This window comes from Schistocerca americana, chromosome 4, assembly GCF_021461395.2.
Source record: "Schistocerca americana isolate TAMUIC-IGC-003095 chromosome 4, iqSchAmer2.1, whole genome shotgun sequence".
Taxonomy (NCBI): domain Eukaryota; kingdom Metazoa; phylum Arthropoda; class Insecta; order Orthoptera; family Acrididae; genus Schistocerca; species Schistocerca americana.
Genome location: NC_060122.1, coordinates 431,435,254 through 431,507,342, shown reverse-complemented (window position 1 = coordinate 431,507,342; position 72,089 = coordinate 431,435,254). Strand labels below are relative to the sequence as shown.

General features: G+C 39.2%; 1 protein-coding gene across 1 annotated transcript; it reads right to left on the bottom strand.

Moving 5' to 3' along the window:
• Window positions 1–25,153: 25,153 nt before the first annotated feature.
• Window positions 25,154–58,975, bottom strand: LOC124613955 (ATP-dependent RNA helicase WM6). The gene is made up of 11 exons (XM_047142733.1): window positions 58,821–58,975; window positions 48,839–49,055; window positions 48,456–48,676; window positions 38,257–38,440; window positions 38,049–38,167; window positions 31,667–31,798; window positions 31,414–31,560; window positions 30,885–31,022; window positions 30,685–30,802; window positions 30,426–30,473; window positions 25,154–25,418 (listed from the first exon to the last, which is right to left on the bottom strand). Exons 2-10 carry the CDS (start codon window positions 49,044–49,046, stop codon window positions 30,460–30,462), a joined length of 1,281 nt encoding a protein of 426 aa, XP_046998689.1. The 5' UTR covers window positions 49,047–49,055; window positions 58,821–58,975; the 3' UTR covers window positions 25,154–25,418; window positions 30,426–30,459.
• Between the last annotated feature and the right edge of the window lie 13,114 nt (window positions 58,976–72,089).

The window sequence follows — 72,089 nt, the reverse complement described above, 5'->3', positions numbered from 1 at the left end:
GGCAGTCTTAAGGCCATCTACCAACGAGACAGGATCAAATATCATTTTGACTCCTATGAAGATCAACGGCGGGCCATAAATTTCTTTGTGTCGAATGACATCCACTTTTTTACACATCAGGCCGCAGAGGACAAGGACCTCAAAGTGGTTGTTAAACGTCTACCTGCCGAAGTTACGGAGGAAGAACTGAAAGACGCACTGATAGAGAAGGGTTTTCCTGTCATCAACGTCCACCAGTTTAAAAATCGAGACGACAACACGAAGGAATTACGACCTCAAGATGCTTACTGTGTCACGTTGCCAGCCCAAAAGGAAAACTACAAGATTTACAACATCAAATACCTTCTGTATACTAAAGTCGTTATTGAAACCTACAACAGACAGGAAGGACCTGTTCAATGTCGCCACTGCCAGCGATTCGAACATACGGCTAATTATTGCAGCCTGCCTGCTCGCTGCGTTCGCTGTGGAGGGCAACACCGATCTTCAGCCTGTACTCATCCCCGAGGGGCTCCGCCGAAATGTGCTAACTGTGAAAAGGACCATCCTGCCACATGGCGTGGCTGCCAGAAGTACCAGGAACTTCTCAGGAAATACAGACAACGGTCTTCCCTGCAGCCCTCTCAACGGAGGACTCGTGTAATACGGAACTCCAACCTGACGCCACACCCTCCGCCCCATCGTCAGCAACCGCCACAAGAACAGCCGGAAGCGACACGGCAGCCAGTAACACAGCCTCCTCCTGACGCACTTCCACCTCGACAGCACCGCCAGCATTACTCATACGCCCACGCAGCATCACCACGCCGACCGGAACCGGAAACCTACGTCTCACCAGCTCATTTGATGGAATCTATAGCTCCAGCGCTCTCTGATGTCGCGAAACTTCTCACCGCCGTGCAGCAACAACTAGTGGGGATACTTTCTTTAATCGAAAGTGTATTGACGGCCTTTGGAACACCTTAAGATGGATCGCCCTGGGACCACGAGAAACCTGAAAATCTGTAAATGGAACGCCAACGGAATGAAACACAAGAAAACAGAATTCACTGAATTTTCACAACGTCACAAAATCGACATCGCACTTGTATCGGAGGCGCACCTTCGTCCAACAACTGAGCTCAGATTTCGTAACATGTACGTCTATAGAACGGACAGACAAGGCCAACGAGGTGGAGGGACCGCAGTCCTGCTTAAAAGGGAACTGCGGCACCATCATGAAACACTACCACACCTCCAACATCTGGAGGCAACAGCAGTAACGGTTCGATCGGCGACAGGCAACATCACTTTCCTTGCGGCGTACAACAGCCCCGGTAAAAACCTGGTGCCAGACGACCTAAGGAGTATCTTCACCAATTTTGACAAAATATTCCTCGGAGGTGACCTCAACAGCAAGCACGTCGCGTGGAATTACCGGCGTACGAACCCTCGTGGACGAACTTTGATTGCCATGGAAGAAGAACTGGGCATCACAGTCCATGGCCCACGAGAGCCGACACGAATTCCTTATGTCGATCGGCAAGAAGCAGACGTCCTAGATATTGCTATCATCAAAAATATTGAGACGAACCTCCAGCTCCGCACCGTCGACGATCTTTCGTCTGACCACCGACCTGTTATCAGCATAGTGGAACACGCAACGGCCACCCTTCCGCCCCCAACCTCACAAACTCTGTACTGGGGTCAATTTCGGACATATCTTGACAACAATATCTGCCCGACGCAGGACGTTTCAACACCGGAAGCCATCGACATCGCGGTACAAACTTTGACGCAGAAGATAAAGGCAGCCAAACAGAGGGCAACTACTCACACGGTCTACCCTGTAGTAGCTTTCGATGAGTTCCCGCCTCTACTCCAAGAACTGAAGACACAGAGAAACAGGAGTAGGCGACGTTGGCTCCGCTATAGAAACCCGATCGACCGACGAGAAACACACGTCTTAACACGAGAACTGCACAGGAGAGTGGCTGAGTGGCGACAGCAGGTCTGGGAAGATAAGATGGATGAGTTCTTACTTCGAACCAAGAACGAATGGCAGGTAGTCAAGAACATACGACACCAGCGGCCACCTAAACGAGCCATCTGAGGACCAGATGGCCTCCTCTATGACGAACTCGCCCAGGCGGAGCTGTATGCTACGACTTACCAAGAACAGATGTCTACACCAGCGACCCCCGTGAACGACGTCCGCCTGCAAGAACAGGAAGCCTTCGTTACAGCAGAATGGACTGCTTTTCGTCCTGCGCCTGTGCAGAGCCGCCCACGACTCACCACACCAGCAGAGATCCGTAAAATTATCCGGAAGACTCGGAATAATGCGCCGGGCAACGACTCCATAAGCAACACCGATTTGAAACAGTTGCCCAGGAAGCCAACTGTGCTCCTTACCCGAATTCTCAACAGCTGTCTTCTGCAGGGATATTTTCCTACAGCATGGAAGATGGCTCGAGTAGTACCAGTACCCAAGCCAGGTAAAGACCAAGCAAAACCCAACAGTTACCGGCCAATTAGCCTCTTGCCGACCCTTGGCAAGGTGCTCGAGAGAGTGCTGTTGAAGAGGCTCCATGACACGCTTACAGCGCATGATGTTATATGAGCCGAACAATTCGGTTTCAAGAACAAGTTATCTGCCGAACTTCAACTTTTACGGATCACCGAACGGATACAAGAAGGATACAACAAGCAGCACTTCACGATTGGTGTCTTCCTTGACATCGAAAAAGCTTACGATAAGGTGTGGCGGCCCAACCTTATCGTCAAACTGCATCGAACTACCCCTATTGCGGATTGCTACATTAGACTCATAGACAGCTTTCTGCAGGACAGGAAACTGTATGCCCGAGTCGACGACAAAAACTCCGAAATGAAACTGATCTCCGCAGGAATTCCGCAGGGCTCTGTCATTTCGCCTCTGCTTTTCAACTTATATATAAATGACATCCCAACAGTCCCCCTTGTTACGGCGAGTTTTTATGCAGACGATATAGCTTTTCTGACAACTGGACGACACTTAGACCAGCTAATCGCTAGGATGCAACGGCAACTTGCTGTAATGGAACGCTGGGCGCTGCAAAATAAGATAACGATCAACCCGACGAAGACGGCAGCTGTTCTGTTCACACGGAGGAAACCAGTTCTGAACGCCAGACTCCAAATAGCTGACCAATTTATACCATGGTCGCCGGGAGTGAAGTATCTCGGTGTCTACCTTGACAAAAAATTACTCTTTACGCAGCATATTGACGACAAGAAGACGGCAGCCCAGAAGATGGCCCGGTCATTGATTCCGTTCCTGAAGAGTAAGGATCTCAACCCTAAGACTAAACTCCAATTGTATAAGGCAACAGTGGAATCCACAATGTTGTATGGCTCCACCTCGTGGGGAACTACGTGCGTCTCCAACTGCAACAAACTCCAAGTGCTGCAAAACATTTGCTATCGATGGATCACAGGAGCTCCATGGTGGACAAGAAACGTCGACATCCGCACCGCACTCCACGAGACCACTATACAAGAGAAGGTCCATGACAAGGCTCTACGAGTTTTTGACAAGATCGATGCCCTTAGGGATGAAGTTCGACAATTAGAATCGGTAGGAATGGTAAACCCTGCAAGATGGCACAAGTATCGAGTACCAAAGTCAATAACGTTTCACCCCCCATAGGCAATCTGTCATAACACGAGGAAGCAGTCACACATAACAGCCTTGACACATTTCACCCTCCACAGGAGATAGACATCACCAAAGACAGCAGGCTAAAGGACCCATTGTGTGGCCAAGCCTAACTGAATGTGTAATAAATAAAGTGTTTTCCTTTTATCCTTACATCCCATCCTAGAAGAATAAGTCATCAAGGATGATCTCTTCAGTCCACACCACACACTATTAAAAAAAAAAAAAAATAGCTTTAGACGCCTGTCACAGAATGTGGCACTCCATGGATTCATGGAACTCACGGACTTTGAACGTGGTCAGGTGATTGAGTGCACTTGCGTCAAACACGACATTTCCACACTCCTAAACATCCCTAGGTCCACTGTTTCTGATGTTATACTGAAGTGGAAACGTGAAGGGACACTTACAGCACAAAGGCATACAGGCCGACCTCGTCTGTTGTCTAACAGAAACCGCCAACAGTTGAAGATGGTCATAATGTGTAATAGGCAGACAACTATCCAGACCATCACATAGGAATTCCAAACTGCATCAGGATCCACTGCAAGCACTATGACCGTTAGGTGGGAGGTGAGAAAACTTGGATTTCATGGTCGAGCAGCTGCTCATAAGCCACACATCATGCCAGTAAATTCAAAACGACGCCTCGCTTGGTTAAGGAGCACAAACATTGGACGATTGAACAGTGGAAAAAAGTTCTGTGAAGTGACGAATCACGGTACACAATGTGGCGATCAGATGGCAGGGTGTGGGTATAGCGAATGCCTGGTGCACGACGTCTACCAGCGTGTGTAGTGCCAACAGTTAAATTCGGAGGCAGTGATGTTATGGTGTGGTCGTGTTTTTCATGGAGGGGGCTTGCAATCCTAGTCGTTTTGCATGGTACTATCACAGTACAGGCCTACATTCATGCTTTAAGCTTGCTTCCCACTGTTGAAGAGCAATCTGGGGATGGCGATTGCATCTTTCAACACAATCGAGCACCTGTTCATAATGCACGGTCTGTGGCGGAGTGGGTACACGACAATAACATCCCATTAATGGACTGGCCTGCACAGAGTCCTGACCTGAATCCTATAGAATACCTGTGGGACGTTTTGGAACGCCAACTTCGGCCAGGCCTCACCGACCTACATCGATACCTCTCCTCAGCGCAACACTGTGAAGAATGGGCTGCCATTACCCAAGAAACCTACCAGCACCTGACTGAACATATGCCTGCGACAGGGGAAGCTGTCATCAAGGCTAAGGGTGGGGCAACACCATATTGGATTCTAGCATTACCGATGGAGGGCGCCACAAACTTGTAAGTATTTTCAGCCAGGTGTCAGGATACTTTTGATCACATAGTGTGTTTTCGCTGATGGCCCAGTGGACTGATGAAAGAAATCGACTGCTGCCAGGAACAGTGCAATCCATCTTACAGTGCCAGTTTAACTGCAAACTGACTTGCATGGAGTTTTATTAATGCATAAATGGGAAAAAAGACGTGCTGAAAAAGGTGAAGTCTACCAATAAGTATTGTGTATGAAGTAATTCTGCTGCAACAAATTCAGTGTCATTGTGTTCTAAATAAAAAGTAATTACATTAAATAAATTTTTACTTCATTTCTAAAACCCCAGCTCAGAGTGTCCTGATGACTTCCCTGGTAGGTATATCAACCCTACCATTATGCAGCGTATGTGATCAACGTTAATTGTTACTTTGCTTTAATTTTCATTTTATTTAAATTATGGTGACAAAATAGTGCCAGGATGGAAGTCAAAAAATAAAAACTTCCGTCTGTTTGGTTGTATGGTGAATTCCGATATTTCTTTGGTGTGGTGGTGGTCTCGGCACTGTTTTTCAAATGGCTCTGAGCACTATGGGACTTAACTTCTGAGATCATCAGTCACCTAGGACTTAGAAGTACTTAAACCTAACTAACCTAAGGACATCACACACATCCATGCCCGAGGCAAGATTCAAACCTGCGACTGTAGTGGTTGCGCGGTTCAAAACTGTAGCGCCTAGAACTGCTCGGCCACTCCGGCCGGCACTGTTTTTCAATCGTGGCAAATATAGATGTTTGCAGGGCATTGCAGATATATAAGCCCCCAATTTTTAACTTAATGCAACAAGCAGGCATTGTGTTAACAACTGTGAATTCTTTACAACCACCTGTCAAACTGGAGATGATAATTGTATTGGTTCAGTCTTAGATTTGTAACTCTGTTCTGACAGTCAATATGAGGGTTGTTTTAGAAGATTTCTCACATGCACCTCATCAAATGCTGATCCTGTGTTACATTTTACCCAATCACCTCAAAACATGTAGCTTTTGACGCAGTTTGTTGGCCACTTATTATGACAAACAATATATATTCTTGATGACATCCAGTAGTGCAATCAAGTGTGAAGTTTTTTTAACCAAAAATGATAGTATCAAAACTGGGTAAATAATGTTTCTTTCTTGTTTCTCCTGGAGTATCAAAAGAATTTTTTTTCTGGTATCCAATAGGATTTTTTCAATGGATACTTTTTTTTCTATTTCAAATTTTTGATTTTCACTGTCAGTTTAACATTACTGACATACAAATAAAAATACATTTAGCAAATATTTTAAAGCTTTATTCCATAATTCATTGGATTTAATACCATAAAAACTATGCTACATAGATATTAATGGAAATATGCTTGCCTTTTAGATATCTAAATATTTTTATCTTCAAACAGCTTTAAATGTATAATAGTCAAACATTTGTGATACAATACGTTTTGTGTACTTCTCTCGATGTTCTTAAGCACAAAACTTTCTAAAACTTCCCAAATCAGATATTAAAAAAAATGTCAGAATTAGGATATTACCACCTATCTGATGAATTTCTGTAGCTGTCCAGGCCTCTTGCACTCCCAGTAACTAGTATATACTAGTTATGGATGAGTTAGAGCACACATGTTCAATAGTAGATGAAGCTAATAGGTACAACAAATAGAGTTATAATATTAGCAAGAAAGGAAGCTGATAAAAATGAGTCATATAAAGTGAAAGGCCCACTACGGGATAATATAAAGACATTAAAGGAACTTCAGAATTGAAATTATAGCCTCCCTACTTTCAATAGGTGACAACATATACGCAAAACTTTAAAACCTAGTCCGTACATATATCTTCACTGCCTAATATAAGATGCAAATCTTTCATTATGACAAAGACTATTCCACCTCATCGAAATGCATAGTGCAATAACTTGCTAAAATGAGTATAGTACAACTGGTGTTCTGCTGAAATTGATCTATCTTGTTGTGATGACAAACTGATCTGTAGCATTGCCAAAAGTCTAGGTAAGGTGGAAAGAAGTGTTGTGAGAGGCACAGCCAATGAATGTAAATGCCGAAGTAAGGTTGTAGTAGCGGATCGACCTGTAGCGCAGACTAATGTTTACGTTCATGCTATATTTAATATGGTGACTACCACAAATCCATCACTGACTCTAATGGAGCCCTACCCCTGACACCATAAGTACTTCAGACAATGTATTGTTTCTCTATGGCAAACAAGATGCCAGTTGCCATTCTCCACACAAAACTTCTCAAAGAATGGCATTTACTCCCCAGAAATGAGCTGTTGAAGAAATGACAATACATTGAAATCATTAGCCCCCAAATTCTCTTCAATGTGGCTGCTAACACTGCACTTTCTAATGACAAACAAAATACAAATGTGTTAGATTTACTGCAGCAAGCAGTGTATGTAACACCAACAGATATTTGTTCAAGAAATGCAACCCCTAAGGTGATTACAAAATTTGTCATATCACTAAAGAGTAGTACATTTACTGACTATGGTGATGTTTGGGCATTAAAATCTTGGGCCGACTTGATACAAAATCAATGATTTGTGAAATATCCTATCATAGACCTAAATATGTTGTAGTAAAACCCATATATGAAATTAGATAAACAGATCATATCCAATCACAGACTCGTTTCGCTCCTTCCTGTCTTTTCAGAAGTTTTTAAGAAAGCTTTTGTCGTTTTTCCCCCCTCAGTACAACTTGTCTTTTTCGCGAAGAATTCTTGACAGAGAAATACATGCAATACCCAATAATTGAAGTCCTGGCACAAGAGAATGGGAAATGTTATCTTGTTGGTACAAGCACATTCTGTGACCTCACTATGGCCTTTGTTGAGAGGACCAAAACTGATACTTGGCAAACTACAGTACTATTGCAGTAGTAGCATCCCTGTCCATGGATGCATTATCTCCATGACAGAAAGCAGAAGGTCTCATTAACGTCAATGTCACATCCATGCAACTAACTTCAGAATAGGGAACACAATACCTGGAATCACACAAGGATCAATACTTAGTATTTGCTGTGACAAACATACTAACCAGAGGCCATAACTCAGCTTCAGTAGACAGCTCAAATAATAGCTTCACAAGCCTACATGTGGATCAATGCCAAGTCTAACCAGTTTTGCACAAGTGACTTTTTGGTTAAAACTGACTACTTTTAAGTGCATGTGATTTTTGCATCTGCATGTAAATCAGCAACCAACAATGTCTCATGTGTGTCTATAATGTCAATGATCTATAGATCAAGTCAGATGTGGTGCTCATTCAGTATGCTAATGGATACACACAAAGTGGAATATACACTGTAATATTCCATGGAGTCCAGTTGGATAACAAGTTAAAATAGAGTTGTTACACTCAGTTCACAATGTTTTCTCCTTAGATGTCCTCTCTCATTGTACTGAAGTAAACACAAAGTATGGAAGTTTATTTTTACTGTCCATCATCTAATAGAACAATCTTGTGGGGCAGTGCATCTACAGTGTATATTTAGCAGAAGCAATCAGTAAGAATTTTGTATAAAGTAGATAACTTTAGTATCTAAGAAAAGCCTTTGTAAGGATCTTTTGAGTTCTTACATAAACTTCTCAATGCACTTACTAATTAATGGCTTTTGTTCCTAACAAAAATTGGTTTAAATTGAGCCATTGCTCACACAATCCTAGTACAAGACACAAAAATGTCTGCTTGTGTCTGTATATGTGTGGATGGATATGTGCGTGTGTATACCCGTCCTTTTTTCCCCCTAAGGTAAGTCTTTCCGCTCCCGGGATTGGAATGACTCCTTACCCTCTCCCTTAAAACCCACATCCTGTCGTCTTTCCCTCTCCTTCCCTCTTTCCTGATGAGGCAACAGTTTGTTGCGAAAGCTTGAATTTTGTGTGTATGTTTGTGTTTCTATCGACCTGCCAGCACTTTCGTTTGGTAAGTCACATCATCTTTGTTTTTAGATATATTTTTCCCACGTGGAATGTTTCCCTCTATTATAAAAATAATTTTCATGTAGATTATCTCCTTGTCTGGCATTCATAATGGAGTTACGTACTACAGAGATATTCAGTGTACTTCTGTGTAACAAGGTAAGAAGCTTTACAAATTAAAGATAATTAAAGACATGCCTCATTACAAATTATCTGATTATAAGGATTGAAATGGTCTGTTAGTTACTTTGCAAGTACGTAGTAACATGTTGCAAAAAGGGGTCTGTACACCGAGGTGACAAAAGTCATGAGACAGAGATAAGCACATTTACAGATGGTGCTAGTATCACATTCATAAGGTATAAAGTGGTAGTGCATTGGCGGAGCTGTCATTTGTGGTCAGGTAATTCATGCGAAAAGGTTTCTGACCTGATTAAGACTGCACAGCTGGAATTCACGGATTTTGAACACGAAATGGTGGTTGGAGATAGACGCATGGGACATCCTATTTCAGGAATCATTAGAGACATCAATATTCCAAAACCACAGTGTCAAGAGTATGCCAAGAATACCAAATTTCAGGCATTACTCTCACCATGGACAATGCAGCAGTCGACGGCCTTCACTTAATGACCGAGAGCAGCTGGGTTAGCATTGAGTTGTTAGTGCTAGTAGAAAAGCAACACTGAGTGAAATAAATACAGAAATTAATGTGGGACATACAACAAATGTTTTTGTTAGGTTAGTGTGATGAAATCTGGCATTAATAGGCTATGGCAGCAGATGACAGACACATGTGCCTTTGCTAACAGCACATCGTCTGCAGCGCCTCTCCTGGTTGTACCCTAGAAGATTGGAAAACCATGGCCTGGTCAGATGGATCCTGTCTTCAGTTGGTAAGAGCTACTGGTATGGTTGGAGTGTGGTGCAGACCCACAAAGTTGTGTACCCAAGTTGTCAATGAGGCACTATCCAAGCTGGTGGCAGCAACACAATGAAAAAATACCTACACAATAAAGTAAACATTAAGCTACCAATAGAAGATAAACAGCATCCATTTAATATTACTAGCAATGTCTACTACAGTGGTTACATGGCCAAGTACCAGACTAAAGATCTCTGATTAGATTCACAGTCAGTACTAGGAAGTTTATGTTGTTTCTTTCATCCCTGGAAATGTTGGTTATGACAAAAATGCAGAGTTGCACCATGGTTCGGAGTCCATGTTAAACTGTAGGTCTCCTGCATCTGGCTGGGCAAGTTACTTCACATAGCGGAGGAGTGCAGTGGCACACCACATCTATAATAATAAAATGACTGTAGTCCGATTAAAATTACTTGATAGTTGACATCTATCACTTGCAACTACAGTGTTGCCATATCCATTGCTGACTAGCACGCAAATATGGCTGACTTACAAACGTGGTGGGTCACTTCACAAATGCTGCTAATGTGTAATGCTGAGCAATTTTGGAAGAAGCCGCCGCAAGGTATGTCGGACAGCTGATTTTAGTGACCAATGACTGAACTGCAGCAGACACTGGTATTTGCAGCCCTGAATGTAACTTTGTGTCCTAACGCAACCAAAACCTTGTGATGTGCATTGTATCAGAGAAAACGGAGATCAGTAATCTGCAGCAGAATTAAAATCACCATCATTTTGTTCACAGCATTTAAGGCTAACCTCTATGAGGTAACTTGACACAGAAAAATTATATAATATATTTGTTTACGTAGGTATTTTCCACTGCAATATTTCAGTTTTAGGGGAGAAAGCAAACTGTAATTTCTGGCTTTTATTGGTTACTGTCCTTACCCTGGCAACACAGGGTGCTGCGTTGCCAACCAATGACTAGTACTAGATGCTACTTGTTTTTTTTTTTAATTCATCCATCCGTAGGCAATAAATACTGTAAGGATGTTATCCAAATGAACATGTAAATTTATGGGAAACCATTTGAGGGAAATGAAACCTGCAAATATCTAAATAAAAAATACCGGCAAAAATAAACGCTTATACAATACATAGTAACACAGAATAATACAAGATTGTACAATACAAAGTAACACAGAATAATACAAAACCATAGAATATATAGTAGAACAAGTTTATATACGTGTATGTTTCAAGTATTAATAACTGTGTAGTCTGTTTTTTTCGTAGGGCTTTACTTTTCTCATCCCTACATTTAAGAAGTAGAAACATCGTTCAAGAAGAAATATTTTTAAATTCTGCTTTAAATTTGTTTTCATCTCCTAACTTTCTGAAGTTTTGAATCAATGTTGCTCACATACATTTGAATGTTTGTCATTTTTGTTCATTTTAGTATAGAGTGCTGTGCTATTTCAGGTATTATACTTATGGAAGTCGACATTAGTTTGAAAATCTGCAAGATGCCCTGACATATAAAATGCATTTGTATACACAGGGTAATATTAATATGACCAACAAACTGCAGGGACTTATTCTTGTCTGGAAATGGAGGAAAAAAATGTCCTATGAAGATTTGTCTGTAAATGTATCATTGCAACAGTAGATGGCACTGAACAATGAACGTTCCACTGACCACATGCTGTGTGCTGCAGTCTGTGACTGATACAGTGTACCGTAAGCAGCAGAATGGTCTGGTATTTATGTCGGAAACAAACATGGATATTGTTTGTGTACGGCCAAGCAGATGCAAATGGCGAGTGTTCATCAGATACAAGGGTATTGTCAGGAGTGTACAAGGAAGACGTGATGGGACTGCTATCTATTTGGTATGATGAATCGCAGGCTAGATCTAAATGCAGAAAAATGTAAGTTTATACACATGAGTAGGAAGAACAAACCTGAAATGTACAGATACAGTATTACTAGCACCCTGCTTAACACAGTCAAGTCATTTATATATTTGGACTTAATGTTGCAAAGCAATATGAAATGGATTGGCCATGTGAGAACTGTGTCAACTTTGGTTTATTGGGAGAATTTTTTTGGGAAAGAGTGGTTCACCTTTGAAGAGGACCACATATAGGACACTGGTGCAACCTATTCTTGAGTATTGCTTGAGTGTTTGGGATCTGTACCAGGTCGGACTGAAGGAAGACACTGAAGCAATTCAGAGACAGGTTGCTAGATTTGTTACCAGCAGGATCGAGCAACACAGTGTTATGGAAATGCTTTGGAAACTCAAATGGGAATCACTGGACGGAGGGTGACATTCTTTTCAAGAAACACTATTGAGAAAATTTAGAGAACTCGCATGATTGCCACACGATTCTATTACTTATGCTAACATACATTGCACTTAAGGAAAGCTATACCAAAATGAGTACCCTCACAGACACCAACAACATCACACAACATTTGAAGCCCCTTTTGGGCATCTGTGTGATCATGGATCCTTTCAGACAGACGAACATGCAGGGACCTGGCAGACTGTGCACGCACAAGATTTGGAGGACCAGGTTCAACAGAATATTGAGACGAACCCTGCACAAACTCCGGGCAAGATGGCCCACCAACTTGCTGTAAGCCAAAGTATGATAATTTGTATCCTGCAGGACAATCGCTAATACCGAGACCACTTTCCTCATTTGTTGCAACATGGATGTGATGCAGCTCCGAACTGTGTTCCAGGATGATTTGTTATCATTGCATGCACACCGTCTATTTCTGGACATATGTTTGAATGTTAAGATACATACATCTCCATTTTTGGCATTTTTTCCCTACAATAATGACTTGTCAACTTATATGAATTAATGTTAATGCTACTCAGTTCAAAACTTCTGCACCAATACTCCACAATGCACATGCAATCATTGTTTGCATCCTTCACTGCTACCTCAAGTTATGATTTATTTTGAATGCACTGAATGTTTAGGCTTAAAATCTGCAAGTGACTAGAATGACAAATTAATTATATTTATGCTTTGTGATGTCATATGCCTTCCTGTGGCCTGGTAACATACCAGAAATCCTCAAGGACAGGTGAAAACCTGTCATTGGTCATTCACTGGGCTGTAGCGAGTTGCTTGCTATGGCTGATGTTTATGATACTGCCGCTTCTGTTGTTCTTGTTGACAGTGGTGCTGTTTCCGATACTTCAGATTTTGTTCTACCACTACTGCTGTGCTCCCTTGTGAACAGCTAGCAACTTGTGTGTTTCCTTGTGCTGACAGAACATTACATAATTTTTGTTCTAGTGGTAATGCTTCATTGTCAGCAGATTGAACACAAGATTTTCCAAATAATGCTTAGTTCTTGTTTACTACTACTACTGAACAGTTTGAGTGTCAATTTCTTTTTGTTTTCATATTTACTATATCTAAATATTTGCTATTAAAAAGTTCAGAATGAAATCTCTTTCCAAATTCACCTATATCTACAAAAGTCACATTTTCACAACTTCTTATTTCACAGTCTTCTTTTAAACGAGAATGCTAAATCTTGTTTTTATTTTCTCACAACATCGTTTGTTCCCACCAAGAAAGTGGAAAAGTCTTTATAGCTCAACGTGGAGATTTTTTCGCGACTTACTGATGTTGCTGTACAAAATTTCACACTATATTTCACTGGGGAAGTTAATTTCACATTGCTTTTGTTGCGAAAATCAGTAGATGTTTCGCCCTTGGCAATCTCGAGATATTTCAATTTTGCAAATTATATGTGACACAACAGTATACATAGAATTATGACAGAGATTGGTATGCCAAAGAAATTGGTGAAACTGGTAGAGGTACACGTAAATGACACATAACTTGAGGTTAAGATAGGCAATAACATGACAGAAAGCTTCCAAGTTGTACCAGGATTATGCCAAGGAGGTGGGCTATCATCTGTTCTCTTCAACCTACCACTTGAGAAGGTAATGTGGGATTTCAACAAAGAAAACTTCCAGGGCATTCAAATTGGTAGTGAACACATTACATATCTGGCCTATGCAGACGACATTGCACTATTAGCATGCACACAAGAAGATCTGAACAGAAGTATCCAGACCTTAGAGTTAATGGTGGCTAGGAACAGTCTACAAATTAGCTCTGAAAAGTCTGAGTATATGACCATAGGAAGAAAGATCCAAAACTCTCAAGATTTAATTGTGAACAACACCAGGTATAAACATGTGAAAGAGTTCAAATATCTTGGATCAATTTTTACAGAAGTGACATCAACTGGATGCTATCACTCTGTAGACCCTATATTAAAATTTAGAAGTGTCTCTCAACAACTAAAGCTACAGCTGTATAAGGCATTAATAATGCCAGTAGTACTTTATGGTTCTCAAACCTTGAGCACTCGAAAACAAGACCTTAACCGACTACTTACATTTGAAAGGAAGGTCCTCAGGAAAATACACTACTGGCCATTAAAATTGCTACACCTCGAAGATGGCATGCTACAGACGCGAAATTTAACCGACAGGAAGAACATGCTGTGATATGCAAATGATTAGCTTTTCAGAGCATTTACACAAGGTTGGCACTGGTGGCGACACCTACAACGTGCTGACATGAGGGAAGTTTCCAAGCGATTTCTCACACACAAACAGCAGTTGACCGGCGTTGCCTGGTGAAACGTTGTTGTGGTGCCTCATGTAAGGAGGAGAAATGTGTACCATCACGTTTCCGACTTTGATAAAAGTCGGATTGTAGCCTATTGCGATTGCGGTTTATTGTATCGCGACATTGCTGCTCACGTTGGTCGAGTTCCAATGACTGTTAGCAGAATATGGAATCGGTGGGTGAAGGAGGGTAATACGGAACGCCGTGCTGGATCCCAACGACCTCATATCACTAGCAGTCGAGATGACAGGCATCTTATCCGCATGGCTGTAACGGATCGTGCAGCCACGTCTCAATCCCGGAGTCAACAGGTGGGGACGTTTGCAAGACAACAACCACCTGCACGAACAGTTCGACGAAGTTTGCAGCAGCATGGACTATCAGCTCGGAGAGCATCGCTGCAGTTACCCTTGACGCTGCATCACAGACAGGAGCGCCTGTGATGGTGTACTCAACGACGAACCTGGGTGCACGAATGGCAAAACGTCATTTTTTCGGATGATTCCAGATTTTGTTTACAGCATCATGATGGTCACATCCGTGTTTGGCGACATCACATTGAACGCACATTGGAAGTGTGTATTCAGCATTGCCCCTACTGGCGTATCACCCAGCATGATGATAAGAGGTGCCACTGGTTACACGTCTCGGTCACCTCTTGTTCGCATTGACGGCACTTTGAACAGTGGACGTTACATTTCAGATGTGTTACGACACGTGGCTCTACCCTTCATTCGATCCCTGCGAAACCCTACATTTCAGCAGAATAATGCACGACCGCATGTTGCAGGTCCTGTACGGGCCTTTCTGGATACAGAAAATGTTCGACTGCTGCCCTGGCCAGCACATTTTCCAGATCTCTCATCAATTGAAAACATCTGGTCAATGGCGGCCGAGCAACTTGGCTCGTCACAATACACCAGTCACTACTCTTGATGAACTGAGGTATCGTGTTGAAGCTGCATGGGCAGCTGTACCTGTACACGCCATCCAAGCTCTGTTTGACTCAATGCCCAGGCATATCAAGGCCGTTATTATGGCCAGAGGTGGTTGTTCTGGGTACTGATTTCTCAGGATCTATGCACCCAAATTGCGTGAAAATGTAATCACATGTCAGTTCTATATGTCCAATTAATACTCGTTTATCATCTGCATTTCTTCTTGGTGTAGCAATTTTAATGGCCAGTAGTGTATTTGAACCAGTCCGAAATCGGACTACTGGAGAATGGAGAAGACATCATGACACAGAATTAGAAGAGCTGTAGGAGCCTAACATCTTGGGAAAGGAGCCTAACATCTTGGGAGTGATGAGAAGCAAAAGGCTGCGATGGGCAAGACATGTAGTTAGAATGGAGGTAACAAGGTGGCCCAAAATCGCAATGGACTGGATCCCATCAGGCAGCAGACCAGTGGGAAGACCTAGAAAGAGGTGGATCAATGGAGTGAGAGAAGACTTGTTGCAACTGGGAGTCACGGAAAACTGGAGACAAGATAGAAGGAAACAGGCACAGGTGGAGAGCTCTAACTGTGGTGGTGTGCGGTCCACTGGGCCTGATTGCATGAATGATGATGATGATAGGAGTCAGAAGCAGATTCCAGACAAAAAAGGAATGACAGGAAGAAAAATAATAGCAAATAAAAAACTCAAGTCAATGATGAAAATGACGCAGAAAATTATAAGAAATAAAAAACGTTACATTTAAACCAATTAACTGAATAAAAATAATAAAGTCTTTTGATTAGATTTGAACCTTCCGACCTCCTAAAAATTAGGTTTATACACTTACCACTACACTAAGCCATTACACAGCAAAAAGGTGTTATATTTATGACACTGATGGCCAAGTCACAATGATTAATTGACGGCCTTTAAAAATTCGGTTTCATGCAATGTTGTATAATGCTTATCTAATGTTAGTCAATCTCTGTGATGGTAACTGTATAAATGGCAATGAATCTTGCTTGGAAGGATCCAGTAGTGTTTGTTCAGTGCTGTGTATGAAACGTGTGCACTTCATTAGCATTGTTTTGTGTGCGTGCGTATGTTTTTAGTGTTGTTCTAATATGTGATTTAAAAAAAGGGATTCAAGATCCAAACACACCAAGAAAAAGTTGACAAGGAATTGGAAGTAAACTGCTGTTACTGTTGTAACAGGTTTGGTAATGTTGAAAGATTCCGGCATGAAGCTGAATCCTCCGATAGGAGGAAACCTCTTACAATACGTGAAGTATCAACTATCAAGTAATTTTAATTGGACTGTAGTAAAGCACTGTGACATTCAAACTACCTTTGGGTTGATGACAGCTTTACCTACAGGAAGCAGCAGTTGTTTACACAGAAGCAGCTTTCTTTCCAATTTACTAAGTTTAACATGTTGACTGCCACAAATCGCTACTGGTCACTATCCATGTGGCAGTTAACACATTAATTTAACTGACACAAGTGCATATAGCAAATTTAATGATAGCTTATTGTTAATACAATGTACATATTCAAGTCGTTAAATTTCCTTGTCTTTTGTTAATGTTCACCTACATCCCTGCAAGATCTCCTCCTTGACTGAATTTATGGAACACTTAGTACATCAATAGCACTTTGCAAGACAATTTCAGTAAAATAGGGAGTCAACTATGGACACCACAGGAATGCAATTTATAGATATGGCTCAAATTAATATGAACTGAAAAAAAAATAAGATGGGTTTTTCAAGAACTCCTCTTGTAAAGCAACCCCAGAAAGTCAAGAGCATGTATAGTTTTCTTGAAGTCACATCAGAAATAAATGACAACGTTTATTTCCAGGACTCTTGAGATTAATGATTAAGCTTGTGTTCTGCAGCCTCTACTCCATACTGTAATTGTTGCAAATGGGGACGATGATTTATGGCATTCATTTCAAGTAACTTTTAATTTTTTTTGGAAATGTTCCCTACATAGAATGCTTTTGAAAGAGCTGTTCACTTTTCTTGCGAGATGTCAGTAAGATTTTAGTGTAGGTTCTAATCAATGATTTTGTGGCGTGGTGTACACTAGTGTACGTTCCACCCTGTCTAAATACTTACCTGTTGACTGCATAGGATAGTTTGGCTTGCCAAAGAACTATTGTGGCTGTTGTCTTTACATGAAGTGTGAAGCAGTATCAGGAAGAGTTAATTAGAACAGGAGGTCTGCCATAATTTTTCACCCCAATCAACGAGAGAGAGAAAGATAACAGAATGTGACATCAACAGCAAAGAATGACCCTGATGCTGTGCTGAAGGTCACTAGTACAGGATTAAATCAAAAGTATCTGCACAATTTTTTCCAAAAGCCAATTTACAATAGCATTTTTCAACTTGTCTTGTTTGCAATGCACTCATTCCTTTGTTGCACAAGCTTTCAGGTATCATCAGAAAATAATGTTTAGTAAACATGCCACATACACTGCTTTCTTTACCTTTCCACTGGGAGGTGAACTGAAGGCCTCTAAACCAACAAATGGAAAACAGACTGGACAACATCATGATGCTCCAACACCTCAATATGTTGAATGGTGTGTATGGCAGTATGTGGGTGTTTATTGTCATAGAATCAATTCAATTTAACAAAAGACCTCGAATACATTTCAATTCAAACTGCAAGTTTCAACTTCTTGTGCAGCATAAGTGTGGCTGGAAAAAGGAACAGTATAGTTTCACAATTGACCCTTGGCTTGGAGAGAGAAAAAAAAAAAAAAAAGAGGGTCACTTTTCCTGCATAGGGTCGATTCCCTGCATTTGCACTCTCCACTGTTTCAAAACACACATTGCAGACTTTACAGAAGTAGAGACTTCAATTTACTGATAACACAGTCTACCATGAAAAAAACATTGCCTCCCATATTGTGCTGAAATACTACTATTAAATTTAGCTCCTGGTACCCTTTTAGACAACAAAACAATTCAATGATGCAGTGTGCAGCCGCCATGTTTATTTTGCAGCACCACACAGTGAGTTGATATGAAACTGCTGAAACCTGCCATAAGCAAAGTGGTTGGTGCCATGTAAAGGTTGGCAAGTGCATAGGTCTTACTACCATCTACAGATGACTAGAGTAAGAGTGCAGACACTTACTGATTTCATCCTCACTTCTCTTCCTGCAAGAGGCTCTCACCAGCATTACACCTGAAACGCACTAGTACATGCAGTATGCTGAACTCTTTAGAAATCAGTGGTCGTCAGACTACAGCCCAGATCATGTTTCCGTGCAGCCCACGACCCTCCTCGGCTTCGCACGAGTAGCATTAGTTATCTACTTGTTTGGCATAGCAGTGTTTTGTTTACGGAAATTGCGTAGAATTGTGATTAAAGCCGTGGAAGTAATTAGGTAACTGAAAACCATCCACCACTTTCATTTAATGCGCCATTTGCGAGTGTCCCACAGTGCTAAAAGCGTGAGTGGCCTGCTAGCCAACAATGTGAGCCATGCATCAAATGCGTCGCGTGCCTATGGCCGCTCGTTTGTCGGCGATGGGCTTGTCCCGCAGCTGCCTAATTGTTAGTTTTGTCGTATCAGTGTGTCAGTCGTGAACTAAGTTTCGGTGCCCTTGAGCATATTGAGTGTATTTGTGCTCATATTTGATGATATTTATTAGTGGAATAAATAATGTTTGATGTACCCTCAAGAACAGTGATTAAGAGGAAAATATGTGAAAAGTTTTCAAGAAATATGAAGAAGAGTTTTGCTTTATAAGTGGACACTAAGAAGGTACTGCTACTTGCTTAATATGCCTGGATATGATTGTGGGACTGAAGAGATACAATTTATTTCACCACTACACAAGTAAGCACAATTCATTTACAGTAGCTTTTCCTTTGAATTAAAATGAAAGAAAGGAAAAAATTGCTCATCTAAAATCTACCATTTGTCATCACCAAAACGTTATGTTAGCAGCAGTTGGGCAAGGTGAGGCTGTCACAAGAGCATCATACCAAGTATGTAATATTCTGGCAAAAAAATATGAAAGCTTTCACAGATGCTGAATTAGTGAAGCAATGTATGATAACTGTTTCTGAAACTTTGTTTCAAAATTTCTCCAACAGTAAATAAACATCAGCTGAAATAAAGAAGCTCACACTTTCAGAATCTACCTGTACATCGTATAGAAGATATTTCAAAATATATGTTTGAAGCAGTAATTAATAAAGTCAAACTATGCAAATACTTCAGTCTTGTATGTGATTCCAGTATAGATTTAGCGTCTATGGCTGTTTTCATTATTTGTGTTCTGCACAAATGATGGGCTAATAGAGAAAGTTTTTTAGCAGTTATAACCATGAAAGGTCACACAAAAGGATGTGATTTTTGTGGATGCAATTAAAAAAAATAAAAATAAACTTATCTATGAGCAAATTAGTATCAGTATGTACAGATTGTTGTCCGTCAATGACGGGTGTCAACAATGGTTTGATAGCACTGATTAAGAATGAATGGAATTTGCCAAATTTACTCTCCATTCACTGCTTACCGCATCAAGAAAGTTTGGCACGTCAAATTTCAAATACCAAATTGAAGATTATTATGCAAACAGTTATAAGTGTCATAAATTTCATTCGTGCTCATTAACTTACACACTTACCTTGGAATTACAAGGACCAAACAAGATAACTGGGTAAATGACTAACAAAATATTTGCAGTTGAAGCCTAACTGCAATTATATGTAAATGAACTCTAAGTAAAAGATCTGTCTAATTTTCCAACTGTTGCTATGCCCCAATCAGGCTTAACTATCGCAGAAACTATTTACCAAAACATGAAAGAATATTTGGAAGAACTAAAAAACAGATTTGCAGATGTTACAAATATTCGAAGCTGTTTCATTCTCGTAGAGAACCCTTGGCATGTTGGACATCATGATCTCGAATTATTCTGCCAATTTGGATTTCCTAAAACTAATTTGCTAAATGAAATAATCGAACTTCAGCATGACACACAGCTTAAAGCTCTGTTTATAGAACATCGTGAAACACAACAGTATACTGAATTTTGGAAATGTGTTCTAGCAATTATAAAAATTTACGAGACTGTGCACAGTTCATTTTAACACTGTTTCCTTCAACTTACCTTTGTGAAGCTTCATTTTCAAAAATGAAGTCCCTGAAAAATAAATATTGTAATCAGTTGTCCAGCCATTTAGAAGACGCAATGAGGATTGCATGCAGCCCAAACGATGCAGACAGCCAAAAAAATTCAACATCCCAAGTCACATTAATGAAAAATTGTATATTTGTATTTAAATTTGTTTTGCAGTTATAATGAATAAAAACCAGATTCAATAGGAGACCTGTAGCTTTCTTATATAGCCTGTTGCATGTGCAGTGCATCTGTCCTTTCCTCATTTTTTTAAATTTCTTATTTATTTCTACATTTTTTTTGAGAGTTTGATTTAATGCAATTATAATAAAGTTTTTGTGGCCATTTGAATAATGTATTGTAATATTTTATTAATACATATATCTCATCTTGCATGGAAGTACTTTAAAATAAATTTCAGGAACAAGATACACTGATCCCAGATTTGTTTTTGGTAGTGGCTCAAAATTACTAACGAATCCCTTCCTTCCCCTTCACATGCTCCTACTTAGCTACACGCATATTGTAAGATTATGTAAGTCATGTGAATTTTATTTTCACAGAGATAATGAAATTGGAATCAATTAGTAAGATGCACTGTATGCTTTTTCCAGTTTATTGAAACTTCATGAGCAGTATTTTATGCAGTTTTCAACACTCAAACATGGTGACCGTCATTCTGTGAATGGCACATCACCACTGACTCATGCTACCACAACTATTATTTCAGTCGGTCTCAATACTCGACTACTGTGAAGGCTGACAAAAAAGGAATTGTTGACAACATGACTACTACTCGTTGGTCTGCTACGAATATATCCCTCATAATCTAATAGTTATCAAACCGGTGGATGGGCATTTAAAATCTTTTTCCCTGTACTGCAGAATTTCAGTGTCATAAACATGGGTTATTGTTGTCAGTAACTGCACAGCAATGTTACTTGGCGAAGGAGTCACATACATCCAGCAGTTGTGAGTGGTTTGTTTCCGAAAGTAATGTTTCATTTAACATGTACTAATGTTTACAGTTTCTGAAGAACGATAAATGATATATATATATATATATATATATATATATCCAAATCCAGTAAAGACTAAATGGTTTGCAGCTGTTAACTGTCTCCTTCGTCAAATGAAAAATATACTGGAAGAATTGTAAGTAGGTGCGCGTAAAGTTGTTCTATCACCTCTACAGGTGCCACTTGTACAGGAGCAGATAGATTTGTCATTGCGGTGGGAGGGGACGTAATAATGGAAATGTTTTCGTGTTTGTTTCTCAGTCCTGACAACAAATAGGTGCATGTGGCTCGTACCAATTATCTGCTATTGTATCAATCTTAAATGAAAGTGGGTTGGATTCATGCATACGCATTACAGAGATGGTCATATGCGGTACATATTTGTTAAAAGAAATAATTAGTCATTAGTGTATATGTGTGTCTCCATGTCCTCCACTTCTCCTAAACCCTTGGATAGATTTCAATCACACTAATACACACATTTTCAATCTGTAAAGAAATATTGCGGGGTAAGCAAAGGCAACATCTTATTGTGGTGGGGGGATGGTAATGAGGAGGGAGAAGGGGGAGGAGGACATGCGGACACATACACAGGGAGTGCGAAATGGACAGATAAGTGGGTGAAGAGATGGTGACTGAGGGGAAAGTCGAGTGGGATGACGGAGCGAGGGCAGGAAGAAACAAAATAACATAAGCTTGGAATAAATACATATCTAGCCAATGTCAGGTACCTCATCTAGTATGAAATAAAATTAAGGCTGTTGTAGTTCAGTCAAGTGAGTTGAGAAGAAATGACTTTCAAAACATGTAGAAAACAGTTGTGATCGAGTCTTATGTTACATAATACATTGAAGTCCATTTGCTGTTATTAACCATCTGTTCACAAAGACAATGCAACAACATTTCGTTGGGCAATTAGTGTTACAATTTACAGGTCATTGAGGATGGCAAGAAACTGAAACAGGGAACTTTCTACAAGTAGTGGTCCGAATGGGATCAACCTTTAACGATAAATGCTAGAAAGTCAGTGGTAAACATCTCACTTGTCTATTGGAGGTTCATAACACACCATTTACGTGGTTTGCCAGTTAATAAAAAGACCTGGAAATCTGCGGCCTGATGTGCCACATCAAATTGTTAGTTTTGGCCCCTGAGCAAAAAAGTTTGACAACCATTGCTTTAGATGATATCAGGAGCAACTTTGGACACTGGAGTTGCACAAATACCTTTCACCTACTCTCCAGTATGGCCATCATTTCCGTGGAGATCACGCAATATCCTCCATTTCTTAGCATTACAATTTGTTTACTGAGCAAGATAAGCTTACAATTCTTTCCATATAACATAACATATAATTTTCTCAACAAAGAACTTCACACAATACATTATTGATGAATACTAGTTCAGTATAACATTGTATTCTAAAGGAACTTACAATTATGTAAGTACAGGGTGGCTACTCAACCTTCGGGGGAGGGGGGGGGGGGGGAATTCCCTGAGAATTCCAGGTGTGAGGATGATGGTGTTGGTGTCAAGAAGCTCCTGATAAATTATTAATAAAATTCACTTTCACTGCTAGTTAAAAATGCAAAATTCCCTAAGATTTCCTTGATTTTTCCAGGTGAAAAGTACCGTATTTACTCGAATCTAAGCCGCACTTTTTTTCCGGTTTTTTGTAATAAAAAAAAAAAGCAGAAGATCAGAAAAATGTTGGTAGGTGCCGCCACAAGAGATGGTTCTAATAGGAACTTTTATGAATTATGAATCACATGCAGTATTCTCTTCACCATAAGAATAATACGAATATAAACATTTTGCCATGTATTCTTTTGTGTTTGCTGCTATCTCATTTAAATCCTGTCTGCCTAATAAACTACGAAACTAGAGTGAGAAAACGGCAAACGCGGAAGAACATACATATCATGTCATGTTTATATTCGTATCATTCTTATGCCTAATAGTAAGCGGCGGTAGCGCGGACAAAAGCAAGCCATGCCGCGAGCGGCGACAGGCCATAAACACTCATCATCAGAATGCGATAAACAATGCATGACACAGTACAGTAATGTATCTTCAGCTTAGAGAGACGTAAACACCTATAACAAAGAAAACAGCATTTATCAAATCAAAGAAAAATAAGCAATAGATTCAAACCAGACTAAGCACGTGAAAAAGGAAGGCTACCCGTATAAATACGGACGGAGCGCCTGACGCATAGCAACGGCTACCTGGTAAAGCTTAACTGCTAAGCTTACGACTCGAACCAAACTACTGTAGCGGTATCGTCATCAATTCAACCTAAAATGTGTCTCATATTACAATGGACCAACTTTGTTTCGATTTGGAGGCGCAGCCTAAAACCTCTCTCCCCCCTTGAATTTCGAGTCTCATTTTTCAGGGGCAGCTTAGATTCGAGTAAATACGGTAATTTTCTGAGAGTTCTAGATGAATCGCCATCCTGTAGTAATAGGAATTGTTGGAGTCGACATTTACTGCCCTTGCACACGTCTTCACTCACTGAAATTGTGGTCCTTGACAGAAGTACCAGCAAATCAGTAACCTTTTAAGATCTCACAACTCATGCAATTCATTTAAAACAGTGAACACAAATACACTCAAGGGAAGATAAGAGATTCAAAGCTTTTTTTTCCAATTTATTTACACAAAAATGAGTTTAACAAGAATATTTTCCACCGATTATGCTTCCTTGTGAATGCATTTGGATCAGCAAAAATTAAATTTGTAAAATTTCCCCAAAACAGTTCTTGGTTTGTTGCAAGGGCATTTACTTTTAATAGTTAATGGAAACAGAAAATTCCATAAAGTTTAAAAGTTTCCCCTGTAGTTTTCAGTGCACAATTACAAAAACCACAGTTGCAACATACTTTACAAAACAGTTTGAGAGTTCTTGCTTTCAAACCAGGGTTTAACATTTTAACTCTGGTTTGTAATGAAGAAAATAACATTTAATTTCCCATAAATACGTTCCTTAAAATCAAACAAGACTTAATCCATACTAAGACAATCTTGTGAATTTGTGTAAATTACCATGGAACCTTATCACAAAGACTTGATGAAAGTCGTATTCATCATCAATGATTTGACATAAAAACTCTCCCATTAATCTGAACAGAACATGCTAATTCTGTTGGTTTTCCAATAAAAATCTCTTCAAAACCCTCATGGTACTGGTTAATATGCCAGTTATCTAGCTATTTTCCCATACTGTATTCAAAACCTTCGGTGAATTTCAATCCCTTAAGACTCCTTTTAACTAGGTAAATCCATTTCCTTTTGTACTATTCTGTGAAGATTCTTAAAATATGCCATTTCAAAGTTGCCACAGCAAATTATTTCAAACTCAGATTGTACTAATACCAACCTGAGGCACAAACATACAAAATTAAGCTCACAAATAGGACATTCACATACAAATTTGTGCAGAATAAAGATACAAAATTCAGCAATACCGATTATGAAAGTGCATAATCTAACTGTCACAGGCAATGTAAGCTCTGTCCACAAGAAAATTATTGAAAAACAAAGGTTATGTAAGTAACATAGTTTAAAAGATTGACTTTATTGACAGTAGAAACTTATTTTAGAGAGACTATTATTACAGATATGCACAGAATATCACATGAAAAATGGACAAATACTATATTTCACTTTCACAACTTTCAAGCAATCCCACACAAACACTTAGATACGGTATTCAGTCGTGTACATGATGTCCCGTTGCATAATGATGTCAGTGTATGACATTAGTGGAACAGAACTTTGTGAGTCTGCAGAATACTGCGTTGTACTATCTGTAACAGAAAATACAATTATTCCATCAACTTAGGACCAAGAGCATTCAAAACCAATAATATGGGAGACATTTTGAGATGAATGTTCTATAAATATTTCACATATTACAAGTACTGCACATACTTTAAGAACACGAGTGTCAAACAATTGGCAGCTGCTGCAAAATGGTGGGTTGGAAAAGTTCCCGAGTCACACACCTCTGGCATTGGTACCAATACTTGAGTATCATCCTTTTCTGTGGATCCTGTCTCCTCTGCAGAAAGTATGCGAGAATCTGTCATTACTCATCCACTTGACTGAGTGGCGTTTCAAAGGTAGATCTAAGTGTCCTATACAGGGTGAATGGGTACAAGGGAGACTTCAGGATATTACACCAATCCACCTACCAAGAAGTTCAAGGTGGTGTCTTTCACTGAAACTGAGCCAGTGGAATTTACTTAACCTGTTTTGTCCAGTGTCAAGGGGAGGGAAACACAAGGAGGTAGGCATCTATTAATCATTGGCAATTGAAACGTATGGCGAATGGTGCTATGCTTTAGGGGAATGGCAGTAGAGGATGGAAAAGGCCACTATGTGCAGTCAGTGTGTATGCCTAGGGGCTATTCTGACAGCTATTGAGGGAAAAGGGTGCAACCAAATGCAGATGGTGGCATACGTTGGAATAAACTGCGGCTGTCATGTGGGGTCCGGTCATACTTTAATCAGTCCAGTGACTGGCACAGAAGGCTGAGAAGACCAGCCTTGCGCACGGAGTTTCAACAAAGCTCACAATTTGCATCACTGTCCCCAGAACTAATCATGGTGCCCTTGGTACTGAGTCGAGTGGAAGGATTGAAACAGACACTTCGAAGGTTCTGTGACAAGCTAGGCTGCCACTTCCTGGACTTGTGTTATATGTTTGAGAACTAAATGGGTCACACATCCAAGGCTGCTACAAAGTAGCCGACTGTAGAGCACACACAAGGATTTTTTTGAGTGGGTGACTCTCCATTGAATCCAGATGATAGCCGTAGGAAACCGAGAAGTAGCGATGTAAGACTGAAAGAAATGCCTCCCACAGGTGAAAGTATTAAAAACCTTGGTTAACTACCAAAGCATTCACAACACTGTGCCACAGTTCGAAGAGCTCCAAAAGCAGTGAAGTTCACATAATATTGGAATTGATAGCAGTGGGCCTTTTGGGGGAAATTTTAAGTGTATATCAAAAGGAGAGGCTATTGGTAAATGAGGGTGGTGTATTTTGTTGCAATAGACAAGAAACTCAAATGCAAGATAGAAACTGAAGCTCCATGTGAAATTGTTTGGGCAAGACTCACAAGGAGAGATCCCAGCAGTGGAACTGACTTTTTTAAACCATCTATAAGTGATGTAGGATAAGATCACCAGTATTATACTCTACAGCCATTCACCCTTGTGGGCCCCCAATTGCAAGTAACTATTTATTTATTTATTTGGAATTTTGTGACATGCCCAATATCATTAAAAAATAGTTGGGGGTTCAAATCTTGTCGGGCACTTTAAAGCTTTTAAAATTTTTATTGAAATGAGTTTGATAATTGTCTTTATCAATAAACTGGTTTATGTGTAATTTTTTTATTTCTATTCCTTTGCCTGCATCATTTTAATCATCATAACTTCTTCATTTGCTTTGTTTTTTTTCCCAGCACTATTTCCCCACTTGAAACCTTTCTTAATAAATCTTAATTTTATGTATTAATTTAATTTCTTTCATTTTTTAATCATATTTTTCTATCCATGTTATTGCATTCATTATTTCTATTCCTTTTATATATTTTGTGTTTGTTTTTTAACCGCTAGATCGGCATTTTGAAATATTTAAATATTATGATAGATAAATATAATTACAATCACATTCACAAAAATTCCAAGTAGGATAAGAATGGTATAAAGGAAAAATGAGAACAAATAACAAAGATTCATATGATGATTAAAATGATGTGATAAAAAATAGAAATAAAACGTCACATTTAAACCAATTAACTGAATAAAAGTAGAAATAAAGTAAGACCAATAACCATTTAAAAATTAAAAAAGAATTGAAGCACCCAAATTTGTGCTTCAAACCCATAATGTTTAGGGTGTGAAGGCCTTACCTTCTATCCATTACACCACACAACCAATCTATATTACTTTGAATTCCAAATTTTTATTTTCTTTGATTACTCACAAACAAGGGCTCACCACGGTGAACAGCTGCACAGGGTGTGATAACTGGGATATTAACCTACACCACTGCATAGATGGTTTCAACAAGTTGATCCCACCACTGTGGATTTCTCATTGTATCTGGGGTGGGCATAAAATGGTAATTGGATAATCCTATAACCCAGCAGACCCCTCTCCCAATATAACCAAAAACTTTAGAGAAAACCTCACTTTTCTTGAATTAAGTTCCCCAATTATATTGTAATCATCAAACGAGACTTTAATCATCCATCAATCAATCCTGAAGTAACAGTTTTGTTGGTGGTGGTGGTCTTGATAAGATACCCTGTGAAAACACCTTCTCTGAAAACTTCCTGGAACAGATAGTTCAGAGCCCCCAATCAAGATGGAATTACATTGGATCAAATGGTAACAGACACAAGCTCTTAGCAGATGTCCACATCGAAACTGGTATCGATAAAAATGACGTGGTTGTTCAGTCAACTACTTAATAAATCAGCAGGGCTGTATCTCAATGAGAACTTTAAAGTTTCAGCACAGGATGAAACAAAGTAGAGGAACTACAGCTTAAGTTTAAAACAACAGCTGACCATTCACTGGTCAGATATGAACCCAATAGGACTGTTCATAATAGTAGAGATTCTCCAGGATGTACGATCACTACAGAGAAACCTCTAAAGAGACAGAGACTACTGCACAATAGGTGTAAAACAAGGCATAGGACTACAGATAGAGGGATAATGAATGAAATGCCTGTGGCAGTCAAGAGAGCACGCCTTCAATGAATACCATAGCAGAATATTGTCCAGGGACCTTTCACAAAACCCAAAGAAATTCTGATCATACATAGAGGCTGTTAGTGGTACCAAAGTTAGTACTTAGTCCCTAACAAGTAAGAGGAACTGAAATTGAAGGTAGCAAAGTCAAAGAAAACTCCCATTTTCAAATGTTCGTTTACAAAGGAAAACCCAGGAGAACATGAGCGACATCAGTATTTGTGTCATTTATGTTGAGAAACAGCTGAAATTGTTAAAACTGAATAAAACTCCAGAGCCCAAATGACTCCCTACCAAATTCTATACTGAATTTGTGGCCGAGTTAGCCCTTCTTCAATTTATAATCCATTGTAAATTCCTCAAACAAAAAACCGCACCCAGTTCTTGGAAAAAGACAAGGTCATACCCGTCTATAAAAAGGGTAGTAGAAATGATACACAAAACTACCGTCCAATATCACTGACATTTATTTGTTGTAGAATCTTACAACATATTCTGAGTGTAAATGTAATGAGGTATCTTGAACAAAATGATCTCCTCAATGCCAACCAACATGGATTTTGAAACCCTTGATCATGTGCAACCCAACACGATATACTGAAGGCTTTCAATCAATGCAGTCAGGTAAAAGTTGGTGACTCAGTACCGCACCTACACTTACTGTCAAAAGTTAGATTGTATGGGGTATCATGTGATATCTGTGACAGAAGTTTTCGGTAGGGAAGATGCAGCGTCATATTGGTTGGTGAGTCAAGACAGCAGTAACTTCGGGTGTGCCGATCGGTCTACAGAGGAAACTGCTTACAAATCACTCCCGCGACACATTCTAGAATAATGTGTAAAGTGTTTGGGACCCATACCAAATTGGATTAACAGGGGATATTGAACATATACAAATAAGGACAGTGTGAATTTTCACAGGTTTGTTTGACCTGCAGGAGACAGTTACTAAGATGTTGAAGAAACTGAACTGGCAGACTTGAAAACATAAACTATCCCAAGAAAGTCTACCAACCAGGTTTCAAGTACGAGCTTTAAATGAATGACTCTAGAAATATACTACAACCCTCTACGTATCACTCACACAGGGATTGTGAGGACCAAGATTAGAATAATTACAGCAAGCACAGAGGCATTCAAATAATTATTCTTCCTGCACTCCACACATGAATGGAACAGGAAGATGTTCAAATGTGTGTGAAATCTTATGGGACTTAACTGCTAAGGTCATCAGTCCCTAAGCTTACACACTACTTAACCTAAATTATCCTAAGGACAAACACACACACCCATGCCCGAGGAAGGACTCGAACCTCCGCTGGGACCAGACGCACAGTCCATGACTGCAGCGCCTTAGACCGCTCGGCTAATCCCACGCAGCGGAACAGGAAGAAACCCTAATAACTGGTACAATAGGATGCGCCCTCTGCCATGCACTTCACAGTGGTTTGCAGTGTACAGATGTAGATGTCCCCAAATTTCAACGGCAAAGTTTTCTGCACTTTGACAACAGCTGACTACTATGCAACATCATTAGCACAGTGCAAAAGTACATCTAGATGCACGAGTGTAAAGCCACAAGGGGAGTAAAATACTAAAAAAAATCATACAGGACACAAATTGTTGAAATATATCTTTCAAACAGTGGAAATCCAGATAGGAATATCAACAATTTAGGAAAAGGCAGCTTGCTACTCACCATAAAGAAGACAAGTGCAGACTGCACAGTCACAGCAAGTAGCAATCTGTCTTTTCCTACACCGTTGAAATATATCTTTAGTGTTCATGAAATTCATCAGTTCAAATATATGTAATATACAAAACAATGTCAAATAGAAAAGTTACCAAAATTTTCATCAGAGCAGGTTTAGGGGTGTGACATGAATGCAAATCACATATTGTGACAACTATTCTCTGCCATCATCTTTTTTCTCACTTCAGTGTTAATTACTGGCATGTACTGAAATGTTACCTACACTCCAACCTTATTATTTTTGGCTTTTTACGTTACAGCTGATGCACTAACACAAAAATTGTACTCACCGTAAGAATTTGCCAGGTATAAAAAACCACACTTTCATCGACCTTCAACTGCAATAAAAAAAAAATTATGTTAGCCAAAGTTTTCCTTTTTCTAGTAAAACTCTTAGACTAACTGCAAATACTAGCGTTTTATAACATAAGAACGGACAAACACACTTAATTTTTGTAAAAGTTAGAAGAATGATTCACATCAAATTATATCTTGGAATAAATGTCAATCTTGTCAACAAACAGGACTATAATGTAATGAGGTACATACTGTATGATGAAAGGTCAATTTCATCAGGTAATTCTGTAATGTTCACATCAAAACGATCTTGAACATCATTTAGTATCTTGGCATCAGATTCATCACTTACAAATGTAATTGCCAAACCCTGAAACATAAGAATTAAATTTATATGTTGGTACTAACAATTACACAAGATAAATTTTGAAGTACAGAAAGAAGATACGCACTTTGGTACCAAATCGTCCAGCACGAGCAACTCTGTGCAAGTAAGTGTCCGAATTCTCTGGCATGTCATAATTGAAAACAATGTTCACTCTTTCAATATCCATACCCCGACCAAAAAGGTTTGTTGCCACCAAAATTCTCTGGAGAAGAAAAACAGGAGCATTGTACAATCAAGCACAATATTGGTAAACAAAGCACAAATTCAAAATTTATATTTAAAACATCATTTATTACACCTGTACTGATAGCTAGCATTTGGAAATGTTATTTAATAAATATTGAGTGGAATTTAAGATGAATAAAAATAATAAATGTTTGCACCAACACATACTACTGGACATCATCTTCCCTCTAAAAGCGGAAGTCTATTGTCATCAAATTAAACTGTAGTCTTGTTTGACATTTTGGAAAGAAAATGTAAATGAACCTTTAAACTATTTAGTAAATCTGATATAAAGTTTTCAATTTTATTGAATATTAATGATAAATCACACTGGTTTTGTGTTTCAAAGTGCCTAACATAGAACATACCTTTTGAAAATCCTTGAACTGCTGATACCTCGAGAGTCGCTCTTCCTGCAGCATTCCTCTATGAATGGCTATGGCTGGAAAATTCTGCTCTATCAACAGTTGTGCAAGGGCCATACACCGCTGTACTGATTTCACAAATATCACAACCTGAACACAAATTCTTTTCACATTAACACAACCAATCAGGAAGCACAATTTTATGGCCAACTTAAAATTAAAAAGAACAATGCAAAACAGCTACATTGTACATTACCTGATTAAATTCTAATATGTCAAGCAGTTCAAAGAGCTTCTTATTTTTTTCATTTTCTTTGAGCTTCACATAATGCTGTTGCAAACCATGTAGGGTTAACTTGGCTTCATCATCCACGTATACCTCCATCGGCTGAGGATTGAAAGAGTAGTACACACATTAAGATAATGTCCCCTCCCCCCAATACTTTCACTTGGATAGATGAATATTCTGAAAGGCTCGCACCCACTATCAGCAGACATTAAATGCCTTTTATTGCCCCAATTGGTGATTTTCCCAATAAATTAATATTTGTAAGTCTGCTTGTTATAGACTTCTACATTTTTATTTTTATTTTATTGACCGATGGATTCTTAAACATTAACTCGATTAATAATGACCAAGGTGGAAGACTGTTAAAATAACTGACAATCAGTTACTAATTTATACTTATATTCTTGTACACCTTTACGTGACATGAGACTTAAAATTCACGAAGCATGTTCTTTTTTTCTCAAATGTAGTAATTATGTTATTTCCTTGCACAAAATTATTTGCTTCAAAATGTGTTGTTGCAGAAATATAAGACCCACAGCTGCAGTAAGAGTTGATTCATACAGCTCGTCTCGAATATTAAATATTGTGTTGCACTGGAATTGCTTTCCAGAAGATTGGTGGTATTTGGCAAGAATCTTATATGCGCAAACAGACAGACACACTAGAAAATATATCACACAGAATATTAAACTTACAATCTGATACTTCTACAACAGAAGACCAGTAAGCTAATGTAACTTACATTATTCCATCAGCACATATTATCAAAAATATGCTCAACATCTCAAATATTCTGGATATGTACCACTTGTGGCAATATGTGACATGGTGAAAGCAATAGTCACTCAGCAACCAGTTTCATCAGACATCTGAATGCAAAGAAACTTTTCTTTCAGAAATATTAATCCATCCAAGTAACTGCACAAGAGATGAAAATATATTGTTCAGTATACAATTTTTTTCATGGCATTACCAGACATGAGCTGCAAATAAATCAAAAATCAGAACATTTATATGTGGTAGCACTCAAATACATACTAAACAAAAATGGACTCAGCAAAATCTAGCTGTGATTAGAGGAAGATTCTCCCACCTCTGCAATGAATCAGGTTTTTACAAAGCACTATTTTATGGGAATTTTAATGAATAATTATTAGATGCGAACCACACCTCAACTAAAAGAGCATAGTCTCCTTCATTAATGTGAAAATTTAATCACTCAATTCATTTCACAACCACCTCTACCAAATTAGAACTAAAAGATAGTGACAAAAATGATGTCCAGTAATATGTACATACTGAATCACAGCAATTACTGACTCAAAATTTCAATAAAACAAATAACTGTCATTTTAAATAAATCGACAGAGCCTCCCTCCAACTATTTCTGCAATCATCATTACAAGCATACTGAATATATTTACGAGGAAATAAAGTTCGCCAGTTCCCAAATCTTAAAATCTATGTTGAATGGAAACAAATACATATAAATAATAATTGTCCAGCTGTGCCTCACCTCTTGAATAACTGATGACATGAAAAACCCACAGTTCTGAGGGATCTTACAGAAACCAAGAGTTCCAAGAGGCAGAGGTAAATAGAGATAGACAGGGAGACTGTAACCACTACCACTTTAGTATTTGATCATTTTAGATACCTATACGCCACCCATGATTTGGGTAATTGAATATTTGCATTTTCTGTTAAGTATATTTAAGAGAAAATTTTCTGCAAAATTAAACTTTAAATAGATTCAAGAAGAAAACACATTTACCTGTTGACTAGAAAAGACACAGACCGACAAGATTTAACAATTGAGTCTCAATTTGTCTTGTAATGGCTCTAACGAAAAAATGTCAGTACTGTATACGATTCATTTTTAACACAACATTATATGGCCTTTTTGATACAAAATTTGACACTCTAATCTTACCTAGAATAATTTTGGTGACACTCAATCCTTCTGGCACCACAAAGTGTCATCCCCTTAAAATCCATCTGGAAAACATTCCCTATAATACTTAACTGTGAAACTAGAGCATCTTTGTTCCCCTAAAACTGATAATTTCATCACTCTCTCTTCCAAAAACACAACCACCTTGTACTTTATCAATGAAAATACACAAAATGAAGTCTACATCAAAACACTTCACATTTATTACACCTGCGATCCTCCCCCCCCCCCAAAAAATCCCACTTATTAAATAGAGCGCGTGCCCACACGCATGCACCCCTGACAACCCCCCCCCCCCCCCAAGACACACACCTAACCAACGTTGTCACGTAACTATCTATTGTTTCACAACACCAATTGAACATGTGTGTGGTCAGCACACACAAAAATTTTGTGCATGAATGACACTAGCAATTTTCAGGACGACCTAAAATATATATGCATTGCATTATCTCCTCACATATTGGTAAGCATAATTTTCAATGTAAAAGAATTTTGTCAAAATCAGTACTTTTATGAAAATTCACCTCACTTCTACATTACTAAACATTTATTTAATCAACCCTTGTGAAAGAAGTGTTTAATAAGTAACAAAGGAATTATTCTGTCTTTTGAGACTGAATAATGTTCTACTTGGACTGTGTATGTTTCGCTCTTTCCTTATTTCCACATGTTGTTCAATCCACAGAAACGCATCCAATTTTAACACACCGCAATGTACCAGCCTCAATATTTACTTTTAAATTTAAATTTATCCATGTTATATGGATGTTGTTTGAGGTCTGCGACCGTATAATAAGATTATGTGGAATAATTTTATACTGCTGCAGTCACTTTTTGCTAATATTTTATTAGCACAATGCATTTCGGCAGCATGCTGCCATCATCAGATACAGTTACTTATACATCAGCTGACAGGTTATGTACATTAGCCGTGTGTGCCAGTGGGGTTAAGAATTGAAAAATAAACCTGTGGGAAAGGATAAATCTGTTACAGTGTGTGAATTATGTGAATAGCATGATTATGTAATATATATTAATAAATTTATTTACATTTTTGTTGGTGATTTCTGTGTGCCAGAAAATTAAATCGCAAACAAAAATGTAAGTAAACGTATTAATATATATAGTTCCTAATCATGCTACTCACATAATGCACACACTGTAACAGATTTACCCTTATACGCAGGTTTATATTTCGATTCTTAACCCCACTGGCACACACAGCTGATGTACATAATCTATCAGCTAATGCATAAAAAAAAACTGTATAATGTACCTGATGATGGCAGCATGCTGCCGAAATGCATTGTGCTAATAAAATATTAGTAAAAACTGACTGCAGCAGTATAAAATTATTCCTCATAATCCCAATATTTACATTTTTAGAAATCCATACTCATCTTGTAGATACTCATTCTCTTCTTCAATCGTATGGAATGTGACTTATTTTTAAATTATTTGCATTCTGTGCTATGAAAACAAAAGTACATATAACTACAAGGTGAACACTATTAAGAACATAAAAAGAGAGAATACTGTGGATTGTGCAGAAATTTTAGGATATCATTGATTATGACAAATTTAAATATTGACAAAAAAAAACCACCACACTATATGAGACACTTCTGGATGAAGTTCAAGGACAAAATAAAGGAGGGCTATATTTGAGATGGGTCATGAACAGTGGGACACAGCTGTAAATTAATAACTAGGCCAACAATCCTCATTTAACCTAACCGCTCTATGATACCGAGTGAACTAAAATTAAGCTGATGCCATTCCGAACGCTGCAATGCAGGCTCTACACATACACAGAGCCCTGAAGCACCTTAAGTATGTTCATTAAGCACTTCTCTCCCAGGGTATTCTGGAAAAAAAGAAGAAGAAATAAAAATAATCTGAGATGTTTCCTATTTTGATGTCAGTATGCTGTTTGTCAGTTGGTTACGTGTTGATTTGTTTTGCAGATTGAGTGTTGGTGTAAAAGTTTAAGAAGTTTTCTATACGAAACATAATGCTTATTGACAAGAAACTCAATGCACTGCTGGTAAAGCTGTTTCATCAGACTGAAGTAGGAAGAGAGCGGTGGCCCACTCAAATGACAGTTGTTGAAGTTGCTGTAACTAAGAGCGACCGTGCAGCACATGCCTCATTCTGCACCTAGTGCTTGACCCGTGTCATCAGAATTCTTTCTCCCCTCATTAAGAGTTCAAAAGATTTTGCAACACATTTTACACTGGTACCCCTACAGGATTCAGGATGCGCATCAGACAAAGCCCCAAGATAGGCTACAACACAGTGACTTGGCCTTTGTGTTTTGGCATACAGAAATTGATGACATGCAGTTTGAAAATATTCTTTGGGCGAACAATTCACTTTTTACTCTTCATAGTGCCATGAACCCAGAGAACTGTCATATATGGGATTCTATTCCACCATATGTTGTGCAGGAGGATCCACACACACTGCTTGCGTGACTCTGTGACATGGTTTCAAAAGCTACTTCCATCTCGCAGTGGTATTAGGCGTACAGTGGCATCTGCACGTTATACGAACCTCCTCCTGCAATACAGAATTCTAGCTTTGCAAGAACACGTTTCCACAACACTACCTTTGGTAACAAATGTATAGATCTAGCCAATTTCAAAATGTGTGGCCCTACGAATCCCCCGACCTAAATCCATGTTACAGTTTGTGGCGATATGTGAAAGACCACACCTATCAGAGATGAATTCAGGCTCTTCCTGGTAAGAACAGTAGCATATGACAACTTATCGATCATAACACCAGGTATACTGCGAGCAACTGTCGACCATGCCGTGTTATGGAAGCAGCACATTGCTGAGGTGGGAGACCATACAGAACACCTGTTGCAATTCATGGCCATACCCTAATAACCCCATAACAACCAGAGCTATCATGGGTTTGAGGGTTTGATCTTTCCCCCATATTCCTGCATACACACCACACACTGACTGCTTACAGTGTCATACTTCCATTGGCAGCAGAAAGTGAAACTACTATTTTTCAGCGAACACACCAATTACTGAACATACCTATGATGTTTCAGTGTCATCTGTTGCCCACAACCTGTGCTGCAGCTGTTGGAAAACTTTCAATTTAATTATAACCACCAGTACCTTTATTTTTTCTTTTATAACTAGATTGTTGCACAAGATGGTTTAATGCATCTGATTATACAACCCTCTCAACGAACAATGAAGAACTATTAGTGTGAAGCAAAACATTTAGACAGCTACCACAGTCTTACCTATTGAGTAAGTACAACTAAGAGAGAAGCATACCCATTTGAAAGCACCATAGCCACGACACACACATTTCATTTTGCCTTTACATTTCAAACCCCAAAATATATCATAAATCGGCAAAGGACAACTTGGTGTAAATAATGAAGATGTTAAGATCAAATTCAACAAAACTTCAACCATTATTATCCCAATTAATAAACGTTATGCTGACTCAATGTGAATTTGTAAGAAACCACTGACACAAACGAACATGTCTATCAACACAATACAATGACAAAAAATCATTGTATTTTGTATGATTACTGTCTTCAAGCAGAGGTGATTTATCCTCAAATTTCTCCCACCAGGAGATAATTTTCTTCTTTAATTTGCATACATTAATTTAATACAACAAATGATGAAATCTGTAATACCAAATTAGGTTTGTAATGAACACAATGATTTTGCTGAGCCCAAAGCAAGGTATCTTAAAAGAACTATCACAAAACCTGAATTCAGATGTTTTCAGAGCAATCAATCAGGAAATTTTACATACGGTTAGATGAACAAGTGGCAGGTGGACAACAGGTCCTCTCGTGCCGAAGAAATGTTGCCACATGTGGGCTCCACAGTATTGGATGTACATCATCTTCCCACTGATGTCATTACATCTTCTGTAATGTGACAGCCCAACCCTGTATCATGCTGTAGTAGCCCAAAAAAGAGTGCAGCATTACCAATAATAATAAAAATTTCCCCAACTCTTCCCTTAAACCCAAGATCTTCTTTTCTTGAAACTTCTTTCTTGCAATCTTCTTTCTTCTCAACTTGGTCTCTTCTGTTCTTGAGGCCTACACCCCCAATATGAATCAGCTGCCCATAACTAAAATAAGTGATAACACCGAAGAATTTATCGTTGATGTGCTAATTATTTGAACTTTCGAATCACAACCACTACTGCTGTCATAAACAGTGGGTATACATAGGATGAGGCAACCACGGAAGAACTGCAGCACTCCTGAGAGTGAGAGCACCTACTAGACTTAACTGTGTTCCCTAAACAAGTAAACACCTCTTGTATCTAAGTGCCACCCGTGATATAAGAATTCTATTCCTAAGTTATAAATTGATTGTAAATTACATCTTGCATAAATTTCTTGCACACTGGCCGTATCTCCTTGCTTAACGTTGCGCTGAACATCATAACTTGTTTCCCATGAGGAGTGTTGCGAAAGATCTCTTGGACATCTCTCCTCATATCTGAAAATAAATAAATAAATAAATCAAAATATGGTAATACACAGAATTAATGATATTCAATTTAAAAGGATCCAATAATAACTTCATACCAAGTAATTCAAGCATTTTATCACATTCATCAAGAATGAAGTGCTTCAGATGTTTCAAGTTTAGCTTCTTTGAACGAACTAATGCCAAAATACGTCCAGGAGTTCCTACAACTATGTGTGGAACATTGTTCTTCAATTCTGCCTCATCCTTTTGAATAGGAAGGCCACCGAAAAACACACCAACCTGAAATGAGAACATAGATTAGCTTGATTTATCATACATAAGCACTGCTACAAGAATCTGATGGGCTATGGAACAGGTATTTCAATAATAATTTTCATAGTAACAAACTAATTTTGAAACTTTAACAGTAATTATGTTGATTTTAAAAGTGGCAGTACAAGTACACAAACTGAATATGTTGAAAGAAACCATATATTTATTTTTATTTTTTATTATTTTTTGCGGAGGACAGAAGTACATAAAGCATTTGGGCACTGTCAAAGCAACTCTAGGATTCACCTCAACAAGACGGACAGGGAGGTTGGAGTTGAAGAGTGGAAGAACAATAGGTGGGTGTGGGGCCATACATGGTCAAACACCTATTGTCATGGGTAGGAAAACTAGATAATTTTAGGATAAACTGTGACAAAACAGGCTCCCCTAGCTTAAAAGTATCTCAAGTAGCTCAAGAGATTTCTTCACCGAGTATGCAGAAAATAGAATTTTCCACACTGAGGCGAACGAACAGCACAGTAATTTGCTCTGAACAGTATATTGCTTGTCAAAATGTCCAGTCCGTTACAAACAAAATACACAAACTTAAGAATGATTAACAGAACACCATAATACTGTGTGTTACTGAGCACTCTCATAGAGACGACAAAATACTGCCTCTAGAGCTATCACCATACGAATCTACAAGTTGCTATTGCAGAAGTACCTTAAAGAGGGGGATATCGTATTTATATCATAGGTGGCACAAATTTTTGAGATAGGGAAGATCTGATCGCAATTAGTATAGATAAAGTTTCTGAACTGGTAGGCACGGAGCTAATAAAGCTAGACATCTACAAGAAGTTAACATACTGTGTGCGTACTGGTCACTTGGTGATAATGCGGACACTTTCTTTTAACTAATTGAAGCCCTGGGATCAGTCTCAGCCACTAAAACTAACACAATAGTATGTGGAGACATGAATGTTAACATGGGTGTTGAGCTGACATTAGTAATAACTTCCTCAACACTGAGTCTTTTGGGATGACACAAATGATAATCACTGCTATGAAGTTATCAAAAAGTTCAGCATCAGTTTTAACCATGTACTTACAAATATTGACAGAGAAAATTGTGAAGTGTTTATAAAATATCTTGACCTTTTGAATCATTATTATCAGAAAACAAAGCTAAAGAAAGATTTGGTAAAATCCGCAAAACTGCCAACCTACAAAAGAGTCTTCTCTGATTCTGTTCTTAATATATATCAATGACTTTCGAGGAAGTACAAGACACTGAGAAAAAGTTGCCTTTGCAGATGACAGCAATGTCACAGTCACTGACAAGATACCATAAGTCATGTTAAAGAAAGTAAATGAAACCCTGAAGGAAGTTCAGTATGTAATAAATTAATGTTGAATATAAAACACAAATATACAGTATGCACCTCAGCATACAGTGGGGAAACAACTGTCACATAACACTTAGAAGATAAAGCTATAGACTGTGTAATGAACACAAAGTTTTTTAGAAAACGAACACTGACTGTCAGCTAAGATGGAATGAGAGTGCAGATACAGGCAAAAAGAATTTTATCTGCATGTTATGATTTTAAGAGTTTTAGCACTAATTTGTAACAGTCAACGTCTTGTAGGGACATATAACGCCTAGGTGCAATGAATTCATAGCTATGACATTCTTATCTGGGGACTGAAGGCACTAAACAGTCACAGTTTTTAAATTGCAGAAAAGGGACATAAGAGAAAGTAGTCAGGACCATCATAAAAACTATTTAAAAAAATTAAGCATCCTTACTGCACCAAGTGGGTGCATGTAGCAATCTGTAGTGCATATCAAGGAAGACATTACCTATTATTTCACTAATAGTTCTACACATAATCATGAAACAACAGCCAGTCTGGACTCTTATTTACTATGGGAAAAAAACCCATATCAGCATTTTCTATCTGCAAGTAAAATCAAATAATAAATTGACAAAGGAAATGTAAAAATTCTCCGGAGTTCAACATCTCACTAATCATGGGAGGGGGACACTGATCTAGTTTTTCAGGTGGACTCAGGAGCATAGTTGAATATGTGCAGGCATGGAATCTGCTTTATCAGCAGACTGGAGTTTGCGCAAAGAGTTCAAGAGTTTCCAATAGGTGCCCTTAGAGAATTCGGCAATGATTAAAGGGACTGTGTTTTATATTACGAGCTACCTGAAACAAATTGTGTGTAAATCTGCTTACACAACATGAAATGATACCTGTCAAATTCTATACAAGTTATGAAATCTAAAAAGAAAATGGCTCTGTAATCTCTCAAGTTTGGGGGAAGCCAGTACTGACAAACAAAAAATCAATTTCAGTTTTTTAACACATAAATAACAAAATTAATGCTAACTGCTCATTAAATCAAGCCTTCCACTGCTACAGACATGCTCTTTGCATTCTGTGCTGAGGCGACGTTTGTTATGGCTGTACTGCTCATTGAATGCTGGTGCCTGTGCTAGGAAATGGCCTTCTGACCAATATCAAATACTTATGATTCGATGTTTTGAAAACTACAAGGTGTACAACTTTGCTTTTGCCATTTGCCAATAGTTGGCGACAATGGTAAGTAGCAGTCGAAAGAAACAGATTGCAGACATCAGGCAGTTAGCTTGAACCTCGGTCAACATAACCTCATTCAAACATCAGTCGATTTATGTCTGCATCATAAAGTTTTTCTTGATTGAATATGTCAGTTTACGTGCCTAATACTCATCATTTGCAGGAGGTGTTACAGTTTGTTTCAATATGAAGAAAACAGCAGCTGAGTCTCATCTAATGCTCTCAAGCACGTATGGTAAGGACACTATTAGTGAAAGAACGTGTCGTGAGTCGTTTCAATGCTTCAAGAAAGGTGATTTTAAAGTCATAGACTGACATAGTGGTGGAAGAGAGAATGTTTTTGAAGATGCAGAATTGGAGTCATTGCTGAGTGAAGACTTGCGTCAAACTCAAGTAGAATTCGCACGATTAGTGGGAGTGACACAGCAAGCCATTTCAAAACGTCTCAAGGCTATGGGCATGATTCAGAAAGAAGAAACTTGGATCCCGTACGACCTGAAACCAAGAGACGTTGAACGGCGTTTGTGTGTTTGTGAACAGTTGCTTCAGAGGCAAAAACAGAAGGGATTTCTGCATCGCATTGTGACCGGGGACAAAAAATGTGTTCATTACAATAACCCTAAACGCAAAAAATCATGGGAATATCCTGGCCATGCTTCCATGTCAATGGCCAAACCGAATATCACAGCTCCAAGACCATGCTCTGCATCTGGCGAGACCAGGTCGGCGTCCTGTACTATGAGCTGTTGAAACCATGTGAAACAATCACAGGTGCTTGTTATCGAACGCAATTAATGTGTTTGAACAGAGCATTAAAAGACCAACGGCCGCAACACAGCGAGAGGCACGATAAAGTGATTTTGCAGCATGACAATACTCAACCCCATGTTGGAAAAGAGGTCAAAACGTACTTGGAAACATTAAAATGGGAAGTGCTACACCACCCGCCATATTCTCCATACATTGCTCCCTCTGACTATCACCTGTTTAGATCAATGGTGCATGGCATGGCTGACAAACACCTCAGATCTCGTGAACAAGTCACAAATTGGATTGATTCATCGATCGCTTCAAAAGATGAACAATTTTTTCGACACAGGATTCATACACTGCCCAAAAGATGGAAGAAAGTAGTGGTTAGCGATGGAAAATACTTTGAATGATACATGTGTAACCAATTTGTTTCATTAAAGCCTCAAATGTTGAGGAAAGAATGGCGGAAGCAAAGTTGTACACCTCGTATTATATGAAAAAATAACACACCTTATGGTATGGTATGTTCACCCGAAAAACTGGTTTTTCTGTTCACTATCTATCGTATTTCCAGCACTGCATCAAATTACTAAAACATTGTACTAAATTTTAAAGCGTTCGCAGCAGCAAAAACGCATCGTGTAAGGCTGATTTTAGCTCACACACTGCAATGAATGAAATGTAGATATTATATTAGAAATTTCATTTAAAATTGAGAGCAGAACAATAACTTATTTCATTCTCAAGTTTTTGGTTTTATATCCAAAGGACAGTTGAGCACGACATGTCCATTCATGTCCTTGCACATCAATAATCATGTGAACCTTATTTCCTGAGATACGGAAGTCACTCATCCTCAGCAGCGAGAGGTCAGTGGCTCAGGATGCATTCAGATGTCCATAGCACTGTAGGAAAAGCCAAGTGGCGCAAGTACATCCTTTCAAAACAACTGAGCAGCAGCAAAACAGGACATGTATACGCGCCCACAGCAGTGAAAGAGTTAACCTCAAAACTTCATTTCAGCACATAAGTATCCTAATGAGATATTTAAAGGGTCCTACTCTTGAAAAGACATATGCTGGCAGTATGTAAATGGTAAGGTTATGTTAAAATGCAGACTGAAAAGTTCATGGTCCAATTGGAAATTGATCCTACGACCTCCAAGCTCCCAGGCACACTTTCTACCGCTAAAGCAGTGGGACAAACACTCAATGTACAACATGCACAGGTATGAGAACAACTGTCCTCCAGCAAAATCAAAGATATTTTGACAATTGCATCTGACATCAATGCGTCAGCAAGTTTGATGTTGCTGTCACAGACACTATCTAAGTAAATGAAGTGAAAAAATCTATGTAAGCCTGACAATACAGTAGCGTCTCGTTAATCTGAACTAATTGGAACTGGACCTTGTTCAGATTACCGATTTGTTTGGATCAGCAGGAATTACAGTGACAAGTTTCTAGAATGAAGTATACCAAGCAGATAAGTAGGTACACCATGGGAACAAGTGTGGGAACAATGGCTCACTCTCACTACCTGCCCTTGTTGTTGTGCATTGTTGAGACATTTGTAGTGTCTGAGGGCAGGCTGTTTACCTGAACAAGTTAATGAATGGTGATGAGTCTTTTACCGGGAGTACGGGTTGGCTGGACAGATTCAACAAACGTCACGGAATCCGTCAACTAACAATTGCTGGAGAGAGGCTTTCTTCTGACCGTGATGCAGCGAAGGAATACTTGGGCAAGTTTGAAAAAATGATGAAAGAGGGAAAGTATTTTCCTCAACAAATTTATAATGCTGATGAGATTGGCCTTAATTTTAGGGCATTGTCAACAAAAAGCCTGGCATCAAAAGCAGAAGACCATGCTTCTGGTTTTAAAATGTTCAAAGATCGTGTGACTATTAGTGTGCAGCACTAGCTGCCTTTAATGCTGATGGTCAAATCTGCTAGGCCCAAAGCTTTTAAAAACTGCAACAGGAAGTTACTGCCCGTATATTATCGCAACCAGAAAAAAGCATGGCTGGATGGTAAGCTGTTCAAAGAATGGTTTCATGCCCAGTTTGTTCCCTCAGTTCGTCGGTTTCTAAGGAAAATCATATGTCTCCCCGTGCAATACTTTTGCTTGATAATACGCCATCTCACCCCAGCACTGAGGAATTATGTCATGGAGAAATTGTCGCGAAGTTTTTGCCGCCGAATGTTACACCACTGCTACAGCTGGTGGACCAGGGCGTACTGCAAATGGATTTATAGAAAACAACTTTTAAGAATGCCGATCCAAGATGATAGCATTCCTTGAGTGGACAAAATAAAAAAGTCCAATGTGAAGGATGTTGTTTATTGGGCCACTGAGGCATGGCAGAATATTTCACAAAATACTCTGAGAAAATCGTGGAGAAAACTGTGGACATCTCTTGAATTTCAGGACAACCTAGTCGAAAATGAAGAGGAAAATCTACTACGAATGACACAGACAATCCCTGGATGTGAAGCAGCTAGTGACGGAGATGTAGATGATTGGATGGCAGCATGTGGGGCACATGTGGAGAACCTTACTGACGCTGATTTAGTTGCTGCTGTGACTCTAGACCAGGAAGAAATGGATTGCTGCGACGGGAAGTGACAATAAGCCTGAAAGCGACAAAGGAGAGCTGATGCCACACAGTGACGCAGCAGAAGCCCTTGACCTCAGTTACGTTATTTGAAGCAACAGCCCACTGCTACACCTGCTGATTTGATGTTAATGACACGATGGCACAACTATGTGTCATAGAACAGTCTGTATTCATTACACCATAAAACAATGACTGGGTTATTGTCATCTAAAAAGTAGGGATAAAATGTCTGCGGTATTACCTAATGTTTTCTTGCCAATATTTCTAATACATTTTTACTGTACTGTTAAAATAAAATAGTGTGTATGTATACCATACTTAGACTAACATTTGTCATGTTCGGATTACCGGGACTCTGCTGTACCTTGATGAATTTCAAAATTATTCTGCTGATTTACTGCTTCCCAGCGGGCACTTGAAACACATTCAATTTACTACTAATGTTCTTTATTATTCTACTTAAAATCTGTACAAAGGTATGTCCAAACAGCCTACACTCTACAGTTACAGAAATAAAGTTCATTTTCTGGGACCTAGCCCGTACTGAAAGTTTGAGACTCCAAGCTACAAAATTAATATCACAGATAATGTCCCTTTGAATCCTTCTTGGTCCCTTTTAACCACACATACGGCATTACTATGAAAGTTATCATCTACTTCTTGAACATGGTTTCCTTAACAAACAGGATTAATAGAAGACTATAAAGCTTACAGAGGAGATGCATTTATCAGTGCCTCATATTCATTTAACATACATCTCCCAAGAGAGGCTAAACCACAGGCATATTACAGCACAAGAAAGATTGCTCTTTCATTTTGAAGAACTTGCCATATGCCTGGAATTTAGGACTAATTTGCAATGCACACACTGTGCACAATGTCCATGATCATAAAAATTGTGGATTCAGTCATTCTCACACAGCAAACACAACCTTTTTATCTACATGATGTTGCTTAAGGAATGTACAAATGGAAACAAAAAGTCACGGTGGTTAGTGTTTTCTGTGTCCATGACTGCAGGAAAAGAAACTACGAATAACTGCTGCACTTCTCAAATCGAACCTCTCATATTTTATACACAAACTTGACTTCCAAACTGCATAACAAAAATCAAAGTTAACAGTTTGTCTATGAATTCAATTCAGTGAAACTACAAGCCATTCCAATAAACTGACCAATATTCACTTAACAGAAGCCGCCTGTAAACTGAAATTCCATTATTCAAATCTCATTTCCCAATAAGACTTCTTTCCAAAACCTTTACAACATTACAATAGTATTCCTATCCAGATGTTTGTATTTTTATCCCGGAGTTCAAACATTAAAGTAAAGGGAATAACCTTCGTAGCCTCTTAGTTCATCCCTATTAAATCCCCAAACCACCTTCCCTACCCTCTGGCTCCTACCCTTGTCCCGGAGTAAAACCTGTCCCATGCACCCTCCCACCACCACCTACTCCAGTCCTGTAACCCGGAAGGTGTACACGATCAAAGGCAGAGCCACGTGTGAAAGCATCCACGTGATTTTCCAACTGACCTGCCTACACTGTGAAGCTTTCTATGTGAGAATGACCAGCAACAAACTGTCCATTAGCATGAATGGACACAGGCAGACAGTGTTTGTTGGTAATGAGGATCACCCTGTGGCTAAACATGCCTTGGTGCATGGCCAGCACATCTTGGCTCAGTGTTACACCGGGTTATCTGGATACTTCCCACTAACACCAACCTGTCAGAACTCCGAAGATGCGAACTTGCCCTTCAGTATATCCTCTCTTCTCGTTATCCGCCAGGCCTCAACCTCCGCTAATTTCAAGTTGCCGCCACTCATACCTCACCTGTCTTTCAACAACATCTTTGCCTCTGTACTTCTGCCTACACTGACATCTCTGCCGAAACTCTTTGCCTTTACAAATGTCTGCTTGTGTCTGTGTATGTGCGGTTGGATATGGGTGTGTGTGTGTGTGTGTGTGTGTGTGTGTGTATACCTGTCCTTTTGCCCCCCTAAGGTAAATCTTTCCGCTCCCGGGATTGGAATGACTCCTTACCCTCTCCCTTAAAACCCACATTTCGTCTTTCCCTCTCATTCCCTCTTTCCTGATGAAGCAACCGTTGGTTGCGAAAGCTTGAATTTTGTGTGTATGTTTGTGTGTCTATCGACCTGCCAGCACTTTCGTTTGGTAAGTCACATAATCTTTGTTTTTAGATATATTTTTCCCACGTGGATATATATATATATATATATATATATATATATATATATATATAGACACACACACACACAGCTATTACAAATGATTGAAGCGATTTCATAAATTCCCTGTAGCTCCAGTCATTGACATATGGTCACGACACACTACAGATACGTTGAAAAACTCAAAGTTTTGTTCGGCTGAAGCCGCACTTCAGGTTTCTGCCGTCAGAGCGCTCGAGAGCGCAGTGAGACAAAATGGCGACAGGAGCCGAGAAAGCGTATGTCGTGCTTGAAATGCACTCACATCAGTCAGTCGTAACAGTGCAACGACACTTCAGGACGAAGTTCAACAAAGATCAACCAACTGCTAACTCCATTCGGCGATGGTATGCGCAGTTTAAAGCTTCTGGATGCCTCTGTAAGGGGAAATCAACGGGTCGGCCTGCAGTGAGCGAAGAAACAGTTGAACGCGTGCGGGCAAGTTTCATGCGTAGCCCGCGGAAGTCGACGAATAAAGCAAGCAGGGAGCTAAACGTACCACAGCCGACGGTTTGGAAAATTTACGGAAAAGGCTAAAGCAGAAGCCTTACCGTTTAAAATAGCTACAAGCCCTGACATCCGATGACAAAGTCAAATGCTTTGAATTTTCGGCGCGGTTGCAACAGCTCATGGAAGAGGATGCGTTCAGTGCAAAACTAGTTTTCAGTGATGAAGCAACATTTTTTCTTAATGGTGAAGTGAACAGACACAATGTGCGAATCTGGGCGGTAGAGAATCCTCATGCATTCGTGCAGCAAATTCGTAATTCACCAAAAGTTCACGTGTTTTGTGCAATCTCATGGCTTAAAGTTTACGGTCACTTTTTCTTCTGCGAAAAAAACGTTACAGGACACGTGTGTCTGGACATGCTGGAAAACTGGCTCATGTCAACTGGAGACCGACAGCGCCAACTTCATCTTTCAACAGGATGGTGCTCCACCGCACTGCCATCATGATGTTCGGCATTTCTTAAACAGGAGATTGGAAAACCGATGGATCGGTCGTGGTGGAGATCATGATCAGCAATTCATGTCTTGGCCTCCACGCTCTCCTGACTTAACCCCATGCGATTTCTTTCTGTGGGGTTATGTGAAAGATTCAGGGTTTAAACCTCCTCTACCAAGAAACGTGCCAGAACTGCGAGCTCGCATCAACGATGCTTTCGAACTCATTGATGGGGACATGCTGCGCCGAATGTGAGAGGAACTTGATTATCGGCTTGATATTTAAATATGTCTGCTTGTGTCTGTATGTGTGGATGGATGTGTGTGTGTGTGCGCGCGCGAGTGTATACCTGTCCTTTTCCCCCCTAAGGTAAGTCTTTCCGCTCCTGGGATTGGAATGACTCCTTACCCTCACCCTTAAAACCCACTTCCTTCCGTCTTTCCCTCTCCTTCCCTCTTTCCTGATGAGGCAACAGTTTGTTGCGAAAGCTTGAATTTTGTGTGTATGTTTGTGTTTCAATTGAAAAGCTGCAAGTATTTATGACATAAAAGACAAAGTGAAACTATTATCTTTGTCAGTCACTATTTGCTTCCCCTCAAGTGGGAGACACTACACAGGGACTCTGCAATCCTTTACATGCACCATTTGCAAGCTGAACAGGAAGGAGCTAAACAATAATGGTGCCCCACGTACTATCCACCACACACCGCAAGGTGGATCACAGAGTATAGACATAGATGTGGACAAGGAGCATCTTTTATAGCTTTTGCATCATCATAAATAACTTCCTAAACGAAAAACGCATAAATACACATGAAACAAATGAAATAGTTGACTATTAATTTATGGCATGTAGTGTAAGAAACACATTACTAACCTTTGTTTGTGGCATGTACTTTGAAAAGCGTTCATACTCTTTGCTGATCTGGAAGGCCAGTTCTCTAGTGTGACACATGACCAAAACATACACTTGATTTTCTGTTGGTTCCAGTTGCTGCAAAGTTGCCAAGACAAATACAGCTGTTTTCCCCATTCCAGATTTTGCTTGGCATAAAATATCCATCCCAAGTACAGCCTGTGGAATGCACTCATGCTGCACTGAAATCAAAGAACATATTCATCAGTATTTTTCATGGGTAATTACACAGTTCTTGAAAGTAATTATAGGCATCAGTGAGAGAGTTCAAAATCATGAAATCAATGGATATAATTGTCATCATAGGTGTTCAAAGAATGAATGTGACATTAGTATAAATTTACCCTCTGATGGATGTTCAAAACCACAATCTACAATTGCTCTCAAAATCTCTGGTTTCAGCAGGAAATCTCTGAATCCAGAACTGTGAATTGACACATACGTTCCCTTCACTTCCTTCTTGGATGGCTGAGTATCTCCTGATCCTTCCACAATAGTCTGTTCAGGCTGCTCCTCATCTTCATAGTCCAAAAGGTCATCATTATCAGCCATGTTAAAATGCTGAAATTTTTAAAATGTTAAGGTTCAGTAACGCAAGATCAAACAGAAATTGAAGGTTTCTTTATATATTCTTCTAGCTGTAAACAAAGCGCTATAACGAGGAGGAAGAAGAAGGTACTGCCCTCAAGTGGTCGACACACAAAAAATTCTAATAACAAACATAGAACTTGTGCTTCTATTTAGAAAGTTAGGACATGAGAGAGAGAGAGAGAGAGAGAGAGAGAGAGAGAGAGAGAGAGAGAGAGAGAGAGGGAGGGGGGGGGGGATGAATTTATGCATCCGCACTGATAGTAGTTTATTGTGCTGACTGTCTTTGTCTAAAATTATCAGCCCTGTTGTTTCTATAAGTTTCATTGTAAACAATGAGCAGCCCCGCCTTTTCCATGTATTGGCCTACAGTTCAAAAAAGTGATCAAATGAAATTCTTGGTTCTTCTCAGTGTCAAGGTTTCTGATCATTCAACTCACAATACCACAATGCAGGCTCTTTCCAATGGGGATGGACATCAGCTGCTCACAGAGTGTGCAGACACATGTAGTACATAGGTTACCTGCTGGGCAGTGCACATCGTTCAAACCTCATTCTACTGCATGTGCAAATCCTTCACCCATCCTTGTCTGCAATCACTTGGCTCAAGAAAACTAACATAAAAGAGCAGAGGCAGGTTGCCCGACTGCATGCACATAAGCTGTTTCCACACCTCTGCCTGCAAGTGCCTGGCTTTTCGCATGCAGACATTTAAGCTGGAACAGCCTGCTCAAGTGGGACTAAAGTGTTTTTTTCCTTGCTCAGAAGTAAAATTGCTTCAAAGAGCACCTGCACCAATTTGGAAAATCTGAAAAATCTAAAAACTTACTACTGTGTTGCAGTAGCAATAATTGATATCACCGAAAGAGAATTCAAGGTTATGAACATGCAAAGAAACGGCAATGCAAAAAACGGCTTCAGATATGTTTTCACGCGTTATTCTTCCATTGTAATATTGTCATCATATTTTATCTCACCCCACTGGTAACAAAGTAGGAAGTCAGAATAGACAGGACTCATCAAAAATAATCAGATGTCCCTATCTATAATTTCATCATTCTTCCTTCAGCTAATTATATGGTTTGTTGGAGGTTAAGGGGCTAAACAGTGAGGCCATCCGTTCTCCAATCAAATAATAATCCATCTGGAGTTAGTGTTAACAGCCATAAATACAATGAAATAATGAAACCAAGAGCACACAAGCTGTCTCCCAAGGGTCGTATGTAGTGGGAATCCTCAGCTGCATCACTGCCACCCCCCCCCCTTTTCCCAAATCAGATTAAGGGCGGATAAATAGTTACAGAGGAAAAAATCCCTTCTATTCAAGAGATTCATAATAGCTGAAGTTACAAAACTAAATACACAATGGTAATCATTGGACAGACAATAATAACACAAAGTGGGAGGATAAATAACCCATTCTGTAGGTGGATGGGGCCAGGCGAGTCTCCACAACGCTCTGCATGTGACGATGTCCATCCCTCCCACATCCTCCCAGCCCTGACTTATTACAAAGTTTTTAAATAGATGGGAACAGCACCCACTCAACCCCTTCCCAGCACCCACTCAGCCCCAGGAGACACCATGAAAGGAGTTTGAAACAATATATATGAGAATAAAAGTCATATTCTCAGAGAAAACAAAGATGAGTTCAACTGTTCATGAGTCAGCCACCAACGTTGGAGACAAAGAATCCAGAAGACCATGTGTAACACGGAGATCCAAGGAGGAGAGAACATTCCACCAGGCTTTGCAACAAATGTGGGAGTGGCTCGTAATGATGAAAAAACTAAGTTAATCTGGCAAGGATGATGTGGAAATGACAAAGGATGGTGTACTAGATTCCTTCTAGAAGGAACAGAATGAGGAGCACCATTCTAGTTAGAAGGTCTCAGTCCACACTCACTCTACTCATCAAAGCTGCCTTCTACCAACAACGGATGCCTGAAGCATATATGTACTAGTCAATACTTTTAGTATGAGGTCATAATTTATACACGCACCGTACTTCATAACAGAGTGTTATTTATGTAAATTGAAGGGTAGGGACTTCGGGATCAGCGGCATTTGCCAGACCAGGACTCAAACGCAGGATCTCCAACTTGCTGGCTCCCCAGTTGACTCATTCCCAACCAGCACTACCTATCCACAGTCCCCAGCCATGTCCTCCATACTCTCACGCTCACATTGTTACCTACCACCACCTATCAGCACCCAAAACCATGTCATCCAAGCTCTCATGCCAAGATAATCCACTTTTTTGCAATAAATGCAGTGTCTGGGCAGTCCTGTGGTTAATGCAACTGCCTAGTATGCATGAGATCCCAGGTTAGAGTCCTAGTCAGGCACACATTTTCACTTGTTGCTGCTGATACAGCATAAAGTCCCGATGCAGCTGATATTGTCAATTCCTTCCCTTTCTCCCACAACCCACTTCAACTTAAATCATATGCATCACAGCCGCGGAACCCACGTGGTGTCTTTATCTTTCGGACATACACGACAACATCAATCATAAGATTTTTCCCTGGCCCATCCTTATCACCAGATTGGTACAACAGCCGAATGATACATATAGGCTGTAAATTGGCACTTCTAGCAATGTGGTGATGGCAGCAACACAAGCTTTGCACTGTGAGTACTCTAGGAAGAGGAGCATGTGAACAGAAGCCATACCACTACTCACACAGCATGTAACAAACATGCACGTGTCTCTTTAGCTGTTAAGAAAACAGTGGCGAACCAGAGGAAAGCTTTTCTGTAATAAAACTGAAATCTTATTGCAATAGATTTCCATTAACAAAACCAGGATTCCTTCATTTTTCATTTGCACCCTGAAACTTCACCACCAGTGTATAATGCATGCAGTTTACAATTAAGTTCGTTCAGTTTTCTTCCGGCAAATTTCAGATATTTATTTGAAAGTAACATTTTCCCGAGGACATGCAGCTTTACTGTATGATTAAATGATGATGGCATCCTCTTGGGTAAAATATTCCGGAGGTAAAATAGTCCCCCATTCTGATCTCCGGGTGGGGACTACTCAAGAGGACGTCGTTATCAGGAGAAAGAAAACTGGCATTCTACGGATCGGAGCGTGGAATGTCAGATCCCTTAATCGGGCAGGTACGTTAGAAAATTTAAAAAGGGAAATGGATAGGTTAAAGTTAGATATAGTGGGAATTAGTGACGTTCGGTGGCAGGAGGAACAAGACTTTTGGTCAGGTGATTACAGGGTTATAAATACAAAATCAAATAGGGGTAATGCAGGAGTAGGTTTAATAATGAATAAAAAAATAGGAGTGCGGGTTAGCTACTACAAACAGCATAGTGAACGCATTATTGTGGCCAAGATAGATACGAAGCCCATGCCTACTACAGTAGTACAAGTTTATATGCCAACTAGCTCTGCAGATCATGAAGAAATTGATGAAATGTATGACGAGATAAAAGAAATTATTCAGGTAGTGAAGGGAGACGAAAATTTAATAGTCATGGGTGACTGGAATTCGTCAGTAGGAAAAGGGAGAGAAGGAAACATAGTAGGTGAATGTGGATTGGGGGGAAGAAATGAAAGAGGAAGCCGCCTGGTAGAATTTTGCACAGAGCATAATTTAATCATAGCTAACACTTGGTTCAAGAATCATAAAAGAAGGTTGTATACCTGGAAGAATCCTGGAGATACTAAAAGGTATCAGATAGATTATATAATGGTAAGACAGAGATTTAGGAACCAGGTTTTAAATTGTAAGACATTTCCAGGGGCAGATGTGGATTCTGATCACAATCTATTGGTTATGAGCTGCAGATTGAAACTGAAGAAACTGCAAAAAGGTGGGAATTAAAGGAGATGGGACCTGGATAAACTGAAAGAACCAGAGGTTGTACAGAGTTTCAGGGAGAGCATAAGGGAACAATTGACAGGAATGGGGGAAAGAAATACAGTAGAAGAAGAATGGGTAGCTCTGAGGGATGAAGTAGTGAAGGCAGCAGAGGATCAAGTAGGTAAAAAGACGAGGGCTAATAGAAACCCTTGGGTAACAGAAGAAATATTGAATTTAATTGATGAAAGGAGAAAATATAAAAATGCAGTAAATGAAGCAGGCAAAAAGGAATACAAACGTCTCAAAAATGAGATCGACAGGAAGTGCAAAATGGCTAAGCAGGGATGGCTAGAGGACAAATGTAAGGATGTAGAGGCTTGTCTCACTAGGGGTAAGATAGATACTGCCTACAGGAAAATTAAAGAGACCTTTGGAGAGAAGAGAACCACTTGTATGAATATCAAGAGCTCAGATGGCAACCCAGTTCTAAGCAAAGAAGGGAAGGCAGAAAGGTGGAAGGAGTATATAGAGGGTTTATACAAGGGCGATGTACTTGAGGACAATATTATGGAAATGGAAGAGGATGTAGATGAAGATGAAATGGGAGATACGATACTGCGTGAAGAGTTTGACAGAGCACTGAAAGACCTGAGTCGAAACAAGGCCCCGGGAGTAGACAACATTCCATTAGAACTACTGACAGCCTTGGGAGAGCCAGTCATGACAAAACTCTACCATCTGGTGAGCAAGATGTATGAGACAGGCGAAATACCCACAGACTTCAAGAAGAATATAATAATTCCAATCCCAAAGAAAGCAGGTGTTGACAGATGTGAAAATTACCGAACAATCAGTTTAATAAGTCACAGCTGCAAAATACTAACGCAAATTCTTTACAGACGAATGGAAAAACTAGTAGAAGCGGACCTCGGAGAAGATCAGTTTGGATTCCGTAGAAATGATGGAACACGTGAGGCAATACTAACCTTACGACTTATCTTAGAAAAAAGATTAAGAAAAGGCAAACCTACGTTTCTAGCATTTGTAGACTTAGAGAAAACTTTTGACAACGTTACCTGGAATACTCTCTTTCAAATTCTGAAGGTGGCGGGGGTAAAATACAAGGAGCGAAAGGCTATTTACAATTTGTACAGAAACCAGATGGCAGTTATAAGAGTCGAGGGCCATGAAAGGGAAGCAGTGGTTGGGAAAGGAGTGAGACAGGGTTGTAGCCTCTCCCCGATGTTATTCAATCTGTATATTGAGCAAGCAGTAAAGGAAACAAAAGAAAAATTCGGAGTAGGTATTAAAATTCATGGAGAAGAAGTAAAAACTTTGAGGTTCGCCGATGACATTGTAATTCTGTCAGAGACAGCAAAGGAGTTGGAAGAGCAGTTGAACGGAATGGACAGTGTCTTGAAAGGAGAATATAAGATGAACATCAACAAAAGCAAAACGAGGATAATGGAATGTAGTCAAATTAAATCGGGTGATGCTGAGGGGATTAGATTAGGAAATGAGACACTTAAAGTAGTAAAGGAGTTTTGCTATTTAGGGAGTAAAATAACTGATGTTGGTCGAAGTAGAGAGGATATAAAATGTAGACTGGCAATGGCAAGGAAATCGTTTATGAAGAAGAGAAATTTGTTAACATCAAGTATAGATTTAAGTGTCAGGAAGTCGTTTCTGAAAGTATTTGTATGGAGTGTAGCCATGTATGGAAGTGAAACATGGACGATAACCAGTTTGGACAAGAAGAGAATAGAAGCTTTCGAAATGTGGTGCTACAGAAGAATGCTGAAGATAAGGTGGGTAGATCACGTAACTAATGAGGAGGTATTGAATAGGATTGGGGAGAAGAGAAGTTTGTGGCACAACTTGACTAGAAGAAGGGATCGGTTGGTAGGACATGTTTTGAGGCATCAAGGGATCACAAATTTAGCATTGGAGGGCAGCGTGGAAGGTAAAAATCGTAGAGGGAGACCAAGAGATCAATACACTAAGCAGATTCAGAAGGATGTAGGTTGCAGTAGGTACTGGGAGATGATGAAGCTTGCGCAGGATAGAGTAGCATGGAGAGCTGCATCAAACCAGTCTCAGGACTGAAGACCACAACAACAACAACAACAACAACAACAACTATATGTCCACCCTTAATCTTATTTGGGAAATTGGGGGAGGGGGGGGGGGGATGCAGCTGAGGATACCCGCTATATGCGAGCCTTCGGAGAGAGCTTGTGTGCTCTTGGTTTCCGCGCTTTGTTCGCATTAAGAAATTTATCCCACTGGGAGACGAGATGATGAATTCCTGTTTGTGAAACATTGTCGGCCACTGATGGATCCAGAACTGTACCCATTCTTGCACTTCCTAGTTTGTCAGAAACCAAGGTCTTTCTTCATATCTTTGACTGTGACTATGGTACCTCATGGTTTTTGTGATGTGTCTTCTTAGTGTCCCACACACAAGGAACTCTATGAGCAGATCATCTTTAGCACAAAGAATTCAATAGTACTTTGGATCATTCACTCAATTTATGTACAACAAACTTAAACCGGAGTAAAGTAGTAGATATATACATTTTGTAGAAAACTGGATGCATTAAACAATGAATCCCACATAAAAAATGTAAAATTAAAAAAAGTAAGATGAAGTTAATCAAATCTAAGCCTCCAACTACTTTTCATATGTCAAAGAAGAGTCTCGACACTGGCAGCACTGTTGCTACATTCCTAGTGCTAAGCTCAGAAGGCTTCTGTAGTTCAATACACAAACGATTACAGTTTGCACATGTCAAGGCACGGACACGGATTGCATTGACGATTACAAGTGACAGTTGCACTGTGCGCATGCGTGTGTTTTATGCTTGAAGAAAGTGCATATCTTGCAAATTATGTCTCTCACTTGCTTATGCAGAATTTATCACCACAATCAGCAATGACAACTCGCAATAAAAGGAATCAAAATTCACTTTAAAAAATTAAAAAATAGAATAAATAAATTAGCTACGATCATGTTTAATGCTCGCATTAGCTACGGCATATGCAGCAGAGCACTCAGACTATGCTGAAAGCTCATTGGCTGCAGAGAATGCATGACATAGGTCTGCACAACAAGCCTAAATTCAATCGCCATCATTTCGTTCATCACGCCAACTATAGCTGTACCAATGTTTTGTTACTGAAAACAAGTGTATGGAGTTGCAAGAACACTAAGGTGCATTAGGTGATTGATTGGAGTAAGTGCATGAAGCAGCTCTTCTGATTGAAGGAAGCCAGTATAGACAGGTTTCATCACAATAGATCAGATGTCCCTATCTATAGTTTCATCATTCTTCCTTCACTTAAACATTAATAAAAAGAAAAGGGCACAAATCCCTTTCCCCTTAATACTGATCAATTAATTTTGCAATACAAATTAAAAGTCTAATAAGGTAATGAAATCATCAGCAAATTTATAAATTTTTATGGTTCATATGGATAACTATCACAAGTCACTGTACATTAAATTCAGTACACATACACATAGCACACAAATAAAATCTGTCCAAGTGTTAACTTACAAAAGCTATTTTTGTTTATCTGCTTTCAGTAATCAGTAATAATGTACCAGGATGATAACAACATGAATGACAGTTAGGTGCTTGCATGAAATTCCATAGCAACAACCAACCAGAGAACATGGTTGGTACAGCTTTCTGTTTGCTGTTGTATACCTTCATGCATAACAAATTTACAGCCACTAAAATAACTTTCTTCTTCATTTTTTTCATAGGCTACTTTGTGCTTTTCTAAAAATACACAACGGAATGCCAGCAGCTGAAAGGCAAAGTGAGTTAAGAAAGTGTTAACTCGTGTTACAGTTATTTCAAGGTTGGAAAACGAACTCTGTACTGCAGGTTAACAGGAAATGGACAAAGGAATTGATACTGGACTTATTAGCTGCTGTTGCCACGACCATACTGAGTGTGCTAGTAACAGCAAACCAACATTTTTTTCCGCGTAACAGTCAATAACTTTTGTTATTCCGTTTTGGGTATATATGATGTGTTTCAGGTGTCTATAGTTACTTACAGAGTTGTATAAGCCAAGGGAAATCATTCAACCCTAATCTCCACACTACCCTACTGCTTGACAACAATAAATTGGCCCTTTGTGCAGTAGCTGCTGGGAACGACAGGAGGCGTGCTCTGACCCAGCATTAGGGCTTCTGTGGGGAGAGGAGCAGTGAACAGGAGGCAGGTCAGACTCCTTACCCCTATTTTGTGCTTATGTTAAAACCAAGAAGTTACCGGAATGGATACACTAGCAATGGTCTGTGACTACCTTCCAACTAGTGCATTTTCGCCAGTGCTGGCAGCACAGTAAACAAGCTAAACTTATAATGAACAAACTGCAGGCACTTTGTTACAAGCCTGTTTCTATCCTGTGTTAGTCAACATAATCTATTGGAAAAAATTTAACTTCCAGTAGCTTGAAAACTGGACGAATATGACACAGTTTGGGTAAACTGTACAGTTAGGTATGACCATGTTAACTACTAGCATGATAAAACTAAACAACTTAGACACTGCGTACACTAACCTACCAAGATTGTCAGCTGAAATAAACACATCCATCCTCTCTATCTAACTACAAAGAAATTATGGGGGAGGCTCAGAGGTAACTAGCCCACCTCACCCACTGCTAGCATCTTATATAAATAAAAAAAAATTATACTTGTACTTATGATGACAGACTGTGAAAAACTGTAATAGTTAACTGTTTCCAAATTATATACTACTTATATATAGCAGACTAACTGGACACTGCATTCACAATAACTACTACAATGTTCAACACACAGTAATGTTTACTTGCTAGGATACAACTGGAAACAAGTCAATACTATTGCTACTAAAAGTCACCGAACCAGCATCAATAGTAGCACTCGAACTCTTAAAAAAAAAAAATTAACAAGAATGTCTGGTTATGTACTGCTACTGGAACAACCGTATTTTCGATTTCAATGCAACAAAACATTGGAAGTATCGCATAGATTTTCAGTATTACTTTATAAAGGTATTGCCTACCAATCTGAAAAAAGCTGTCATCCAGAGTAAAATTAATGCACCTAATCCACATGCTTACTATTTCCACAATACTGATAGTGCACAGGTAAAAGAAAATTTTGCAAAAGTTATAATTTTTCTATGCCCTAACATTGTTAAAAGTGGTAAACTCATAATCCATTACACACCAAACCTTAACTTACGCGTAGACTAAGATAAGATTTATTTTTAACATAATACCGCAAGAAACCGGACTAAGATCTCTTCACTTTGTTTCATACGGATTGGCCACGATGTACATAACCATACCCAAGCTAAGAGTAACGAGAAGGAAGTCAGTATAGATGGAATCATCACAAATGATCAGATGTCCCTATCTATAATTTCATCATTCTTCCTCTGTTTGTTTACGCAGTAGACAATAATGCAAATAGCCTGTCCTCAGTTTCGCACAAGTTTTTAAATTGCACGAAGCATTTCACTTACTAACTACAGCCTAAAGTCACTTTCAGACAATCTACAGTTAGCAAATGGGAACACCAATTACAAGGCAGAACACAATTTGAAAACTGATCCTTCTAAATCAACAAATACAATATGGCGTAATTTATTGATTTCGTAATTCCAATTCATTTGCAATATAGGAGATAATAGAAATCAATGCTACATTTACTGAGCAATGTTTTGAGCCGTAACTTCGCACATAGTACAATCTACCTCACATATCGTACAATATTATAAACGCAACAAAAACCGAACATGAGTTCCCCATTAACTTATGGCTTTTACAGCCAATGAAACCATAAACAACATACAAAGTAAATATAATACTTTCACACAACTATAAACAATTACATTTTACTTACTGTTTCAAACCTCAGAAGCACTACACACAGAAATACCAATACTAACTTTTACACGCTACTTCTTCAACCCGTGTACCACTTCACCTACAGCCAAAATGGAAGGTAACGCCAGGAAATCAGTCACACAATCAAATTTGGTTATGAACGTCGATCTGGAAGGCATTGCTGGAGGCAAATATATACGAGTAAAAACCCCCAATATTTTTTAATAATCACTAATAAATATCTGACAGAAATTCTTCTAAACCGGAGATTATTCTGAATTACAGTTTCTAAATTGACCGGAAGTAATTTGTAATTATACCAATGATATCGCTGAAGACTCAACAACAGTCCAATGGACTTGACTTTCATCACAGTCTAACGTAACAGTCGCGACACTTCGCCTCGATTTTGTTGCCAGAAGCGCCCCAAGCGGCCGGTAAGTTGTACTGTGAGTTCGGCGCGATCGTGAAATCGAATAGTGACTGTTTATTTTGATTTACACAATGGTTTTTACCATCTGGAGCGTTTGTAGCGCAATAAATTGCAGCTGCAATAGGTAGAAGACACCACAGCTGTCTTTTTCAGGTTTCCTAAGGATCCTGAGAGGTATATACCATCATGTTACTAAAGTGTATCGTCAGGATTCACTTGCAAACTGTATGTGAATAAATAATGAATGTTTCGTTTTAGGAGCAAAAAATGGCTAGTTAATAGCAGACGAGAAGACCTTATGAAGAAAGACCCGGTTTACCTGTATAATAATATTAGGTTTTGTTCGCTACATTTCGAACAAAACCAGTTCATGAACGCAGACAATAACAAACTCGTGTGGAATGCAGTACTTACACTGTTTGACGTTCCAAATAAGCCATCTCAACTGACGATGAAGAGGAAACTGCCACAGAGATTAGACAGTCAATCTAAAGCTGTAAAACAGTCCTATGACACAGAAGCAGCCAGTTCAACTCTCCATGTATTAGTGCCAGATTCGTGAGAATCGTCAACACAGACCTGCTTTGACGATGAAGTGGTTAGATTGAGTGCAGCTGTTCGTGTCTTACAAAAGCGTGTGTAGTGTCAGAATGTGCAGATCGCTAGACTTCGAGCGAAACTATTATGGGACAAGGAAAGTGTCTACAGACAGATTGTTTGAAAATCATTCAAATATTTGGTTTTGCGTGAAATGTAATATAATCAGCTCATTATAATGTTTTCAGCATATTTCTCCCACTATTTGATAGTAGCTTGTCCCACTTAGAATAATATAAAGATGAAGGTCGTTCTTGTGGCAACAGACGACAATGACAAACACAGTAGGTCTACAGAACGATAAACGAGCTGTCCATCGCTTTTGCATGTAGAGGTACATGTCTGTGATTCTTACATGTGATTCTGTGTGTTTATATTCTTTTGATATCGACGTGGTAAGCTGCAATTCTGTCCAATGCCACAAGTGTTTCTTCACGAATGTGTTGTAGCTTGCCACTATATTCATGGATTTTGTCCATACTTGCGCTTATTTTAGAATCATTTTTAGAAACATATATGCCTTCTGATACTACACAGACTCTTGGAGGCAAGAAACTAACTCAAATAATTCGGAAATAACGTAGGAAATGGATGCAAACAAACATTATGCTTACGACGCATCTGACGTTCACCTTACCTTCCGCTTGGAGCGCTAGTGTCACTCCACCTGTCAAACGGCAACAACTTTTACAGCAGTGAGTGTCGCGACTGTTATATTAGACTGTGACTTTCATTCACAAAAAATGTATCAAAATATTGACGTAGAGTTTTAGTTGCATCTACCGTAATGTTCTCGGATTACTCAACAGTAAGGTCGATTTATTGACGGAACGGAATGTCAAAACACTGCAGAACGCGTTTGGCACATCGAAGAAAGCTGTGGCTCGTACAGAATGACTTAATTATAAATCAGAAAAAAGAAATGTTTATGGCTTTCTTGAACAGAATACGTATATTGACAGATGATACGAGGTTGGAGGACGACGGTTCAATCCCGCGTCCGGCCATCCTGATTTAGGTTTTCCGTGATTTCCCTAAATCGCTCCAGGCAAATGCCGGGATGGTTCCTTTGAAAGGGCACAGCCGACTTCCCTCCCAGTCCTTCCCTTATCTGATGAGACCGATGACCTCGCTGTCTGGTCTCCTTCCCAAAACAACCCAACCCCCCCCCCCCCCCAAGGTTGGAGGAAATTCTTGGGAATTACAGTTGACAATAAACTCCAATGGAGACAACAATGTCTTGCAAATTTAGCACCATAATAATTATTATGATACTGCTTGCATATTGTGCTACTAAAGAACACCTACGTACATTGTACCATGCATACTCACAGTATGGAATTACCATTTGGGGAAACCAGTGACGGCTCGCAGATATACATTCTGGATGTCCACAAATTTTTGAAATCAGGTAGATATGAGAGTGCGAAATTAATAGCATCTACTGTATGAAAGTTACGCCTATCAACATATTTATACAACTTCAGCCCCTGTCAATAATAATAATAACAATATGCGTAACTTGCCTAAAAAAAGGAAGAACTGTTTTGTGGAATTTTGTTGTTTACTGCATAATTAAGTACAGTTTTTGGCAAGAACGAAATAATGTTTAACCTTTTGCTACTCTCCATTTCACATTTTTGTGGAAGTGGGAGTTTTCCTGCTTTTTTTTATTTTTTCCATCAACTGTACAATATCCCTCATTCATATATTAATTAACAAATTAACTTCTGGGCTGAAAAATCAGGCATTCTTATGTTGCACTCATATAAAAACTTACGTTTATTATACACTTATTTGTTAAATGTTCGCTTATATTCAAGCTTATTTGATTCCGTCACTTTCTCAGACAACGAATCTGGTCTGGGGTGCCATAGTTTCTTTGCGGTTAACTTTTTCTGGTAATTTTCTTTTCTGTTAGCGCATAATACAGATTCAACAGGGTTCACATTGACACTCCACAGGAATGCCGACTCCTGCACAGTAGCTGGGGCGCTGACATGAAAAAATATTGGGGGGTCCAACACTGGGGATCTCGCCCCAGGAAATTTTCAAAATTTTATATGAAAAATAGTGAGTTTTAAAGTTTTTTAAATCATTTTAGAGTCTAACGATCAACATTATAACACTGAAAACTGGACTCACGATAACTCGATACTCCAGGAAACTCGACAAGCCTGATACATTTTTTGGTTTTGAAAAAAGAAACAAAGCATAAACAAGCACGATATTTTCGTAAAAAGCTAATTTAATTTAGAGTAATAATCTTGCTTATAGACTATTACAGGGCAGTGAATATATAGCTCTCAAAAGACTGATATTATAATTTAATAAATTCTAAACTATCATTAAAAGAGTAAAACATAAAATATTGCTGTTACACAGTAATAGCACTTTGATTAATAAGTGAAATACCTAATCTAAACTTACTTTGATTAAGGCTCATGGTTCATTAAACAAAAACAATATCTCAAAGTTAATGCTTTCGTACAGTTAATAGACTTAATACAGTATGCCTAATACTTTCAGTCAAAAAATATGCAAACAGCTGGTTTTAATTGCATCTTCATCCTAAAAATATTAAAGTATTTGAAAATAACTAGTACTATAGTAATATAGTGCCAAACTAGTACTGAAAATTTAACATTATGTATGTATTTAATTCTCTATTTTATAAAGATTTTTAATATTGCTCTAAATGCCATTATCAGGGCTAGACTGTCTTTAGAAAGGTGCAAATGTCGACCATATCACAGGATTACTGAATATGAAGTCATTGATGACTAGTCAGATATCCAGTTCATCCAAAACATCTCCATGGGTATGAAGAACAGCCATGTTGTTCAATCGCATTTGACTTCAGACATCTAAGGGTGCTAAATGACCATTCTGCTGTTGCTGTAGTGATTGGAACTACTTTGATAAGCTTAATGCACTTCACTACTTCACATAACATTTCTCCAACTGCAGGCTCATATGTAATGTACTTTCTTACATCATGCATTTTTTAAGACCATTTGTTTTTTCTTAGCAATATTGGTTAACATATTCAAGTGTAAGTGCAGTCTCTCAATGTCTAGGTCATTTTTGAAAAATACAATTTGTGAAGATTTTTCCTTTAAATACAATTCCCATAGTGTTCTAAACTATCACGCCTTCTATTCAATATACAAATCAAGCCCTCATATATTTTTTCCAGATCAGCAACGCTTAGATGAGGGCATTGAATTTTTTCGTTGGCATTCTCTACAGGGTTCGTTGCATGGCAATAAAGATGTAAAAAGAAATAAGTTTTGAATTGTAACATTGACTCAAGGTAGCCTGCTTATTTGTAACCTGTCTCTGTTTTGACCTCTGCAGAAAATGTTTCAAAAAATTCAAGAAGTTCTTCAAAAGTTTTTCAATATTCTCAACATACTAGAAGCTCACATAGTGCATTGAGACGGGCAAACGGGTTGTAGACCAGTTTGATCATTGGCCTCTCACAGCGAATGCTTCTGAAAAGTGCCATCCTTTTGTTGGATTCCCTTACGGTGTTTATTAAATCCTTGGCTAAAGCCATAATATCCTTCATAGACGTAAGATGGCGGAGACTGTCTATAACTGCCAAGTCTAAACTGTGCAATGCATGTAACGTGCTTTTGGTTGTATATCCAAAACTAACTTTTTTTAGTCCTTTGAACTTACCTCTCATATTCAAGGCACCATCACAGCACTGTCCTCTTAAGTTATCCATTCACAAATCAAGACGAGCAAAACAATCTTTTAAAATAGTAAACAGAGTTTTTGATTCATTGTTGGGGGTCTCATATAAGCCAATAAAGTCTTCATTGATGATTAAGGAATCATCAACAGTACAAATAGAAAATGACACTTGTTCGTGAATAGAAGAATCACTTGTTTCGGCAACCATAATACAAAAATGTTCACTCTTCTTGATTGAAGCCAATACTTTTCTCAACACAGACTTTCCTAGTAGATCAATGATCTCGTTTTGAATATCGTGGGCTGTCCACTTATACCTCGATCGCCCTAGCCAATCTTTAACTCAGGTATGTCATCCTTTCGGAGTTCCAACAAATGAAAAAAAAAATTGACTTTACATCTTCGTGCCCTCTAATTGCTAGTCCTTGTCGAATTCGAAATTGCACGGTAGTAAAAATTCTTCCAATAGCTAAATGGCCTTCCTTCATATCACTATCTAACTGTTCGTTCTATAGGGAGGCCACACTTCAGTTAGTGACAGAATTTAGTTTGAGAACGCCTTCTTTATGTGTAAACGTATTTTCATGAAGATTGAATTTTTCCCAAGCATTTTTCCAGTTAGAAAACTCTATGGAAGTAAATGCATCTTCTTTTTTTGAAGAAAATTGTAACAGATTATTAACATCGGCCTCTTTGCATGTTTTGCAACAAACTTTTCAGTAGATGTGCGTATTCTAGCCATGTACATTTGATCAACCAAGACTTCTGAAATGACATTCCCTTACCGGGGTGTCCAGGTTTTGGCTGTGAACAGTCCTCACCTGAAGACAATGAAGCAGTTGATGAGACACAATAATTGTTGAAGCTTGACTTGCACTATCATCAGCTTCCAAGTGCGCCTTTTTAGTGCCACATTTATCCATTACAAACTTAATTCACAATATACTAAGAGACGAAAGTAAGCGAATAAAATATAGTCATATAAAGTAGTCCACTAGACACTAAATTTGGAACACTAAGCACATCTGCAGCATGTGCTGAACTACCCACACTGAATGACTGCAACAGTAGGGTGGGCTTTATATAGCCGCGGCGTCAAAATGTCTCGAAGCGTCAAGGCGACGTGAGGCACAGCATTCCAGGCACTTCTGCTCCAGTCCTTTTGATGTCAGCGCAGCCACAGCGGTGGCCTGTTGGTGTCAGACTTTACTCGAAGGCTCGCACACTGGAACAAATTCTAAGTGTGTCCACAGCACCATAACACTATCATGATTCACACCAATCGTTTTCAGTTAATCTGCTTACTGCTCTAATAATTATTTGTTTTAACTCATTACTGAATGTATTTTAAAAGGTTACTATCATCAAACAAGGAAAATAAAAATTTCCAACATAATTTTGTGATTTTACAAAGCATAATATAACGAATAATTTTCTTACATTATTGGGAGGCTCCACCCTACAAACAAATTTTTGAGGGGGCTTGGGTTCCCTCAGACCCCATGGCGTTGGCGCCTGTGCACAGTACACAACCAACTCCAAACACAAACTGCCATTTGCAGAAATGATTAAACTCAAGCAATACTATCAATCACCAAGGCCACTTGATTAGAATACAGAAGAGGCGCTGAGAGCCATAAGGGCCAAAAGCACCGTCTTTGATCCCCCTACTTATGTGAATATCAGAGAAACCAGTGAAACAGCTATTCCTAAATGTTCAAATATATGTAGAATGTGAGCCTACAGTACAGATATGAGGGACATTTAAAAAGTTCGTGCAAAAATGAAAACTACTTATGTGTTTGGGGTAAACCGTTTTCATTTTTCGACATAATCTCCTTTTAGACTTATACACTTCGTCCAGCGCTGTTCTAATTTGTTGATCCCTTCTGAATAATAGGAACTGTCCAAGTCTGCAAAATAGCTATTAGTTGTGCAATCACCTTCTCATTTGAATAAAATCTTTGTCCCACCAGCTATTTCTTCCAATTGGGGAACAAATAGTAGTCTGAGGGAGCCAAGTCTGGAGAATAGGGGAGATGTGAAACGAGTTGGACTCCTATTTCCATTAATTTTGCGACTACAACTGCTGAGGTGTGTGCTGATGCATTGTCGTGATGGAAAAGCACTTTCTTGCAGTGCAATCGGCGGCGTTTTTCTTGCAGCTCGGTTTTAAAACGGTCCAATAACGGTGAACAATATGCACCTGTAATAGTTTTACTCTTTTCCAGATACTCGTTGAGGATTATCCCTTGCGAATCCCAAAAGACAGTCGTCATAACCTTTCTGGCCGAAAGACAGGTCTTCGCCTTTTTTTGGTGCAGATTCTCCCTTGGTAACCCATTGTTTAGATTGTTGTTTGGTCTCAATAATATAGTAATGTATCCGTGGATGTCAGAAGGACGAATAAATGCTACAGTCTCACAATCGACGACGATGTGCTTTATGGTTCTTAGTGCCTCAAATGGATTACTCTAAGATAAAATCCAAAACTTTATGTACCATATCTCTAATCCCACAAAAAAGGTTTCTCTCTTAATATAACTATAACATTTACTGATGTACAATCAGATTTTAGTACATAAATTTGGGCCACATCACCTTATCGACGTCCCTACTACCTCCTTTTTCACTAATTAACTTCCTTGCTTCATACTCCTTCTTAAAATCCCCCCACTCACATTGCTTTAGGCCCTTGTACAGATCGTCGATCTGCACACGCCAATTATTTACTTCCGCTAATTCATTCTCGCCTTTTACTTCATTGCAAACACTGCTAACCGCACCTCTCTGTGTATTCACAGTTTCATCTATTATTTCCTTCGCCACGGAATTATCACTCATAATATATTCATCAGCTCTTACGGCTATGTTCGTATCTAATGCTGCCGCATTGCTAGCGGCTTTTCTCTGAACAGCTGTTCTGCTAGGCTGGGCCGTTGCCTTCTGCTGCTCCACTCGCCTGTTAACATGTAACGCTCTGCGCGGCGGAGATGACTCATTCTGGCTCGCACCTGACGCTTGTTTCGCAACAACACGTTGCGTCGTTCCACGCCTGTCTCTAACCTGTCTCATAACATTACTGTCAGTTCGGTAACTTTTCTTAAATCGGGGCCGGTATATACTGTCCGCTTCCGTTTGGCCCACAACGTTCGCGGAAATCAGTTTCCCGCGTCGTTATTATTTTGCGCGGTGTATCCTCTACCGCGACCTGGATAACTTCCTCTTCCTCTGCCTCTACCTCTACCTCTCTGTATCATATTGACGCGAAACCCTTCACCGTCATTTCTTTCGTCATTATTACGGTTATTTCGACTACCAAAATTTTGATAATTGGCACGACTTTCGCGCCAATGGTCTTCGTCTTCGACCCTTGCGAGAAATGCTTGGAAGCTGTGATGATTGCTTCCCACGTATCTCTTTGAGTCTTCTGGAAGCTTTTTATATAGTTCCCAGATGATTTCTGAATCGGATCTTCTTCCTCTTAAATGCGTCAACTTCCTGTACCAATATTCGCAGAAATCTTTCAAAGAATTCCTGCCCCTGTTATCATGAAGCTTGGCCATGATAAACTCGCGCCATAAATGATCCTGTTTTTGTTCGGACCAATATTCTTCCGTAGACCTTTGCTTGAATTCTTCGAACGTGATTTGTTCGGTATTCAAATTAATTCCCCAGCGCTTAGCGTCACCTGCTAAGGCGCTAATTACTACGTTTATCTTTTCCTGATCAGACAAGTGTTCAGGAAATATCCTCTCGCAATTTCTGATGAAATCTAACGGATGCCATCCGTTATGTTTCTTGGCGGGATCGAAGCGTTCCTCACCTTCTAATAGCTTCGTAATTGGTGTTCCATTACAGACAACACCAGGTCTATCTTTAATTTTACTCTCAAGATCGAAAATTTTGCCTTGAATTTTCGAAGCATTTTGTTCACATTTTTGTACACATCCGGTAACTTTCTCACCTAAATCTCTTTCAGTGTCTGAAACTGCCCTTTTCAACTGTGAGATTCCGTGTTGACATTCGTTTACAATTTCAGTTTTAAGACCGAAAACTTTTTCGTCTACTTTTGTTTCAACCAGAGGCTCTACTTTCTCTTGGATGTTGAGAATTTCAACATCAAACCTACTGTTAATGTTGTCAATTTCTCCCTGCATAGTATCCCTATTTTTGTTAATGGTGTCAATTTCAAATTTCATAGTATTTACCACAGAACTTAAATTACCCACTTTTTGTTCTACCTGTTCTATTTGTTTACTAATTTTAATTCCTTGCTCTTCTACCTGTGCTTTAAGCTGATCATTCTGTGTTTTGAGCTGATGGCTCTGTGTTTTAAGCTGCTTGTCAACGTGTGTTTTAAGCTGATTATTCTGCCCTGAAATTTGTTTGGTTAATTGTTCAAATAAATCGTTCATGCTTAAAATTTTCACACTGTTTTGTTCTACTGAATCGGTGTATTCTGATCCTACTTCAGAAGTTTCTTTCGGTTCTTTCTTTATATGTGGTGAATCAAACATGTCAGTGGATTCATTCACATACCCACTATCATCTACAAAGCCACCCTCTACTTCCTGTTTTATCCCTTGCTGTTTTCGAGACGATCTCGACATTTCAATCTGTTCGTTAACGTGTTCATGATATTGTATGTACGCCAATTGTCTTCCGCTAACGCCATCTGTTATCTGGCCGCGTAAACTCCTGCTACTGCCAGCCGCATTTTCCATTACGCTCGGCACATCTACCGTGTCTACGTTCCTGTCCATACTGAATGCCAATTACACCTCTCCACTGTACTTGACGTTCACTGCTATTTACTTTACTGACTATTATTGCAATTCGAGCCACTGAACATCCACTGTTCGGTATTCACTTTAATTTGTGACCGACAACAACTGGATGTCCTGTCACGGTCGCCACTTGTAACGTCTACGCTCGGGCGTACGTTAACTCTTTACAGCCTGTACTACGATAAGTTGACGGGCTTCACCTTATAAGAAAGGATTTTAGTAAATATGTTGACCGCGTGTACCTGAATGGAGGCAAAATCAGACTTTCACCTACTCAGTAACAACCATAATACGTCAAGCAAGTATAGAGTGCAACTACACGTTAGGACGGGCAAGAAACATACACAGCCGATGCTACCAATTGTTAATAATACGGTCGCCAGCCTAATTAGGCATTAAGTGAGTTTTTTCCTTGTACAAGTGGATGTACGTACAAGCATAACAACACTTAGTAATACTGCATTATATGGTAAATTTTAGAACCAGAAAAATCTACTGAACTAATATTTTCCCTTTCTGTACTATAAATACACAACATTACACTATAATGATTACTACAAACTGCGTTTTGTCTATTGATTTGACTGACATCGGGCATAGGTTACCCTAGAAATAGCACTTTTGAAACACGCGAACAAGGTCAATTTTAATAAGGGTAAAACACTGATAAATTTAGGTTTTATATTATTTTAACTTTGCTGGTCAAATCAGTTCAGTACACTCCAGAATTTAACTGAATAGAAAAGTAAAGAGTGGAGGGGGGGGGGACGCAGAAACTGTTATGATCACTGTGTTGCAATTCATAACTATTGGAAACATTAATCACTCAAGATTTACAAAATATGAGTTACTACTCTTTTTGTCTTATTACTTCCTCATTTAACTACCATTATTTTTGTCTCAAATTAATTAAGCTTCATTACTAAACCAGTTCCAAAATTAACTTCCAACTTTGTCAGACCTTTGTTCTTGGCTTATATTTTCATTAACAGTAAAGCTCCTTAAAATTCATTCTAGCATAAAAAAGGTCAGCAGGACCTTCTTATTAACATAAACTTTAAATCTTCATTTCAGGGCACTCGGATTGCACAACATGTGGAAAGGACCCTGTCTAGGTTAGTGATAAGGATAATTAATTGATAGGACAATTCTGGTAAAAGTTAAGTTGTTATTGAACAGTCGGGAACAAAATTAACACTGGTCCACACGAATACAGTTCTAAAGATTCAACCTGTTCGTGTCGATGCGGCGGTTGGCGGGCGGCGAGATGGCGAGGCGCACCGCACACATACAATCACAGCTATGGCTCTTGGTTTATCGGCACTTTGCTTCTTCTTAGCGTCGCAATCCTTTTCAATTCAGTGCCTTTAGAAGATAGCCATGCTGTGTAGTCGTCGGAAACAGCACATCCGAGGCTCAATGAAACCACTTTTTCCAGGATAGCCTCCTCGATCCGGAATGTGTTCCTCAGACCGATGCCCAACTCCGACTGTATTGCTGAGCCCGTTATGCCGTGCCGCGCCCGTGTGCATTTTCCCGCGCTCGCCTGCCATCCACCCTTTACCGCTCGCCTACAGATAGGGTATTCACCAAAGGTTTTACATTCCACATATCCTAATACATTGCCTACGTATGGACCAGGCGCACAATTGCAATTTTAAACATGTTACAATAGATTCTACATGTGTTACACTTCAATTCTGTTATAGCATTTCTTGAAATTTGACATAAATATTAACATTCACATCGAAAGTTGCTTACATTTACTTTAACATAATGACACAAAAAGAAATGAAATCAAAACATTGCTTACATTTATTCATTGAAAATCAGAAGAGAAATTATTATATGTACAGTTGTTGTTGTTACAAGCTCCCTTCTGTAATCTAAAAATATCGACTTTTTAATCCATTTACACATACGAAACAGTAATTTCGTGAATCAAAGGCAATATATTACTAGAAAAAATGCAGATGTTCATTCATATGCACAAGAAATAAAGGTTAGCTGAGAGTCACTGAAAAAGCTCCTCGATACATCTACAATTGATAAAGCATCTTCTTCAAGAGTCTACAGGACGGTAAGAGTGAAAGGACATTCGAGAAACATCTGAATGGTTCTTAAAGTAAATAGAATATTTTGGTGTAGAGGAGCATACACGTAAAGAATGAGAACTGTCGTTATTAGATGTAAGTGTGTACTGTAATCAGCTGAAAATATTGTAGCATGTTGTAATTAAATAACTCATACTATGTTGTTTTATATTGCAAATGTAGGTTAAATATTTTAAGACATTAGGTTAAGCTGAGCTATCCTATGTTACAAGTAAACACCCTGTACATAATGTATGATCTAAATCAATCAGTTTCACATCACGCAGGCTGTTAAAGGAACAGAACAGGACAAGACAGAACGAGATGTCAAGGTCAACGCCCGTCCATACTCAGTGATCTGTCTGCACAGGAAGATCGTTGCAAGAGGAGTGTGGACAGGAGATCTGCGCAGATGTAAAGTATGTGCAAAACTGGAAGGTGGCTTTGGAGGTTTGAGCAAATTTCCTCAAATTTCTGAGCACCTACCACATCTGTGCAAACAAATCACAGCAGTTGTCATTGACGTCTGGCTTCAACCAGCGTTCTGTTCCCAATACCATATGTGCATTAGAACCTTCAATAAGCGATAATAATTCTGGAACCTTTCCTTGGATGCTCCTACAGTTTACTAAAATCATATCAATCTTTTCTATTTCTGATCTGCGAGAACTTAGATTCTCTGAGTTCGCTGTGGTTGATTTAACAGGCAAATCATGTTTGCTCCCTAGGGAGGGGTCCTCAGACCTAAAAAAAGTCCCACGTGCACGCCACATGTACTCCGGTACCTTAGTAGCCGCTACCTGCGTGTAGTGCATGTCTGACCTATTAAGGGGAACCCTACAATTCTGCACCCGATAGCGGAGGTCGAGAAATTCGCATTCGATACCATCGCAGAGACATCTGAGCCTCTGGTTTAGACTTCCACTCTGCTCCAAACCAGAGGAACGCGATCAACCCTGGGTACGATGTACAAATAGACAGCTTAGCCTGCACCCTGTGTGCATTGTTAGTTGCCTTTACTAAATCAGCCATCCGCCGGAAGGAGCCAAGGATGGACTCAGAACCCAAGTAGCAGGCATTATTTGTGCCGACACATGGAGCACTTCAGACAGAGCTTGCAGAATATCATTAGTAATTTTTCTGATCATGCCGTTGTAACAGTGGGTGACTTCCACTTGCTAGGTATAGATTGGGAGTGTTATGCCATCAAAATTGGTGCCAGAGACAGGAAACCGTGTGGCATTTTTCTGGATGTTTAGTCAGAAAATTACCATGAGCAGATAGTTAGAGAACCAACTTGTGAGGGTAAAGGTATAAGTGATCATAAGGCTGCGACAGCATCTCTGACGTTGGGTCCTACAAGGAATGTTAAGGAAGGTAGGAAGATATATTTGCTCAGCAAGGGTGACAGGATACAAGTTTCAGAATATCTCAGCAGTCAGCATCACATATTCTGTGATGAGGACGAATATGTGGAGAACAACTGGAAAAAAGTCAAAGGTATCGTTCAATTTGCTGTAGACAAGTGTGTTTCGAGTAAGGCATTAAGGAATGGGAAAGATCCACCATATTTTAATAGCTGTGTTAGAAAAGCGAAATAAAAAAAAGAGAAATAAAAACCTAGCTGACAAGCAAAAGCTGAACGAAGCGAAAATGAGCGTAAGAAG

Bases quoted from the DNA above. Each gene is read 5' to 3' on its own strand.
- LOC124613955 (XM_047142733.1), bottom strand. From the start codon at position 49,046: ATGGCTGATAATGATGACCTTTTGGACTATGAAGATGAGGAGCAGCCT. The intron at 48,677-48,838 runs GTAAATTTATAC...CTTTGATTTCAG, and splicing joins TTTTGAACATCCATCAGAGG to TGCAGCATGAGTGCATTCCA. The intron at 38,441-48,455 runs GTTAGTAATGTG...TTCTCATTTCAG, and splicing joins AGTACATGCCACAAACAAAG to GTTGGTGTGTTTTTCGGTGG.